This window comes from Vulpes vulpes, chromosome 8 (assembly GCF_048418805.1).
Source record: "Vulpes vulpes isolate BD-2025 chromosome 8, VulVul3, whole genome shotgun sequence".
Lineage (NCBI taxonomy): Eukaryota > Metazoa > Chordata > Mammalia > Carnivora > Canidae > Vulpes > Vulpes vulpes.
In genome coordinates this window covers 3,000,896-3,070,053 of record NC_132787.1, presented here as the reverse complement: position 1 = coordinate 3,070,053, position 69,158 = coordinate 3,000,896, and the positions used below count along the sequence as shown (strand labels likewise).

The 69,158-nt window shown below is 52.9% G+C and overlaps 2 protein-coding genes across 16 annotated transcripts; both read left to right on the top strand.

Moving 5' to 3' along the window:
* Nucleotides 1-12,987: 12,987 nt before the first annotated feature.
* ACVR1B (activin A receptor type 1B) lies at nt 12,988-49,468 on the top strand. Of its 15 annotated transcripts, none has more exons than XM_072765231.1 (9): nt 12,988-13,025; nt 31,159-31,398; nt 32,208-32,456; nt 35,424-35,654; nt 38,433-38,600; nt 39,660-39,816; nt 41,035-41,159; nt 44,750-44,880; nt 46,332-49,468. In XM_072765231.1, the coding sequence occupies exons 2-9, from the start codon at nt 31,224-31,226 to the stop codon at nt 46,455-46,457; spliced, it is 1,362 nt and encodes a 453-aa protein (XP_072621332.1). In that variant the 5' UTR covers nt 12,988-13,025; nt 31,159-31,223; the 3' UTR covers nt 46,458-49,468. The 15 variants fall into 15 exon arrangements, with proteins under 15 accessions (XP_072621332.1, XP_072621333.1, XP_072621334.1 ...); XM_072765232.1 differs by lacking the exon at nt 12,988-13,025 and adding an exon at nt 13,351-13,515; XM_072765233.1 differs by lacking the exon at nt 12,988-13,025 and adding an exon at nt 13,351-13,515 and having other exon boundaries at nt 31,159-31,439; nt 32,336-32,456.
* A 7,965-nt stretch (nt 49,469-57,433) lies between these two features.
* On the top strand, nt 57,434-64,413 carry TAMALIN (trafficking regulator and scaffold protein tamalin). The gene is made up of 8 exons (XM_072765229.1): nt 57,434-57,748; nt 59,582-59,631; nt 61,216-61,270; nt 61,375-61,477; nt 62,651-62,744; nt 62,855-62,921; nt 63,130-63,196; nt 63,469-64,413. The coding sequence occupies exons 1-8, from the start codon at nt 57,497-57,499 to the stop codon at nt 63,960-63,962; spliced, it is 1,182 nt and encodes a 393-aa protein (XP_072621330.1). The 5' UTR covers nt 57,434-57,496; the 3' UTR covers nt 63,963-64,413.
* Nucleotides 64,414-69,158: the final 4,745 nt, after the last annotated feature.

Genomic DNA, 69,158 nt, shown 5'->3' with positions numbered 1-69,158 from the left:
GGTTGTCTTTTAGCTTTGTTGATTGTTTCCTCCTCTGTGCAGAAGATTTTTATTTTGATGAACTCCCAATAGTGTATTTTAGCTTTTGTTTCCCTTGCCTTCAGGAGACATATCTAGAGAAATGTTGCCACAGCCACAGAGAGATTACTGCCTGTGCACTCTTTAAAAAATGTTTTTTTAATTTGTTTTTAGAGAGAGAGAGTGAAAGCAGAGGCAGAGGGAGAGTCTCCGGTAGACTTCCCACTGAATGTAGAGCCTGACATGGGGCTTGATCTCAAGATGCTGAGATCATGACCTGAGCCAAAACCAAGAATTAGACACTCAACCAACTGAGCCAGCCAGGTGCCCCTGCCTGTGGTCTCTTCTAGGACTTTTATGGTTTTGGGTCTCACATTGAGGTCTTTAATTCTACCATTCTATCTTATCTCTGAAAGACTATTCCATATTCTCACCTGGGAACTTACCTCAAAGTTCTTAAGTAAAATCGCTACATTTGCATAAGATCAGTCATTGCACAGATTTTGGTCCTATGCCTTCCCCTTGAAAGACAGGGTGTATACAGGAAACTAAAGACATATTTGGGTCCACCCCTCTTACCTCTATAGAGTCAAGGGAGGCCCGAGAAACCTCTCCTGCCAAGTGCCTCTGAGGTAGTCAGATGAGGGGCGGAGACCTGAAAGCCTGTTTTACAGCAGGAAGCTTCTACACACATTTCCCCCCCAGAAGCGTAGTTAAGGTTCTTTCCCCAATTCCATCAGTCTGACTATCTGCCTCTATCCTGTTCCCCTCTGAAGCACCCAGAAGACATCCTTGGGGATGACCTGGAAACCATCCTAAGCGGCTTTCTCTAGCGTTCAGCAGACCCGCCATGCTTGGGTGTAGGCCCCATTTCTGTTCCGTGCCACCCTGCCAAGGATGGGAAGGGAAGACTAGCACATTACAGCTCCCGGTTTCTCACTTGTGTAGAAACCAGCCACAAAGCCTTATTTTTAGAGGACCCTGATGTCCATCCACAGGACAGCACGGACTCCCAAGTGGAGTGGAGTGTCCATCCACAGGACAGCACGGACTCCCAGGGGGAGAGAGGCTGCCGAACAGGGGGCGAGGGCCAAAATATGTCAATATTGTGTTTGTGTTTCCCCCTGGGCCGGGGGGAAGGGCAGGGGCGAGCCTGGCTCACCTGAGGGCGCCTCCCTCCCCACAGGCCCCGCAGGCCGCTGGTGGGCATTTAGCAAGTGCACCCTAGGGCGGCTGGTGGTGTCCACCGGACGGCCGCACAGCACTCAAGTCTGCAAAGTCCAGACTTCTGTCTCTTCCGCCCCCTGGGAATTTCATAAATAAATCCCTGGACCTGTTCCAAGAAGAATTTCAAGGCTTCTCTGCGTGTGTGTGTTTCCAGAAACACAACAACTTTACATGCTGCCTGGTGTGCAACCTCCTAAGCAACTCCTGGGGAGGGATGAGGGCCGGGAGCCTGAGAACGGGGCCTGCCCGGGGCTGGGCCGGGGCGGGAAACCAGCAGTTAACCGGTGGCTTGGGCCGGCTCTGCAGCTGGCTCTGCAGCTGGCTCTGCTAACCTGGCGGCCGCCCAGCCGGCCCCAGGCTCAGGTTGCTCAGCCCCTCCCCCAGTCTTGGCTTTGGCAGTATTCTCCACCAGGTTTTTGCAAAGTGCTGGGGTCTTAAAATAGCATAAAGACACACACACTCTAGACTATAGTGTCAATTCCCGTACCACAGAATCATCAGAAAGGAGGGAGAGTGGAGGGTAGAGAGAGTGGAGGGCATCTTCCTGAGCAGAGGGCAGTGTGAGTGTGAGGCCCGCCAGGAGACGGGGTGGGCAGCTGGTGCGAGGACGGGATGGAGGAACAAGGAGGAGGGACCAAGAGAGCCCATGTCTGGGTGTGTGTGACACAGTGACACAGCTGATCGTCGTGTGTGTGTGTGTGTGTGTGTGTGTGTGTGTGTCTGGTATCATGAAACCAGAGGCTGTGTTGGTGTGACCAGTTTGGTGAGGAGACTCTGCATTTCCCCCTTGGACTATGCACTTCTGTAGGGCAAGAGCTAAGAACTTCATCTTAACCATCCCCACGGCCTAGCCCGGTGCCTGGCACATAGGCACTCGATGCCTGTTCCCAGGATAAATAAATGATGGCTGGATGCGTGGATTTGCCAGAACATAGAATGATAGCAATAAAGATAGTTCAGCCTCAGATGGCAAAATTAGAAATGGGTGCCCCAAAGTTAGAAGGTGCGATCAATCAATATGTATTGACGGAACATCGGGAGGAAAACGGAAGTGGTGGGGTTTATGGTCTGTCTGGGGAAGGAAAGAGGAGCACACCTCGAAGGGGAAGGCTTCCTGGAGAAGTCAGGCCCTGAGCTCCTTCTGAAGGATGGGTACAATTCCTTGAGCTGGTGCTCTAGCTAAGGCGCGCAGGCCACAAGGACCAGTACGCTCAAATCAATGGAAGTGAAAAGAGGATTTCCTGGAAAGACATGGGAATCTCAGAGAAACGGGTAGCGGAAAATACAGCTAGGACTCATGGAATCTGAGAAGACACTGGGCTGGGTATGTGTTGAGGACAATTTGACTGTTCGAGTGGGTGAGTCTGGAGGGCGTGTGTGCACATGTACACACCCACAGGCACACCACAATAATCTCTCTCTCTCTCTCTGCCTCTGCTCTACTCCACTCTCCTCTTCTGGCTCACCCTGATGCCACATGGTCCAGGGTGGCTTCCAGGAACTACTCTGTAGCTCCTGTCACGATCTAAGTAACTCAATTACTATGCCTCCTTGGTTCAAATGCCCACGAGAGAGAAACTAAACGGCTCAGCCAGTCTACTTATTGTTTTTCCTTGGTTCAGATGCCCAACCCTGGTGCAATCATCTGTGAACAGAGCGCAGACCATGTACTCACCCAGGAGAAGGGGGCGTTGGCTCTCACAATCCAGATGGAAAAGAAGGAACAAGGGCTATCCAGGCAGGGAGGAAACTGTGAGTGAGGATTTGAGGGGTGTGTGTGTGTGTGTGTGTGTGTGTGTGTGTGTGTGTAAAAGGGGTAGAAGGGGAGGGAGAGAGAAGCCAGGACAACAGGAGAGCTATCAGGACCAGGATTAGTTGAGTGACCTTGGGCAAGTTATATAATCTCTGTAGGCCTCAGTTCCTCATCTCTACAATGGAGTCGTGAAGATTAAATAAATATTCCATATAAAGCTCCTGGGGCACCAGGCTCCCTCAATCAGAGGGGCATGCAACTTTGATCTTGGGGTGGTGAGTTGGGTGTAGAGATTACTAAAATAAACAAACTTTAAAAAAAATAATCCACATAAAGCTCTTAGAGTAAATGGTCAGTTTCCGTACGCTATTTTTAAGTAAAGTCTGGATGGATATTAAGTTCTCATCATGTGGAGGTCTTGACTGCCAGTTTTGGTTCTACCCTGGACATATCATCGATCTTCTCTGAACCTCAACTTCTCCTTCTGTAAAATGAGATCTGACTACTATAATTTCTAAAATCTCCTCCAGATTTAGAATGTCATGGGTTTGGCTTGGTGTTTCGGGCAATAGGGAGCCTGTATGCTGTCAAGAAGGCAGATGACAGGGATCCCTGGGTGGGGCAGCGGTTTGGCGCCTGCCTTTGGCCCAGGGCGCGATCCTGGAGACCCGGGATCGAATCCCACGTCGGGCTCCCGGTGCATGGAGCCTGCTTCTCCCTCTGCCTGTGTCTCTGCCTCTCTCTCTCTCTCTCTCTCTCTCTCTCTCTGTGACTATCATAAATAAATAAAAATTAAAAAAAAAAAAAAAGAAGGCAGATGACAAAATGAAAGGGGATTTCTTGGACATGGGTACGCAGCGGTGTGCCCGGGGCCAGCAGAGAGTGTGGCCAGGAGGTAGAGAGGTTGCAGTGCCAGCAGTATCAGAGATGTGTGGTATGAGGCTCTGGACTGGGACCTCACTAAGGGTATGGAGAAGAAGGGGCCAGAGAGGCAAAAGCGCAGAGGTCCACGACAAAAGGAGAATGACCAGGAGATCCATCCTGTGTGGCCAGAGGGCACGCTCAGATATAAACAAGCATGAATCATCAAGGCTGAGGGCACCAGGCCTGTTTACCAAGGGGGCACTGGAGTGGAACGAGGTCAGAGTGGGGATTAAGGGAAAAAAAATCTAAAATCGTGCAATGGCCTCTGGAGCAGCAAGAGGGTGAGAAAAGCCAGGGGAAGGTTTCCCTCAAGCACACCAGAGCTCAGCACCATCCCATGGGATCACGAGGCACAGACTGCACATGGCTGATGGCGCTGGGTCGCTGATGCTGTTGGGGCCTCTGGGCCTCAAAGAGCCACAGCAGCCCCACTGGCCAGCTTCCCATCCTCAGCCACCAGCCATAACATTCAATTCCCTCCCCTTCCTATACTGCCCTCCCTCTGCTTCCCTCAGCTCCCTGTCCGTTAGTTCACCCACCAGCCCCTATCACCCCACTCCCTACCTCTTCATCCTCCAAATGTCCCCTCTTCTGCTCCCATCCAGGGCTGCTGAGTTTTTCCAGAGGAAACTGTACCAAAGCTTGTTAGGACCTTGGCTTTATGTTCTGCAACGCTGGCTGGACCCTGGTGCCACTCTGACAATCCCTTTCTGCTTTTCCATGTCCCTGCACACCTTTCCCCCTCTCCACAGTGGCTTTTACAAATGCTCACCACTCTTCAAGCAGATCCACCGTCATATGCCATCCTGCCTCCTGACCATATTGTACACAACAGAGGGACTGCAATTTGACCGAGAACACCCAGGTGGCCCTCTCCTGCCTGTAAACTCCCTTGGTTCACCTTCTCCTTCCAGCCTCTGGCCAAGGCTATTCCCTGTACCTCTGGATCTTGATCCTGTGTTCCCCATCCATCCTGGGTTCTGGCTCCATCACTTATTCCTTCTTCTTCCTGTATCTTTGAACTCCCGTTGGCTCCTTTATTGCAGTCTAAGTTGCAATCCCTCCCTTCCTATTAAAGCAAGAAAACACAGCAAACCCTTCTGTGACCTTGTGTATCCTCCTAGAAATCTCTTTCTCTCTCTTTCTCTCGTCCAATCTGGAAATCTATATCTTTAAATTGGATTATTTAGCCCATTCACATTTATTGTAATCATGGACGTATCTGAATTTATTTTCACCATTTTGTTTATGCTTTCTATTCATCTTACCTTAATATCATTTTTTTCCTTTCCTTTCTTGCCTCCTTTTGGGTAGATTATTTTTTCTCATTCTATTTTCTTCCTTCTCTTCACCTGGAAGTTATGTAATCTGCTTCTCTTTTATTAGCAAATATCTGACAATAAAGTATGCATGAATTCATACATAACTTATACACTTTTTATTTAGCCTTTATTTTTTTAAAAAAATATTTTATTTATTTATTCATGAGAGACAGAGAGAGGCAGAGACATAGGCAGAGGGAGAAGCAGGCTGCCCATAGGAAGCCTGATGTGGGACTCGATCCCAGGACTCTGGGATCACGCCCTGAGCCAAAGGCAGAGGCTCAACCACTGAGCCACCCAGGTGTCCCTAGCCTATATTTTTGAAAGACATTTTAAAAAATATTTTATTTATTTATTCATGAGAGACACAAAGAGAGACAGAGAAAGGCAGTGACACAGGCAGAGGGAGATGCAGGCTCCAAGTAGGGAGCTGGACATGGGACTCGATCCCAGGTCTCCAGGATCAGGCCCTGGGCCTAAGGCGATGCTAAACCACTGAGCCACCCAGGCTGCCCTGAAAGTATTTTTTATGGGTACAGTAGCCTCCCTTACCTGTGGTTTCCCTTTCCACAGTTTTAGTCATCTGTGGTCAACCATGGCCCAGAAGCAGATGATGCTTCTTCTGACATATTGTTGGAAAGTCAATAGAAGCCTACACGACATTACAATGCCCACGTCATTTACCTTATTCATTTCATGTTGTAGACATTTTATCATCTCACATCATCACAAGGAGAAGGGTGAGTACAGTACAATAGGATATTTTGAGAGACCACGTTTACATGACTTTTATTATAGTATATTGTTATAATTCCTCTATTTTGTTGTTATTGTTGTTAATCCCTTACTGCGCCTAATTTATAAGTTAAACTTTATCAAAGGTATGTATGTGGGCAGCCCGGGTGGCTTAGCGGTTTAGCACCGCTTTCAGCCCAGGGTGTGATCCTGGAGACCTGGGATCGAGTCCCAGGTCGGGCTCCCTGCATGGAGCCTGCTTCTCCCTCTGCCTGTGTCTCTGCCCCTCTCTCAGTGTCTCTCATGAATAAAGAAATAAAATCTTTTTTTAAAAAAGGTATGTAAAAAAAAAAATAAAATAAAAAAATAAAATAAAAAAGGTATGTATGTATGTATAGGAAAAAACAGTATATAGAGGGTTTAGTACTATCTGCAGTTTCAGGCATCCATGGGGGGTCTTGGAATGTATCCTCTGTGGATAGGGGGAACTATTGCATACAATTTAAGCTGACTGTTATTTTTCTCTTGTCCCTATTTAATTGTTTTTGGATTTTTGACTACAGAGATTATATTTCTTGGAATTATGTCTATGAAAATTCCTTGTAGCCTGAGTTGAAGGTGGCTCATCTAGAGATGATCTGCTCTTCTTTCTTCCAGGTATTGTCAGGAGGTACCATCAGCCCAGGACCCTTTGATTCTAAACAGTGTTTAGTTTTTCAGATCGCACTGGTAGGGGGAATTTTTAATGAGGCCAGCTTGGAGTTGTGCTTCTCAGGGAAGACTTTCCCCCGTTCTCACTCAGAGCCAAGGGTCAAGTCCAGCAATTTTCCTTGCCTATCTCCTCAAGGAGTGAATTATTTCTAGTTCATCCTTCAACCTAGTATATTATTACCCATTATGGGTCACAGCTTTGTGCAGATGGTTGCTTATTAGACTCCTCACCTTGGGCAGGGCTGGGCTCTGTCTTCTGTTCCCTGTATCCTGCTTGCCTTTGAAAACCAAAATTCAAGTTCACCTTGTATACAAATAATCTCAAGGTGAAAGCCAGATTTGCTACTCTGCTTTCCTCTCTTTTGTTCCTTAGTTTTTGACTTGAGTAATTTACTAAGCATCTTGAGTTGCTTCTTCAGCAGAAGGTTTGCTCAGGGAAACTGGTCCATCATTTTGAAGGAAATCCAAACCTCCCTCACCGATCACAGCCACATTCTTTTATTTATTTATCTATTTATTTATTGATTGATTTATCTATCTATTTATGAGAAGGGGAGCGGAGGGGCAGAAGGAGAGATAATCTTTTTTTTCCTATTTATTTATTTATTTATTTATTTATTTTTAGGAGAGAGAATCTTAAGCAGGCTCCATGCTCCATGCCTAGCACCCAGTGCAGAGCCCAAAGATGTGAGACTTGACTCAGGACCCTGAGATCATGACCTGAGCCAAAAGCAAGAGTTGGACTCTTGACTGACTGAGCCACCCAGGTGCCCCTCAGCCAAGTTCTTTTAAAGAATAGATGACTCTCGGCCTTTCTAAGCCTTCATTTGCCATTCACTTGCAGCCCACCAGGCCTCTACCCCACAGTGCACTGAACCCACTCAGGTAAGCTTCACCAATGGGCTTCTAGGCAACAGATCCTAGACACTCTTTGTTCCTCATCTTACTTTACCCCTTCTCAACATTAGAAACCATTGATCTCAAGAGAACCCTTTCCTGCCTTGCTTCCATGATTCTACTCTTTCTAGGTTCTTTTCCTATTTGACTGTTCCTTCTCCATTTCCTCTTTCCTGCCAGTGTTGCTGTACTTCCAGCAACACCCCTGAGCTGTTTGAACAACTACGATATGCTGCTGACTTCCAAATCCACATCTTCACAGTTCCAGATACCTACGAGAGGCCCTTCAAACTCAGTACGCCCAATGTGGAGCTCATTACCTTTCTCCCAAACCAGCTCTTGCCAGTCTGTTGGGTGGAGCCACCAAGCATCCAGTCAACCAAGCCAGATCATCTTGGAGTTGTCTGGGCCATCCCCACTTCCTTTTCACTTTCCACATCCACTCAATCTTTCAAATCTCTCAAACCCACATTTGTTATTTTTTTCTAAGACTTTATTTTTTAAGTCATCTCTTCATCCAACGTGGAGCTGGAACTCAAAACACTGAGGTCAAGAGTCATGCACTCCACTGACAGAGCCAGCCAGGTGCCCCCACATTTCTTTCCCATTTCCATCGCTGCTGCCTAGGGTCAGGTCCTCCTACTATCTTGTCTGGATTACTGGAATTGCCTCCTCTTTGGCTTCCCTACCACCAGTCCTGCCTTCCCCCAACCATCAGCACAAAGTTCAAGTTCATTTGGTTTAGCAAAGTGGTCTTTCTAAAACAAAAATATGATAAAAACAAACAAACCAAAAACCATGTCTGCTTAGAACCTGGCCAAGAACACTGGAGAAAAGTGCATTTCCAAGTATACTTCGACATCTGTCTATCTCCACAACATCCTTGGGGGGTGGTGCCATTTTGCTCATGCTTCCCCTACATGCCAGGCAATTTTACTTCAGTATCTTGCTCATTCTGCTCTGCTCTCTGCTGGAAACAACCTCCTGCTTCCCCTTGCCCCACACAAACCTGTCTATCTAGGGGATGTTCTTTGATCTTCTAAGAGTCAGCTGTAGCATGGCCTCTCTGTGAAACCTTTCCCACCTCCTTAGCTTGTGCCTGCAGAGTTGAATCATCCATTCCCTCCTGAGTGCCCCCACTGACCCTTTACTGGTGTGTATTGTAGCATATATAACATATTGTTGCCTTTTTTTTTTTTTTTTAGAGAGAGTGGAGGGGTGGAAGGAGAGGGAAAGATAGAGAATCTTTTTTTTTTTTTTAAGATTTTATTTATTTATTCATGAGAGAGAAGCAGAGACATAGGCAGAGGGAGAAGCAGGCTCCCTGTGGGGAGCCCAATGTGGGATTTTCTTTTTTTAAGATTGTATTTATTTATTCATGAGAGACAAAGAAAGAGAGAGGTAGAGACAGGCAGTGGGAGCCTCCATGCAGGGAGCCTGGGGTGGGATTCGATCCTGGGACTCCAGGATCATACCTTGGGTCGCAGGCAGACGCTCAACTGCTGAGCCACCCGGGTGTCCCCAATGTGGGACTTGATCCCAGAACCCCGGCATCACACCCTGAGCCTAAAGCAGATACTCAACCACTGAGCCACCCGCGCGTCCCGAGAGAGAGAGAATCTTAAGCAGGCTTCATGCCCAGTGCAGGGCCTGACGTAGGGCTTGATCAGGACCTGAGCCGAAATCAAGAGTCAGACGCTTAACTGACTGTGCCACCCAGGCACCCTGTTGTTGCCTTTTTAAAAATACTTGTCTCTACTATTGTAAGATCCATAAGGGCACGGATCCATAAGGACCGTGACTTATCTGTGTTTACATGTTACACCAGGTATACCATAGGTGCTCCATGCATGCTTGTAGAATGGATGAATGAAGATGAGCTATTACCTTCTTGAGGTTAATGAGCCTGCTGCCCACCAAGGGGAACTGTGCCAAATCCCCTAAAATGACAATGTCCTGGTGCACTGTGACTAAGACGGCAGCTGTAACACTAGATGGTGTAGTCAGTAGAGAGCGTGGGGAGTAAGCTCTGAAGAATCCCATGACAAAGGGACTGAGCAGGGCAGGCAGGAAGTTTATAGATTGTGATGTGGGTCCAGTCCTAAGATTAAGGAGGTTTACAGAAATGGACACTTTGCTGAAGCCTTCAGGGATGGTCAGAGATCTGAGCTGTGGACGGGACACAGATAAATTGGGCTCAGTAGGGCTCGGCTCAGTACCTAAAAGGGAAGGTAGGCACATCACAGGGGAAAGCTCTAATTTGAAGGGATGAGCCAAACTCTCAGGAACGGGGTGTGAGGATCTAACTAACCCCTCCCACACTCCAGCCAGTCTAATTTCCCCCCCTTCAGCTGGATCTTGGAGACCAGTCCTGGGGGAAGCAGGAGATGCTATGATGTTGAAGGTGCACAGGACCAGCAGGTTTGCCTTCAACACTTAATTATATGTGAGCTTCGGCAACTTGCTCACCTTCCCTAGGTCTCAACAGCCTCACCTGCAAATTGCGCACACACTGACGTGCCTCAACCACTTTACAGGATTGCAGTAAAGGTCAAATCGTCATCATAATAATAGCTATTCTTTTTATATCACTTCCTATGTGTTCAGAAGCTATGCCAAGTGCTTTACATATGATATCCTCACAGCATCTTTGTAAGTTAGAACTTTTTTTTTTAAAGATGTATTTACTTTAGAGAGAGAGAGGGAGGGAGAGAGAGAGAGAGAGCACAGGGGAGGGGCAGTGGAGGAGAGAGAGAACTTCAAGCAGACTCGCTGCGGAGCTCGGAGCCTGACACAGGGCTCACTCTCCCAACCCTGAGACCATGACCTGAGCCAAAACCAAGAGTCGGATGCTTAACCGACTGAGCCACCCAGGTGTCCCTAGACAGAACTATTATCAGCTCCATTTTACAGATGAGTGAATCGAGGTTCGGGGAGGTAAAACGCCTTGCTCAAAGTCAATTGCTATCAAGCGAGACGGCAGAGCTGGCTTTTGGGTTGTTGACCCGTGTTCTGGTTCCCCAGGCTGTGTATACAGGTACGTAGCTGACCTTGCAGTCTAGGAAGCAGCCACAGGTTCCTTCTGTGTCTGTAGCACAGTGCTAGTGCTTTGCAAGGTTTCGGGGAAGGACAGTCCCTTCTTTTTGGCCTCAGAAATGTCCCCTGATGGATCAGCTTTCTCTCCCCAACCACAGGGGTTGGTGAATGTAACTGTATTGAATAGTGTCTCCCCCAAATTCATGTCCACCCAGAACCTATGAATGGGATCCTTTTTTAGAAATAGGATCTGTGCAGATAGAATCAAGTTAAAATTACTTGAACTCATACTGGATTAGGGTTGGCCCTGATCCAGTGACTGGTGTCTTTATAGGAAGAGGGAAATTTGGACACAGAGATACACAGAGGAAAGATGGCCATGTGAAAACGGAGGCAGAGAATGAAATTATGCTTCCACAAGCCAGGGAACACCAAGGATTCTGGGAACCACCAGAAGCCAGAAGAGACAAGGAAGGATTCTTCCCTAGAGGCTTCAGAGAGAGCATGGGCCTGCTGACACCCTGGTTTCAGATTTCTAGCCTCCCGAACTGCGAGAGAATAAATTTCTGTTATTTTAAGCCACCCGGTTTGTGGTACTTTGTTAAGGCTCGGTAACCCAGCGCTGCGCGCAGCATAGCTGGGTGCCCTAAGTATGGGTGGAGCAGAGCCTGAGAGACCAGTTAGATGGACTGGGGTGTGTGTGCCCATTTTGGGGTGATGAGGGAGAGCGGTATAAAAATAAGGTGTTTACTCATCCAGCCACTGACAAGCTTGTAGACAGGGTCTCTGCGTGACTTTGCACGTGTGTGTTTGTGTGTGAGTTGTGTCTGGGGAGTGTGGCTGCTGTCTTGTTTTTTTTCTGGATGCGAGGATGGGCATTCTTCAGAATGGTAATAACTTATGAGGACTCCTTTTTTGGGAAACGCTGCCCCCACCTCCGGTCATCCTCTCCACGCCTAGATGTTGGATGATGAGGCGCTGTAATTAGGTTAAGAGGGGCACCTGGGTGGCTCAGTGGTTGAGCGTCTCCCTTCAGCTCAGGGCTTGATCCCAGGGTCTTGGGATCGAGTCCCACATCAGGCTCCCCACAGGGATCCTGCCTCTCTCTGTGTGGCTCTCATGAGTAAATAAATCAAATCTTTTCTTTTTTTTTTTTAAAGAGAGAGAGAGAGAGGTTAAGAAACTTGCCCACGTTTTCATGCCAGTTAGTAAGAAAAGGAAAAAATCAGATCTAGAACTCTGGTTCCAAAGACCTAGCCCCCTCCATGAGCTCAAATTATTTCTCAAACTAAAGAAAGCAAAGTCTTTTCTTTTCTTTTCCTTTTTTTTTTTTTAAATTTCATTCACCCATTCATGAGAGACACAGAGAGAGAGGCAGAGACACAGACAGAGGGAGAAGCAAGCAAGCTAGAGGTGGGACTCAATCCTGGGACTCTATCCCCTGACTCCAGAATCATGCCCTGGGCCAAAGGCAGGCGCCCAACTGCTGAGCCACCCAAGGACCCCCCAGCAAAGTCTTTTCAAAAAGATATGGGCGATTCAGTTAACCTTCTAAAAGTACCCTCCTCTAAATTTGAAAGCAACACTTGTTTATTTATAAAATATTCAGAAAACATTGAAATACTTCAAGAAAAAAGTAAAAAAAAAAAAAAAATTCTCTATCATGGCCGTAAGTACTGATCATACCCGGTAATCCCTTTCCACTCTTTCCCCCATACAGTTATTATGCGTTCTCAACAAAATCAGAATAATAACTGTAAATAGGCTGGTCTTTTGCTTGCTCATTTAACATGATCACACAAACATCTTCTCACCGTATCAGCTTTTATAAACATAATTTTGTAATCGCTCCATAGCTCCATCCCATGGATGGGCCCTCATTTATTGGTCTTCCATCCCTGCCTACTTTTTTTTTTTTTTTTAAGATTTTATTTATTCATGAGAGACACAGAGAGAGAGAGGCAGAGACACAGGCAGAGGGAGAAGCAGGCTCCATGCAGGGAGCCCGATGTGGGCGGGACTCGATCCCAGGACCCCGAGGTCACGCCCTGGGCCCTGAGCCCAAGGCAGATGCTCAACCCCTGAGCCCCCCCAGGCGTCCCTATCGCTGCCTACTTAAGTCTCCAGCTGCTCACAACCATCAACACGCAACCTGTTAACATTTTTTCCGCGCGTGTTTTGTCATCTCTTATTATTTCTCCAAGACGGGTAACAGCAGCCCGTGGGGAATGGGTAGGGGTAGTTTTAAGGCGTTTGTTTGATGCAGAATGTCAAACTGCTGACCTCGGGGCAGGATGCGGGCGCCTCCCGCAGTGCCCCCCTCCCCCCCGCCGCCCCACGCCCCTGCAAGACCGAGCTCAGCTCCGTCCTGCAAAGGGGCGCCGCAGGCTGCGATCGCACAGGTAGTGCGTGCAAGCATCCCCGCCGCGGGCCGCAGGGGTGGGGGGAGGCGGGCGGGACGCGGAGCGGAGGGGGGATGGAGGGGATGCAGGGGGCAGGGAGCGCGGCGAGGTGCGGCTGCGGGGGTCCGGGGGCCCGCCCCGTGCGCCCGCCCCGTGCGCCCCGCCCCGCCCCCGCGCGAGGCGGTCGCGGCGCCGGCCCCTCCCACCCCTTTAACACTTAAAGGGACACTCCCCTTTAAGGCGGGCGCCCGCGCGCCCCGGCCCCGCCCTTCGGGGGCGCGCGCGGCGGCGGCTCGGCCGGGAGCGCACGTGCGGGCGGGCGGGCGGGCGCGGGGGAGGGGCGGCGCCGGGGGCGCGCGCGCTGGGCGCTGCTGGGCTGCGGCGGCGGCGGCGGTTACTATGGCGGAGTCGGCCGGAGCCTCCTCCTTCCTGCCCCTCGTCGTGCTCCTGCTGGCGGGCAGCGGCGGGCCGGGGCCCCGGGGGATCCAGGGTGAGTCCCGGGCCGGGGCGGAGGCGGCCGGGCGCGCGCGAGGCCCGGGGCCGCGGCCCCCCCCCAGGCGCACGGCGCGGCGGCGCGGGGGGCGCGGGGGGCGCGGGGGGCGCGGGGGGCGCGGGGGAGGCGGGCGCGGCGGCCCCTGCAGCTCGACCCCGCGCCGGCCCCTCCAGCGGGGCGGGGGCCGGGGAGCCCCGGGGGCGCGCGGCCAGCTCGGTGCTCCGCGGAGGGGGCGCGGGCGGGCCCCGGAGCCGCGGGCCCCCTCCCCCAGGTGCTCTGTGCCGCCCGAGGTCCCCTGGTGCTGCGAGCCCTTGCGCACCTCCGATGACAGGGCCAGGGGGTCTCTAACCTGCCCTTAGGGACCTGCCCTGGGGCGTCCCTGCCTCCCCTTCCTCGCTCGGGTTCTGGAGAGGGAGACCCCCCCGCCCCGACGCGCGGCCCCTCCGAGTTCAGCGGGGCAGCCCCCCCCGGACACATGCCCGGAGGAAGCGAGACCAACAGGCCCCTAAACGTGGGTTTTTTTTTTTCCTTTTTTTTTTTTTTTTTTTTTTTTTTGGGAGCTTGGCTTTGGAATCTCTCTAACCCTAGGAACCCTGGTTCCACAACGGTTAACCTGCATCCAGGTGTATTTGCTTTCCGCCTGGCTTCCCCCCGCCCCCCACCCCCACCCCCAGCGCACCGCACCCCACCCCACCCCAGGGGGCCCATCCAGGTAGTCACTTTGTGGATGCCTCTCAGGTGAAATCCTAGAACCTCCCTCCTACCCCCCAAGATCATGCAAAGATCCCACCCCTGGATGGGCTCCCCCTCACCCCCCACCCCGCCACCCCTCCACCCCTCCACCCCTCGACCCCTCCGGCCCTTGGTCAGCACTTACTTACCTGCCCACACGATCCCTGTGGCCCGGCCCTGCCCCCCACGCACTCCCCCACCCTCACACACCCCTTACCTTCCAGCCCCCACAGCCTTCTGCTCCCCGATCCCACCCCCACCCTCCCCCTCCTCCCGGAGAGAGGTGGGTACCTTTCCGTGGGACACACCGGCCTGGGCGTGTTGTTTATGAGGCTTTGGGGGCTGAGAAGAGCCGCCCCGAAACCCTAAAATACCCCGATTTAAGAGAGTCGCCTGGGATGTGTTTTGGCATTGGGGTAGCAGATGCAGGTTATATGTGGCAGCTCTATTGAAGTGATTATTGACCCACGGATGGATCCGGGAGAATCCGGGAGAGGCGATCAGGGCTGGGTTGGCCCCTGATGTACAAAGCCCGGGCTTTGACTCCTCTGCAGCCCCTCACCTCCCAGCTCTGGGAGAGCCAGTGTGCAGTTCCCCGGCTGCCCTCGCCACTGAAAAATAAAGATTCTCAGGTGGGCTCAGGCTTCCTTAATAAAACCAGACAAACGCGAGGAGACATCAGCCTGCTTGGGAGCGTGGAAAACAAGTTCATTATCGCCAGCTTTGATATTTGTTCCCAGCGGTGGAGCCTGTGCAGTGGGGTCTTTGTTCGCTGGCTAATGCGTGTGTTAGGCACCTCGTGTGTGTTCCTGGGGCCCGCCGCTCTGCGCGCGGGTGATCTGCCGTGGGGTCTGGTGGCCGTGGGGAAGGTCTGCCAACGCCGGCCACAGTTGTGCTGAGATGATGGTTTTGGTGAATAATGTTTGCTTGCCGGGCCTTATCGTGGGCCCTGTTTCTGGAATGTGTAGCATAATGTCATTTCTCTAGTAGGATAGTAAATAAGGAGACTCAGTCTCGGGGGCTGTCATTCTTGTGTGTGTCCGGAGAAATCTTGAGGTTCTTCCCATAGAACGTTTTGTACCCTGTCCCTGATATATTGAAGATTTTTAACCACCATTTCCCTGTTGATTTGGTGTAGCGTCTGCGGGGTTTTTCTTGTGGTGAGCCTAGTTAAGAATGTTTAATTGGTGATCCGGCTTAGGACAGAGGGGTTTTTTTTGTTTGTTTGTTTGTTTTGTTTTATTTATTTGATTTTTTTTTTTGGTAGCCTTCCTAAAATGGATGTTTGTTAGGGTGAGGATGGGATGGACATAATGGGGAGTTAGTTTCTTTTTTTGGTAAATTGGAAATTAGGTTGTGTGTCCAGCAAACATTCTCGAAGGCCTTTAAACTTCTTGGCCAGACACTACAGTTTTTTCCGGGACACATGTAGTTGCCAATAGTGCATGCTACAGAGACCACTGTTGCAAAAGGCTGAAGTAAAACGTCAGTTCTGGGAAAAATAGAGGCTGTGGGATAACAAGAAGTTGATTGCTTTCCTCCCCTGCACTTCCTCTGTGCGCTGCCCTAGGTGAGCTGGGGGAGTGGCCGGGCCGCCGCTCCCTGGGACTTGACCTGAGGGCGGCCCGGCCCGGCGGGGCGCTCCTGCCGGCGCGTTAACCGCGACCTAGGCAAAGGCCGGTGACCAGGAGAATGAATTCCGGGTAATGGGCAGCCTTCCCTTGACAGGCGTAGCAGGTTTTCGAGGCCTCGCTTTGGAATTTTCACATGGGTCTTTGAAAATGTAAAGTCGCCTGAGTTGGTGGAGGGAGAACAGGACATTCGTTTCTCAAGACAAAAGCATCGAGGGAGACATTTGAGGTTCTGATGGGAACACTCTGAGTTTCCGTGAACAGACTTGAAAATCTAATTCCAGGCCAAATCCTTGTACTCTCCCGAGTGCACGTGGACTTGAGGTACAGTGAGAGTGAGCTCTGCGAGGGAAAGAGAGAAATCTCTGCTTGGTTCCTTGTTGGAAGAGCTCCCGGAACAGATGTGGTTAAAACATAATAAAACAGCCGCTCTGGTCAAAGGTTGGGGCCCGGCGGAGGGAGGAGGCCGCATCGCGGATCGCGGCCCCGGAACTTTGCTCCCTTACAGGTTGTCCTTGAGCGAGTCACTTGCTTAAACTCTCGGTGACTGCCTCAGTCTTCCCTCTGCCGTGGAGGACGGAGTCCGTGGAGTTCCTCCTGGGACATTTGGAGACGAACTTACTGATAGCCAGTTGGCTGGGAGGTATTTTTAGACACAGTTTCTGACTTCAGGGAATGAGCACTGTTGGGTTACTTCTTATCTTATGGGACAGAATAACATGCTCTCGGGGTTGATAGAAGCACCACATGCACAGAGTGGTTCGCTTCTTCGGATTTGTGCTTTTTTTTTTTTTTTTTTTTTCTCCTGTGGACCCTATCAGATCTCCTCCGGTTAATTTCTGTCCTTTGCCAGGCGCCTACGTCGGACACCGGGCAGGTACCTGTGCTAATCAAAGACAGTCTGGAGGGAGTGACCTGCTTTAGGCTTTATTGGTTTGGCAACGTTTTGATTCTTACGCAACTCTGGGTATGTTTATGGCACTATGTAAATGTTACATAAGAACATGGAGGCTGCGAGGTGGCTGGAATGGTGCCTGTGAACACAGGAAGGTTAGACTGAGGACTTCATCCGAAAGGACCTTGGGAATCTGCAGTCAGCACAGGAAGAAGCTGCACTTCATTTTCCTCTAAAAACCTTTTTAGATGATTGTGTCTTTCAGGTGGACTGCCGTGTTATAAATAGGTTTATTCTCCACCGGTGAGCTAATTGTAACCTTGCTACCAAAATATGAATCAGTAAACGAGGAGACGAGGAGACGTGCTGCTGCTTTCGGCGTGTCCTGTTGGAGCTGCTTGTTGCGTTTGGGAACATGAGTGGAACTGCCTTGCAGTCTGCTCTCATAATAACTTGGGAGTACAGGGTGTCGAGGTGGAATGGAATTCTCAGTTCGTGGTGCTTGAGATCTTCTTTATTTTTGAAGGTTAAATTAGAATACTGAAGTGGCTCTTTTGTTTTAATTTTGAAATCCTTATTGTTTACTGTTCAAGTTTTGCTCGGAGCAGCAGCGAACATTAATTCTGGAATCCCGCCTCTTTGTCTTGAATTCTTGTGTTATTTGTCTGTTACAGTAGGAGCTGATGTAAGAGGGTCTTATCTCATTTTCCTCTCTGTGTTTATAAAAAGAAGATCCTAGAGTCCTCTTTCTCATCCATCCTTCTGACGTTGGAGGTGCTGCTGGCGTTCGGAGCCCATCAGTTCCACCTCGACTGGGAATGCCGAAGCATTTGAAGGGATCAGCTCCTCAGACCTGCAGTCCAGTCTGCATTTCTCCCGCTCTGTAGGCACCACCTCATGGCCAGGTTCAAATACCTACCCACCTGCCATGGGGTTTTGCCCTCCTCAGTGCCTCTCGCACGTGTGGTCTGACCCGAGCTTGGGCTTCCAGAGGTACCGTTCCTGCTCTTGCCTCTTCTCTCTGCCTGCTGGCTTCTCCATCAAGGATAGCTGTAAAACCAAGCAAAAATACGATTTCAGAGTGTATCTCTCTTTCCCTTACTCGGTAGAGCTGCCAGCGTTCGGCTGAGCCGTGAAGTTTGCATCCCAGACCATCTTACCAGCTCGCTGGGTTTCAGAGACAGTGCCACTTGAGGCACTGTCTGGTATTCTTTTTGGTTGAGGCAGCTCTGGTATTCTTTTTGGTTCTCTTTCTTCTCTCTCCACTTGATCCTAAGCCTGCATTTGTCTTACTAAATATTTGGAATTTTTTTTTAAAGATTTTATTTATTTATTCATGGGAGACACAGAGAGAGGCAGAGACACAGGCAGAGGGAGAAGCAGGCTCCATGCAAGGAGCCCAATGGTGGGACTCGATCTCGGATCCCAGATCCCGGGATCACGGCCTGGGCCGAAGGCAGACGCTCAGCCGCTGAACCACCCAGGCGTCCCTAAATATTTGGAATTTAACATAATGAAAGTAATTGCCCGTCCCTTTAAAGTATCCATCACTTCTAGTATTTACACGATTACATATAGGAGAGTTCTTTACTCATTAGGTTGGGTATATGCCTGGAATGGTTCTTGGCTTGGGGAAATAATCCCAAGAGAATAAGATGGACAAAAATCCCTAAATCCCTAACTGTCATGGAACTTAAAATAGCAGTGGCTTAGACAGAAAATAAATAAGTAAACACAATTCTCAGTCCTAAGTGCTCTGGAGAAAATAAAACAGAATTATGTGCTAGAGTGTGCTGAGAACCACCATGTCCTCTCTCTCTCTCTCAGATTCACTGTTTCATCTGTAAAATGAGGCTCATATAGTCAAGTGTCATTATTCATGGTACTTCTGTTCTATAAAGTTGACTGGAACACTGGATTAGCGAATACTGAGCCGCTGCTCCTAGGGGAATGACGGGGCTTGTTCCTGTGAGCCCCTGGCCGCTGTATTTCCACTGACCCATCAGTACATAACTTTGCTATGTATGTGTTTCTGTTTAAAGACGCCTTATTTAATATATATTGTTGGTTCGTTAACCTTGAACTCGAGGCCAACAGCACTATAATGCAAGCCTGAACGACAGTTATCTGATACAGGTATTTTCTCTGCAAGGCACATCGTTGTCTGCTTGAGCTTTGGAACGCTGGAGAGCATTTTAGCACCATTCTTGGGGGCCATTTTAAACAGTGAAATCCCCACCGCCAGCAAAAACAAAAACAAAAAGGTGAAAAGCATGGCACAGGGTATACTGTGAAAAGAACACGTATTTACAATATGAAAGCTGAGGCAAGAAGGCAGAGCATGGTTACCTTGTTCGCCATCAGCTGGGAACATGTACATTGGGTGACTTGTATTTTTTTTTTTTTTTTTTTACCACTCTGAACGTGTCTGAATGACCACGAAAGCACCGGGAGTATTGATTTTGGGGTTACAGATAAATTTTAGTGAATATAGAATCTATGAACCATGAGAATCACCTGTATTTTGTTAAAGCTATATAGATCATTGTGGCAGGGAAAAATTATATCCTATGGAATTCCAAGGATTCCTGGATGGTTTCATTGAACCAGAATTTGAATATAGAGAGAAGTCCCATTTCCAGCCTGTAAATATATAATAATCTGAAGTAACTATGCCTAAATACAGTGATCTAAGTCCATATATAGTGATAGCTGAAGATTCCTTTAGCTCACTCATTTATTGAGCACCTACCATGTGCCAGGCACTGTCGTAGGTGCTAGAGGTGTAACAGTAGGCGAAAGGACATACAAAAATGTCTTCGTTGATGAAGCTTAACCTTCTGGCATGTGAGAGATAATAAGTAAAATATAAGGTGATTTTTCCTACCGCAGTCTGCCCTCTGCCTCGCCCCCCAAGATTTCCTGCCTTTGGAATATAGGACCTTCCAATTACTGAGCATGAATCTAGGTACTGCCTTGAAGGGATTTTGCTGATGCGATTAAGGTCCCAAATCAGTTGATCTTCAGCTAAGGGGACTGGTGTGATCGACCTGAGCTAACTACACTAGGTCTTTGAAAGCAGTTTTCTCAGCTGGTTGCAAAAAAGGAAGTCAGAAATGCTCCAGCTGGTTTGGAAGAAAGTAAACATCCATGTGTGAACTGCCCAGGGGGCCACCTGGCTGAGAGTGGTCCCTGGCTGTCAGCAAGGAGGCAAAAGGGAACCTCAGGTTTCCATCCACAAGGCAGTGGAGTTTGCCAACAACCGGTGAGCTTGAAAGAGGTCCCAGCCCTGGATGAGAAGGCAGCCCGGGCCAACCCCAGTCACGCTGTGCCTGGACTTCTGACCTACAGAAACTGAGATAGTAAATAAGTGGTGTTTTTAAAAATGTGTGTGTGGTGGCTCAGAGGGATATGTGAGGAGAAGGGAAGCAGGAAGGGAACTAGCTATCTGAGGTGGGCTCAGGGAGACTGAGACTGGTGCCCGGTCGTGCTGTTAATGGAGCTCTCATGTGAAAAGTCCTTGGACCGCACGTGGCCTTCGCCTACTGCCAGTTACCTTCTCCTAGATATTTATGATTGATTGGAGGAGAGAGAGAGAGAGAGGAGATTGTGGGTGCTTTGGAGATAAGGTTTTTTTTTTTTTTTTTAGGTAGTCCCAATGTTTGGGTTGAGGAATCTGAACTGAAGCCTGTCTATTTTTATTAGGTAGTTATGGTGAACCTGCCTTGCCCCAGATCTTCGTGTGTTGACTTGGTGTACACCTGTGTATTACAGTTTATTTTATTTTATTTTTTTAAAGATTTTATTTATTCATGAGAGACACACAGAGAGAGAGGCAGAGACACAGGCAGAGGGAGAAGCAGGCTCCCTGCAAGGAGCCCGATGCGGGACTTGATCCCAGGACCCTGGGATCCTGACCCGAACCGAAGGCAGACGCTCAACCACTGAGCCACCCAGGTGCCCCTATATTACAGTTTATAATCGGGGTCGATAAGATTGAATTGTAATCAGTGTTCATTTCTAACATCCAGGACCAAGCTGAATGGTGAGAGGGATACTGAGGAAAGAGTCTGTCCTTGCCCTTAAGAAGTTTACACAGATTGACCTTTCTTCTTGTTGGAACAACCACAAAACTAGGAAGAGTTTCGACCCTTCTCGTGCACCTGGGTGACAGAAGTAGTAAAGGCATCTGGTTTACTGAACGTTTACTATATACTCAGGTGTGATGCTGGGGACTTGGGTTATGTCAGTTACTCTGTGCAGCTACCCTCTGAGCATTCTCATCCCCGTTTTACAGATGAGGCAACTGAGGCATGGGGAGGTTCAGTGGCTCAGGTCTGTTGGACCCCAAAGCATGTGCTCTGAGTGCTGTACTGTCCCACATCCTACGAGGACTGTGCAAGTCATTTTCTAACCAGTCTCTGCCTCCAGTCTCACACCTGTCATCCATCTCGTTGCTGGATTTAACTTTGGGGAGAGCATCCCCTCTGCGTCTTGTGGTTCCACTGCTTTCATGTGGCCTCCAGGATCAGCCCAGACCCCTTCACCTGGCGTCATGGTGCACCTGATGTGGTCTCATGTTCCTTACTGTCCTTGTCTCCAGCTGGAACCTGGCATTGTCCATTCGCTGTGGACCTAATATGCCTTGTGTTTTGCTTGGCCTTGGCCTTCTCTTCTTGGCCAAAGTGACCACCCTCCAGTGTGGGACCTCCTTTGTCCTTCTGCTGTCCCCCTGGTCAGTGGTTCTATCCTCTGTGCTTTTCTCTTTGGTCCGTCTGCTCCTCCCACTCTCCCAGCCTCTGCCCCGTAAAAATGGATGCTAGGAACTAGCTTATTCTTTTTTATGTGGCTTTGTCCTGTCACAGACCCTTGCACATTTTAAGTACTTAATAAGTTTGTTTAATTGGATCCATTCAGTTTTTTTTCCATCCTCTCAGCGATATCCTAGGTAAATAATTCCAGTTCTGGCCTGCTCTGCTTTTGGTATCTCCTCTATATGCAGTTGGGTTTTTTGTTTTTTGTTTTTTTAAGATTTTCTGTGTTCATGAGAGACACACAGAGAGAGGCAGAGACACAGGCAAAAGGAGAAGCCGGCTCCATGCGGGGGGCCCGATGTGGGACTCGATCCCGGGACCCTGGGATCACACCCTGGGCCAAAGACAGATGTTCAACTGCTGAACCACCCAGACATCCCTCTATATGCAGTTTTTATCCCGGTCACTCAAAAATGCTGCAAACATTTGAGTTACTTGGAACACGATAAGCTCTCTTCCTACCTCACCTCTTTCATCTCTGTTTCATTCTACCACCTACCCATTTTATTCCAGCCAAATGTACTTGATCTCAGCCTCATTAGTTTTATTCTCAGCTCTGGCTGTTTTTTTTTTTTTTTTTTTCTCCTTCATTGTCCCAGTTGCCTGAAACCATTCCTCCTATTCCTCTTCTCGCTCAAAACCGTGACGTACACGACTCCTCTCCACTCATCCATAGTATAGTAAATAGGTCAGGAAGCAAATACAAAATACCGCTCATAAACATCCCCCCTGCCCTAATGAGCCACAAAAACGTCTCTTTAAGTGCAACAAAGAAAGAAAACAGAATGGTTTTCCATGTTCGTTATAAACTGTTAAGTAAAGGAGAAGTACCAGGTTACTTGCAGACTGTCTGAATGGGACAGCTGAGTCCATACGCTTGGGTCCGAGGAACGACCAGGCGCGCTGTGTAGTAAGACGCGCTCATTCCAGTTTTACCGTGACACTCTCCTGGGCAGCAGGTGGGCCCTTGCTAAGATATTCAGGTATTTACAGTCAGCCATAAATTAAGTTGCAATGACAGGTCTCCTTAGCATAAACATCAAACGTCTCTTTTTGAGGGAGAACAAAGCTTTCATTCTCTAGACCTGAGGCTTAAGGGTGAACTTGTTTAAACAGCTCTCTAGGGTTGGGTTTGTCTCCAAGTAGAATGTCAGAAAGGCAGTTGGTGGAATAGATAGTGTGTGGAGCTGGCTTTTCAAACACCTTTCTCTTATGCAAACCCCATTCCGAGACCTTTTCCCAGATTGGAATTAAATACCAAGCTTATCAAGTGTCTTATTGTTAAATCTCTGGTTTTTTTTTTTTTTTCCCCTCCTCATACAAATAGCTTCCTTTATTAAGTCAGTTACATTTTTTTTTTCCTAAGTGCTTTTTTTTCACCAGTACAGTTTTTGGTTTTGTAGGTACCACTCAATTGCACATGTAAAATTTGACTTCATTTTGGCCCTTGGGTACTTGAGAGGTTTGGTTTTATTTTGTTTTAATGTGTTTTTAAAATCTAATTTTGATGATTATGAAGGGTGAAAATGTAACTTGGGTCTCTTTTATCAACCAGTAGCGTCTAATCGCTTTACTTTAACACTGCATGATATTTCTACTTAGGTTTGGGTTTTCGCCGTTGGCGCATTGTCAGTTCCCAGTTACTGTCTCCCGTCACCCCTACCAGGGGAACCGACCGTTACCTCTGTTTCGTGACGGTTTCGTGCCCGATGCCTCCATTTTTTAACCTGATTCAGGATTTTCCTAAACATTTTGGCAGTTGTCTAGATCAGGAGTTGCTGGACAACATTTTTCTTTTTTTCTTTGCCTTTTTAAAGCAGCACGACCCTTTTAAGAATACAAATGTAGAAATGTGGGATCCCTGGGTGGCGCAGCGGTTTGGCGCCTGCCTTTGGCCCAGGGCGCGATCCTGGAGACCCGGGATCGAATCCCACGTCGGGCTCCCGGTGCATGGAGCCTGCTTCTCCCTCTGCCTGTGTCTCTGCCTCTCTCTCTCTCTCTCTCTCTCTCTCTCTGTGTGTGTGTGACTATCATAAATAAATAAAAAAATTAAAAAAAAAAACAAATGTAGAAATGTATGTACAGCAGATAAAAGCCACTCCTGGGAGAGCCCCCTTCCCTCTCACGTTATTAGGCTGAGATTTATTGCCTGAGATTTATTAAGCGCAGCGCTATTTGCCAGGCACTTTGCTAGACACCAGTGAGAAAATGGTGAAGCAAAGCAGGGCAGTGGCTCCCCCCTTGTGGAGCTCTGAGGTTCCTGGGACATCTTGGAGAGCACAGGGATTCAGGATGAATAAGGTCTGAAGAACACGAGACCTCCAGGTTGTTTTTTCCCTTGTTATTTATTTATTAATTTAAGTGACCTCGGCACCCACAGTGGGGCTCAGACTCATGACCCCAAGATCAAGAGTTGTGTGCTCTACCCTGGGCCAGGTGCCCCAAGTTGGTTCTTTTTCCTCTATGCACGTATTAGGTGTTTAATGTTTTAGTTTCATAATTGAGATTATACATACTGCTTTTCAGAGACTTGGTATTTTTTAAATTTATGGTAAAACACAACAGAAAATTTACCATTGTTAACCATTTTATTTTTTTTTTCATTTTTAACTATCTTAAAGTGTATAATTCAGTGGTGTTAAGTACTTTCATAATGTTATCACCACTATTTAGTACTAGAACTTTTTCCTTACCCCAGAGGAAACCCAGTAACCCATTAAGGAGTTACTTCCCATCCTCCCTCCCACTCTGCCCCCAGCCCCTGACAACCATTAATGTGCTTCCCGGATGTTTAATATAAATTGAATCATAGGGCAGCCTGGGTGGCTCAGTGGTTTAGTGCCGCCTTCAGCCCAGGGCGTGATCCTGGAGACCCGGGATCGAGGATCGAGTCCCACGTCGGGCTCCCTGCATGGGGCCTGCTTCTCCCTCTGCCTGTGTCTCTGTGCCTCTCTCTCTCTCTCATGAAAAAATAAATAAAAATAAATAAATGGAATCATAAGCTTTCACTTAACATAGTGTTTTTAAAGTTCATATTGTAGTGTATACCAACAGTTTATTCGTTTTTATGACTGAATAATACTCCACTGTCTGAATAGACCACATTTTGGTTTGCCTTCATTATTTGATGGACATTTGGGTTGTTTGCACCTTTGACTATATGCGTGGTGCTATTTTGAACATTCGTGTGCAAGTTTTTGTATGAACACTTATTTCCAGCCTTTTGGATATACACCTATGAGTAGAATTGCTGGGTTATATGGTAATTCAACATTTAATTTATGGAGGAACCATCAAACTGTTTTGTCCTGAGCCAAAGGCAGACGCTTAACCGCTGAGCCACCCAGGCATCCCATCTTTTTCATTTTCTTATGGCCTTCCTAGTGGGTGTGAAGTGGTGTCTCGTGGTTTTGATTTAAACCTACATTTAAAATTCATTTGCATCTGGGATGATATTGGACATCTTTTCATGTGCTTGTTGGCCATTTGTGTATCTTTTTTGGGGAAATGTCTATTCAAGTCCTTTGCCCATTTTTTAATTGTTTTATGTTGTTGAGTTATGAGTTCTTTTATTATTGTTATTATTATTTTTATTTATTCATGAGAGACACAGAGAGAGGCAGAAACATAAGCAGAGGGAGAAACAGGCAGCATGCAGGGAGCCTGATGTGACACTTGATCCCAGGACTCTGGGATCATGCCCTGAGCCAAAGGCAGGCGCTCAGCCACAGCCACCCAGGTGTCCTGGGTTATGAGTTCTTTAAGTATTCTGAATACTAGGCAGTTATTAGATACATGACTTACAAATATTTTCTCCTGTTCCATAGGTTGTTTTGTATTCTCTTGATATTGTCCATTAATGCACAGAAGGTTTTATTTTTTTAAGATTTTAATTGTTCATTTGACAGAAAATGAGAGCACAAGCAGGGGAGCAGCAGGGGGAGAGGGAGAAGCAGGCTCCCCCCTGAGCAGGGAGCCTGATGTGGGGCTCGATCTCAGGGCCTCAGGATCATGACCTGAGCCGAAGGCAGACAGATGCCTGACTGACTGAGCCACCCAGGTACCCCACGGAAGGTTTTAATTTTGATGAAGGCCAGTTTATGTATTTTTCTTTAGTCCCTTGTACTTTGGGTATGCTATCTAAGACAGCGTTGCTAAATCCAAAGTCCTGAAGCTTTACCTCTGTTTTTTCTTTTTTTAAGTTTTAGAATACAAGTCATAGCTTTTATATATTTAGCTCATTGATCCATTTTGAATTAATTTTTTGTATATGGGGATGCCTGGGTGGCTCAGCGGTTATGCATTTGCCTTCGGCTCCGGGTGTGATCCTGGGTCCCGGGATTGAGTCCCACGTCGGGCTCCCTGCAGGGAGCCTGCTTCTCCCTCTGCCTGTGTTTCTGCCTCTCTCTGTGTCTCTCAGGAATAGATAAAACAAAATCTTTAAAAAAAAAAATGTTGTATATGGTGTGAAGGGTCGACTTCATTCTTTTGCATGTGGATATCTAGTTGTCTAGCATCATTTGTTGAAGACTAGTCCTTCCCCCTGAATGGTCTAGACATTCTTGTCAAGAATAAGTCAGTTATGGATGTATAGGTTGGTTTCTGGACTCTCAATTCTATCCCATTGCTTTATGTGGCTATACTTAATGCCACTACCACACTGTTTTGATTGCTATAGCTTTGTAGTACGTTTTGAAATCAGGAAGTGTGAGTCATCCAACTTTGTTCTTCTTTTTTCCCCAAGATCATTTTGGCTATTCAGACTCAAGTCCTGTCCTATCCTCAGGAAGCTGTAGGGAGATTGGATAAGGTCCAAGGAAGACTAATTAAAATAATCATGCATTGTAATAGGCTATTCTTATCGGTTTGGCCTGTCTGATGGATGCTGCCGTCTGGAAGGAGGAGGGCGGAGAGTCAGTTCATGATCGAACTGTAATGCGAAGAGGAAGGGCTACACAAGCTGGTTTGGGCAGCTCATCTTGGATGCTGTAGGACTAGAGAGCTGCCCAGTGAGGTTTGGAAGAGGCAAGCTTAGTGTCTTAGCGTACCTGAGCAGGACAGTGCCCTGTGGTGCTACAAAACTGGTGAAGCTTATTATCCCAAGGAGTGATTAATATAAGCTAAAAATCATAAATATTGTAGCTTTACAATGTTTAAGGACGTTTGTGGATCCTTATCTGCCGGGACAACTGCGGATGTTTTGTGGCTTGCCTCTTACCTTCTGAGGTTGGTGCCGCCGCCCTGTGCCCCCCCCCCCCCCCCCCCCCCCCCCGTGCCCTGGAGATGGAGATGTGTTCTGGGACAGAGTAGTGGGCTGAGTGGCTGAGTCTGTGCCCGGAGGGCGGTTCTTGGGAATTCCCATGAGCCACGGCCCGCTGAGTGTCCTCCCGGTGTATGCCAGTGGGTCAGAGAACCCAACCCATTGCCCTGCCTGCAGTGGGGTTGTCTTCGCCGAGACTCGGCTGTTAGTGCCTCCGTAACACGCAGCTAGACGGAGGCTGCCCAGGTTGGGACTTGTTGGTCTTCCTCAAAATACAGCCTCGATCATGAATCAAATTTGCATCTACATCCTACCACAAACCACCTTCTAATCATATGTTGGAGCCACATTCAAATCCTGCTTAGGTGGTTTTGTCTTCAGTTTAGTTTTGACAGACTTGTTAAGAGCACAGTGCTGTGCTAGTGAGAGCTCGTTCTAAGCACTTTCGTGGGGGGCAGGGAGAGGGAGAGAGAGGATCCCGATCCCAGCACCCCGAGATCAGGACCTGAGCTGAAATCCAGAGTCGGCCGCCTCACCGACTGAGCGGCCCAGGGCGCCCCTCCTTCTGACCACTTTTTAATTCGGTTGTATCTCCACTGATTCTGTTACTCCTCTGTTACTGGTTTTCCAAATTATGTTATTTCTACTATGTAACTCCTTGGTTGTGGAATATGGAGAGTCTTAGGTATGTATTGTTTATATGCATGTGTGGAGACTGATTTAACCTGATGAGTCACTGTGAAGTAGATTATAAAGGGCTATTAGCATTCATTAGTCCAGATTTAGTTTTCAAAGAAATCGTGCATAGTTTTGTGATTTCGCATGCTAGTACGTTTATGGTTAAATTCAGTTATTTTTATGATTTTATTATCACTTTCTTTTGAAAAATGAATGTTAACAGAAAACTGGCCCTAATGTCTATCTTTAAAGTTAAGGAGAAAGTATATCCAGTGTAAAGCAGAACTTCCCAGTGTTGGATCAGTGGTCCAGACAATGTGAATTTAAAAACAAACTGGATTCAAATTTCAACTGGAGGATTTTAGAGGTCATCTAGTTCATTGCCTTCTTTCTGATTAATCATGAGGAAAATGAAGCTCAGAGGTTAAATGACTCGCCCAATGCCACACGACTAGTTACTGGCAGAGCTGAGGCTAAAACAGTCTCTTGCTGTGCTTGCTGCGGTCTTACGGTAACTTGCCACTTCCTAATTAGTGGTTAAAGAGACATTTTCTGTGTGCGTGCCTGTTTATGCTTGAGCGTTATATTTAGAGGAGAGGTTAGAATTTATTGAGCACCTATTTGCTGAGCACTTTTAAAATGTGTTATTCCATATAGTTCGCACACAGCCCTGTAAAGTGATTATCCCCAGTCCCACTCGACAGATTAGGAAACCAGGGTGCAGGGAGGTTAGGAGCGTGCTCGAGGTCACGTGGTTAACGATAGCGCTGGAGTTGGGGCCGTGGGTGTTTGTGACCCGTCCCGGCCCTAGTGCCCTGCTGTGGCTGTAGCGGTAGTAACCGAAGCCTTTTCAGGGGTGCGAGCAGCCGTGATGGTTCTCTTAAAAATCCATCCATCGGGATCCCTGGGTGGCGCAGCGGTTTGGCGCCTGCCTTTGGCCCAGGGCGCGATCCTGGAGACCCGGGATCGAATCCCACATCGGGCTCCCGGTGCGTGGAGCCTGCTTCTCCCTCTGCCTATGTCTCTGCCTCTCTCTCTCTCTCTGTGACTATCATAAATAAAAAAATTAAAAAAAAAAATCCATCCATCCAGACTTCTCTGTCACTCTGTAAACTGTGTCGATGTGCCCAGATGTGCGCAGAGAGAACCTTCCTCAGGACACACCGCGCTTAGCGGATGTTTGGCTAATCTTCATACCATCTCCGTAAGATAAATGGCATTTTCTGGCGGGGCGGCCGAGGCCGAGGCCGGTGGATTCAGGGACTTGCCTAATCCCTTATCGCAAGCCCGCATGGCCCCGCTCCCAGTTCCGCTCTTCATCCCGTCTCACATAGATTTCGCCACTTTTGTTCTTTCCTGTCTTACACCAAGATTGTTTAAGTACTTCCCAAAAATAATGAGCCACGTGTGGGTGTGTTCGTTCTCCAGAATGAATCACTGTGAAAGAGGCCGTGAACCAGCGGAGGGAGAAGTATCTGGAGCTGGAGCCTCTCGGCCCTGCCGCCTGCTCAGGGGCAGACCCCGACCCCGAGGCGGGCGAGCTCTTCCTCGAAGGCCGCTCGGTCTGGGTCTGCCCGCGGCCCCTCCTGGCGCCCGGAATAGCCCCGACGCTGTTCTCTTTGCCGCGTGTCACGCACGCGTGTTGAGAGGTGTGCACCCCACGGGGAACCCCTTTGTGCCCCGGCCTCCCGACCCACGGGGGAGGGGCGCCAGCGGGAGTGGAGGGCTTGGCCTGAGGACCCGAGGGGTGCAGGAGCAAACTCCGGTTAGCGGGAAAACTAAGAGGGGGTAGGAGGGGGGGCAGAAAGGCATTTGGGGGGGATGAGGCGGTTCCTTCGTCTTTCTTGTGTCTAAAAGGGTTGGAATCGAAGTTCAGGAAGGACGTGCTTTTAAAATTCCTTTTATGATTTGGAGCCTAGTCCGAAGGTACCTGCTTTAAACTTCCTGCCCTTAAAAATAGCTCGTTCCCCTCCACGTCAGCAGGCAGCGCCGTGGAATTTCTCCCAGAAGAAAGGGCTCTGATCAGAGGCCTCCTGGGAGGCTCCACGCCGCGGCGTTACCTGTCAGTGCGCGCTCCTTTGTCTCCTCGGTGGGAGTGGTGAGGGATTGCATCATTTATGGAAAGCCTGAGGAAGGGGCCTTGGGCACAGAGAGGTCTAGAATCCATCCTTGGAACTGAAAAGCCAAGAGACGCCTTCCAGAGTGTTGCAGGGAGAGACAAAGATAGCCTGTCCACAGCCCCAAGGGGTGACTTACAACAGGCGCGTTTTGCACGGGGCTGGTCATAAACGTCTCTTCTCCAGGGGCCTTGGTTTGAATGTCGTCCCACTTGGTACCCAGATACTCTTGGCTGAGTGTCCAGGCCGGGACTTGGGTGGGCCCTGCAGCCTCCACTGCCTGTGGCCGAAGGCTTCATTCAGCTCCGGGTCCCAACCTCAGGGTCCTGGCGGCCGCAGCCACACTCCTGCCCGTTCCGAGAGGTCAGGGCTAGGTTAGGCCCATGGGAGACAGTGTTGGGGAGAACCAACTGCCGCTGTCTGTGCTATTCTTGTTAGACAGATAAATAAAGGATTTCAGATTCCAGGGCTGCTGAACTGGCTTTCAGAGGCGCCAAATTCATTTACAGTAATTTCCTGTCAACAGTGCACACTTATGTATAAAACACACCCAGCAGAACTCATTAGACCCAGGCATGATCGCATAAACTGCCTATTTCAGGGGGGAAAAGCATGTGTATGTGTGTTTGTATGTATAAAATATATATTTATATATATATATATATAGTGTGTGTGTGTGTATATATATATAATAAAGATATATAATATTTTTTAAGTGATATCCAGCGACCTTCCAGAGTAGGTTAAATTTATTGAACACTTTATGCGTCAGCCCGTTTAATCCTCACAATAACTTTACGAGTTAGGCGTTAATATTATCCTCTTTGGAGGTTATTCTTTTCCCCCCCATGAGAGGTGCACCTACCATGGACTAAAGGGAGGAGGAGGACATTGGACTAGTGGATGGGAAGCTTTTCAAAGGAAGTGATGCTTAGGCTGAATTTTAAAGGATTTGTGAGAAGTAGCCAGGAAGAAAAGCATTGCCGCAAAAGAATGTGTGAGAGCATGCATACTGCATTCAGAAAACTGTGGGCATGCCTAGTGCCAGAGAAAGAAGATGGGGTTGATGAGCCATCCTCAAGCAAGGGAGCCTGGGTGGTTTTGGGTGGAGGATGGAGGGGTGGGGCGGGAGGTGGTATCTGTATCCTCTGAGGGGAAAGTGCCTTCCTCTCATCCTCGGGCATCTACATTTAAAGGAAAACTTCATTCCCAGCCACAAAATAATGTGTAGTAAGTCTAAGGCAAAGTTCAGAAGGTTTTTTTTCTGTTTCTCATAGGCCTAAGATAGGGTACTTAGAAGAAAAAGTTGGGGCTTGGAAGCCTGGTTTCTGAGCTGAATGAACAGGCGAAAAGTTGGTGCTCCCATTGACGGTGTCGTCTCTCTGGCCCTATCTCCATCACAGCTCCTTATTTGGGAACATCAAGTGTGCTAGAGGATTATATTCTAAGTCTGGAAAAGGACCTAGGATAAGATCTCACCGTTAATGTCAGTGTACTCCCAAATTTCCTGCAGCTCTGCAGTGTGCGTGTACCAGCTGCCTCCAGGCCAACTACACGTGTGAAACAGATGGGGCCTGCATGGTTTCCATTTTCAACCTGGATGGGATGGAGCACCACGTGCGCACCTGCATCCCCAAAGTGGAGCTGGTCCCCGCTGGGAAGCCCTTCTACTGTCTGAGCTCTGAGGATCTCCGCAACACCCACTGCTGCTATACTGACTTCTGTAACAAGATCGACCTGAGGGTGCCCAGTGGTGAGTGGACACCCTTGTTGGACTATTGGCTCATCCTGGAGGTAGGGCACCCCTGCCATCTCATCCTACTCTACTCTTCCCCAATCCCTTTGTTTGATGATAGGTAAAGGTACCTTTTGGATGTTCCCCAACATGACGAGGGGATGGGATTCCTCCCCAGTCAGATTTGTAGACAAGAGTTTGGGGAAGACAGATTGTCAAGAGGTGAAAGCCACATTTTGGATGCTGGCTGAGCAGCCATGGGCCGCTGGTGAGGAGTGGGAGAGCCAGGCAGGGATCCCCATGGGAAGGTATGGAGATAGCCCCTGATCTGCGTGAAGGCAGCTGCTGGGTGAGTGTGATGGCAAGATGGGAAGAGGGGCCGGAGTTGGAAAAGAAGGACAGCAGTCGGGGCTGCGAAGTATTAGCTGGCAGCCCTTTGCAAGCGTCCCATTTAGAAGGCATGACTGGGGAGAGCAGAGGAGGAGGGACTTTCAGCTGCAGGGCTTAAAGCAGCTGTTTCGAGTGGAAGCGCAGAACCTGGCATCTGTCTGGGGCACTGAGGTGGGACGGCCCCGGGAAATGCCGAGGATGACAGTGAGTTGTGAGCTGGACTGTCGTCGTAACGGGCTCCTCCGTTAGAGAGGTTCGCATATGAGGGCACCAGGCACACCCAGAGCCCGGTAAGACCAGGGAGGTCAAGAGCACCTTGAGCGCAGGCAGGAGGGAAAGGGCACATTCCCGCGGACGGGGGTGTCGGGGACAGAGAGGGTCAGAGCTTTCCCGTGTTTTTACCGTGTTCTTTCCCTCTCCTCTCTCACTTGACCCAGGTCACCTCAAGGAGTCTGAGCACCCATCCATGTGGGGCCCCGTGGAGCTGGTAGGCATTATTGCTGGCCCAGTGTTCCTCCTGTTTCTCATCATCATCATTGTTTTCCTTGTCATTAACTATCATCAGCGTGTCTATCACAACCGCCAGAGACTGGACATGGAAGATCCCTCGTGTGAGATGTGTCTCTCCAAAGACAAGACGCTCCAGGATCTTGTCTACGATCTCTCCACATCAGGGTCTGGCTCAGGTACTGAGTCCTTCAGCAATTGTGTCTGTCGTTGGTCTTCGTCACCATTTCCCAGCAGGGATAGACCATGCACGGAGAAGGCTGGGCCTTGCACTTGTTTCTGCCGGCACCAAGGCGTTTGGTTTCAGGACACCCCTTCTTTTGGAGTCTGATATGTAATAAGATAATGGGTCCACAGAAAATCTTTGATTCCCTGGGATTCCAAAGGTCAAGAGTAAAACTCTCCATTCCAGAAACCCCGCCTCTCTCCCAGTCTTGTAAGCGTACATCTATTAAAATTCACCTGGTTCCATCTGAGCAGTAGAGTGCTCAATTGAAGGGCCCCTTGGAGAAACAGGAGTGTGCCGGGTTTCTGTGAGGTGGTGACAGCTAATCATTGATCTCTGAGCAACCACAAGGGGAGTTTAAGGACATTGAGTAAAGCTGAGAGCTGGGGTTTGGTGAATCATTGACTCGTACCCGTTGCCCAAGGGTTTTTTTTGGTGGGGGTTACATAAAGGCAGCTTGGGCTTGCCACTTGGTGTCAGTACCCTTTGTTTCCTGCACTGCCTATTGGTAACCGAGTCTTTCTTACTTGAGGGAATTGAACTGAACCCTGGCCCTTGATGTGAGCTCAGAATTCAGGATAAAGGGCCTGGGGTTGCTCAGGTCTCAGGGTATAGCTCAGCGAGCTATTAGATGTGAAACGACTGCAAAAGAGTCTTTTTTTTATGAAGATAGACAATTATTTTAGTGATGGTGGTATTCTTTTCTTGTGGAAAAAAAATCATCTGCAAAGGTCTCTATTGCCATTCTAGTTAAAACATACAGAATCATATTGTGAGAATTTTGTGTGTGTTTATGGTATGTTTCCTTGCCATGTGACAAGACTATTGTTCTGTAGGGAAATTATGCCATCAGTCATGGCCAGACATTCCTCCTTGAACACAGGGAATACTTTGAGCTGTGACATCTCCTGAATTTCAGTGGTTTTGCCTTTATTAAGCTCTGCAGTAGAGAGTGCCAAAATGATGGATATATTTAAAAGCTGCATATTTTTAGGAAGAGAGAAAATATATGTCTTGTTCTTTGCTGAAAGAGGTAGGGCAGTGGTTAGAACTGCCTGACTGACTCTCTGACTTGATTTGCTGTCACAGGAGGGTAGCTCAGGTTTTCTGGAGTCTTTTTTAAGATCAGAACTAGCTGAGGCCAGTGAAGGTCCATGGTGGTTACTTAGTCATCTGGAGTAAAATGATTAATAACTATTTCTCCTTGGATGTTTAGTCCCTTCTTAATCCAGGGCTTCCAAGCTGTTTGAGTTTCAATACTGTGGTTTTTTAAGTAGTAAGTCCATGCTGCTTATGTGACTTTCAATTCCCTTTAACAAATACGTGTCGAATGCCCTCTGGGTGGCACAAGGTAAAGAAAGATAAAAAAGGCTGACCCAGGACTGGGTAGAAGAGACTGGGATTGCTGGGAAAGGGTCTCCTGGGGGAGGATGCGTTTAAAGGGGTCTTGAAGACTGAGTTGGAGGTTTTAAGAGTGGTAAGAGGACAGGGAACATTTCAGGCCAAGGAAAACCCCTTGAGCGAAAGGACAAAAAGGCACCAAAGTTCACCATGTGTTTAGGGAATGAACGCGGGGGGGGGGGGGCGGGGGGGGTGAGGACGGGGTTGGGGAATGGTAGGACAGCCCGGGTGGGAAGGACCTTGGGTGCTGTGCTTTCTCCAGTACGGTGAGAGGCATCTACTGGAAGTTTTCATGTGGCAACATAAATGTTCTTATTTTCCCATGGAAGGAATTCTGGCAGTGGTGTGGGGTGAATTCACTCATTCACCAGCCTCCTGTTAGGGCAGGGTGAGGCAGGGCTGTGTGTGGGTGTGCAGGGCAGGAGCAGGGCGACCAGGGAAGCAGAAAGACCAGTTGGAAGTCTTTTAAAGAAGGGCCAGGACTCAGGCAGGCACAGAGGAGATGGACGGGAGGGTTGTGTAGTGTTGTAGTTGGAAGCATGAACTTTGGGAGACAGTTCTAGACTTTAGTCCCATCTTTGACACTTGCTGCCTAAATGAGTTCAAAGGAGTTACGTAACTTTCCCTTTCAAGCTTTAGTTTTCCCATCTGTAAAATGGGGATAATAACACTGTCTACCCAGCGTACAGGTGGTTGTGAGGAAATGAGATAATCTGTGTAAAGCCTCTATCATAGTGCCTGGTGCACCGTGAGCATCCAGTAAGTGGCATTCCCGTCCGCAGGGCGTAGGGGTTAATAACATGTTTCTTTGGTCTGGGAGAGGAAGTGAGAGCTCGGAGTCAGTCTTGATGGATAGATAGGGAGGCCACTGACGGGGCAAATGAAGCAGTAAATGAGCCCTGTAAGGACAGTAGAGTCACCCTGAGGGTCAGCGTGGGCAGCCTGGTGTGCCGCATCTGGAGCCGCATCTGGAGCTGGCGGAGGAGCAGGGCTTTGCTTGGAGGGCGGTGGGAGCCTCGTGGCCCCAGCCGCCGCCCGGCTTTCGTGGGCCACGCAGCGGCGCCCTCTAGTGGCTGCGGACAGGGCAGCCCGGGCACCCCCAGCCCCAAGCCCCGGCCTTCACCTTCTCTGCCCTCTTCCCTCTTCAGTCAGCATAAAGCAGATGTGCGTGGACCGGCCCGCGAGAGGCTGGCTGCACGGTTGGCAAATCTGGTCAGATGCTGTGTGCAAACCTGTCGCCCGTACTAACTGCAAGGAGAGATGGCTTAGATAAGGCACAGCTAATGGCATGCGTTTCCCTTCCTCGTGTTCACTCACTCCTGGTCGCGGCCTTGCTTGGCCCTCTGCTGGCTCCCCGGGCCCTGGTGCAGCGGCGGCTGCAGCTCTCCCTGGTCGGTGGACCGGGGCAGAGCGGAGGCACGGTGTGGTCATGGCCTTTCCAGTGTGGCAGTGAGAGTGGGAGTTGCAAAGCTTAGCAAAATTTACAATGTCCGCTTTCTTTCTGTTTTTTGGTCCACAGGGTTGCCCCTGTTCGTCCAGCGCACCGTGGCCCGAACCATCGTTTTACAGGAGATTATTGGCAAGGGCCGATTTGGGGAAGTGTGGCGTGGCCGCTGGAGGGGTGGTGATGTGGCTGTGAAGATTTTCTCTTCTCGTGAAGAACGGTCTTGGTTCCGGGAAGCAGAGATATACCAGACGGTCATGCTGCGCCACGAAAACATCCTTGGATTTATTGCTGCTGACAATAAAGGTAACGAGCTGGGTTTGGAGCCAACAGCAGCCCCAGATGGAGGGGTGACTGGGGAAGTTGAGCACCTGTGGGCTGCCTTCATGGTTATTACCTGTAGAAGGAGAATCTGAATAAGCCGATGGTCCTTCAGCTTCTCTTCTGTGGAAAGTTTATATAGAAACCCAGGCTGTTAAGCAAACAGTCATTAAGCAGATAAACAAGATAAACCCCTCACCCTTCCTGCTCACTTCCTGTTCCTAGCACCCCTTCCCCCGCACTCCTAGTGTAGTCCTGGCAGGGGCTCCAGTTAATTGACCTTGAAAATCACTGGAATGAAGAATTGTGGCCTCAACTCCTGCCAGAGAAGAATAGCCCAGAAAAGTATGGGATGTGCGTTCTGTGACATAATCAGCATCATACACACTTGTAGTGCAGCAGGCGCAGCAGGGATGACCTGGCTGCCCCCAGAATGTTACCTTGTGGTCTCTCAGGCTCGGCTTGTGGACTGCTTAGACCTGAGGTCTCTTGGTTCCTCCTTCCTCTCCCTTCTGATTTTTCTTTTCTTTTTTTTTTTTAATGTTTTTTTTTTTCTTTATTTATTTATTCATAAGAGACAGAGATAGAGAGAGGCAGAGACCCAGGCAGAGGGAGAAGCAGGCTCCATGCAGGGAGCCCGGTGTGGGACTCTATCCCAGCACCCCCGGATCACGTCCTGAGCCGAAGGCAGGCACTAAACGCTGAGCCACCTGGGCGTCCCCCTTCTGATTTTTCTTTAGTTTTTGAGTCCCTCTTGTGTGGCCAGGCACGTCCTTGTTTTTGAAGGGGCCTCACTGACCAGCAAAGGAGAAGTAAACTAATGGTTGATACAGGACATAATCAAACAGCAAGCTGTTCTAGTGAGCACGAATTGGGAGAGAGATAGGGGTCAGGGAGGCCATACCTGAGCTTGATCGAGGACAAGGTCAAGAAGAAAAGTCAGCGAGAAGGACACTGCAGACACACGTGTTGAGGTTTGGTACCCCACAAGTAATAGGGACGCTCTGTGGGTGGGGGGCAGTGGATGCCGGAGTGAAGGGCCTCCTTGAGAGGATTACATTTTATTCTGAGATAGTAATTGGAATTTCATTCATTAATTCATGAACATTTGGTGACCACTATGATCATCACATGTAAGAATGACTCACAGTCCTAGCCCTCACGCTCGGGGTGGGGGGGTTGGGCAGCAGACAGTGGCCAGGTAGTGCACCTGAAGTCAGAAAAGCTGTGAGATGTTTGCAGCTTACGTTTTAGAAGAGTCTCCCTGGCAGTTGAGACCCAGGCTGCTCCCGTGACACGGCAGTTTTTACAAGTTAGTGTCTACAAAGCCTACGGAAGATGCTAAGTATTTATTTTTCCTTCCTAAAACAACAACAGACTGCTGATTCTTCACATTGCTGTGGGGGTTGGTCATGGCCTCAACTGCCCCCAAGCTGAAGAGGCTCGGACTTCAACGCAAGGGGAAGGAGGGGAAGGGAGAAAGTGTTTACTCTGAGTAAGCTGTGCCTTTTCAAAACAGCAGCATCTTTTGATGACAGTTGAATTTCACCTACAGTTGAAAGGCTCAGAAGATGCCTTCCCTTTAACTTTAACTACCTACCAGGGTCCTTGCAGCTTCAGGGCCGGTTGGAGTGCAAGCGTATGTTGGGTAGACCCCTGGCTGGTCAGCCGGAAGCCAGGCCTGGTGCTGTTCCAAGAGCCACTCCCTTTATTGATTCTGGCGGTTCGTGTGCGCGGGGATCTGGCTGTAAAAACTCACGTTAGGGCCAAGGGAGGAGAAAAATCGGACTCCTTCGTTTTTGCCTTTTTAACATGATATATATATAGTATAGTGTCCTGGAACTAGCACCAGCCTGGAATCTGGAGATCTCAATCCAATTTCCAATCTTCCTATTGACAGCAGCATAACCTAATTAGATTACCAGCTTTGGGTTTTTTTCCTCCTTCCTACTACACACTGCCTCTCATCCCCCACCCCGTATAAAAGTGCACACTGTCCACCTTCCATTGCTCTTCTCAGGAGAAGACCTCTCTGGAATACTTGGAATTGTGCTCTTCATGCATTGAAAAGCATTTTTTTTTAGTCTGGAATACAATAACGCACAAAGGAGCTCTTTACTCCTCCCAGGGAGAGAGCTCATGGCTCGGTAGGAGCAGTGGACTGAAAGGAAACATTACAGATGAGCCAGGTGCTGGGGCTAGGCTGTGCTCACAGGATCTTGGAGCACAGAGGAGGGTCTGCGAAGCTTTCCTCCTTGGCAGCGGTGGGTGCAGCCAGTCATGGTCTAAAGAGTAGGTCTTGTTCAGACCCCGACAGCCACCTGCAAGAAAGAAGGGAGCGTGTCTAAGAAAGTATGATGTTCTTCTGTCCTTCCTCAAGGACACACATTGGTGAATAAGTGTAGATAAACGGGGGCGCCTGGGTGGCTCAGCGGTTTGGTGCCTGCCTTTGGCCCAGAGCATGATCCTGGAGTCCCGAGATCGAGTCCCACATCGGGCTCCCTGCATGGAGCCTGCTTCTCCCTCTGCCTGTGTCTCTGCCTCTCTCTGTGTCTCTCATGAATAAATAAATAAAATCTTAAAAAAAAAAAAGTGTAGATGAAATGGGTACAGAGGGGGAGCCTCAGGAGGTATGGAGGCCAGAAGCACGGATTCAGGAACATCTCGGTGGAGTTTGTGTCGTTCACGTATTCTTTTTCTCCTGCCTTAACCTTTCTGCTGGTAGTTGTGCCTCTTCCAGAACTCCTCTGTGGTTCTCTGCAGATAATGGCACCTGGACACAGCTGTGGCTCGTCTCAGACTACCATGAGCATGGCTCCCTGTTTGATTATCTTAACCGATACACGGTGACGATCGAGGGGATGATTAAACTGGCCTTGTCTGCGGCTAGCGGGCTAGCACACCTGCACATGGAGATCGTGGGTACCCAAGGTGAGTGAGCGGACCCGCCGAGGGGCAGTAACATTGAGTAGACTTTAAAGGCCTGTACCATTCCTGATTTAGTTTCCAGGACTCTTTTCTTTTTTTTTTTTTTAATGAGGAGGTTGGAGGTGGGCCTAATCTCAGAGAGAGGGTTGAGTTTTTCTTGAAAATGAGAGGTGTCTGCAGTGGGGTTTCTTCAACCTCCGTCTTGGGCTCTAGAACATAAAGATTCCATTGTTTGTCATTTGGTGGCCAGGCATGATTGTTGGGTGGTGAGCTCAGCCTGCGTTCTGAGTTATCACCCCAGAAGCCCACCATACACATGTGAAAGAATGGAGCCAAGAAGCAACAACCAGCTAGGGCAGAGGAGCAGCAGTGGGGTAATCCCACACGTTCACTGTTGGGACCGTTGGCTTACGGACTGCATAGTGCATTAGACACTGGGCTTTACTAACCTAGGAAGGTTCTGGAGGAAAAAGACCCCGAGCTTCCTTGTTTGTTGACTGTAACATCAGCTCTTTGGGGGATCGTGGTTCTCCTCAAGCTGGCAGGCTGTGCTGGCTGTGCTGATTCCTGGTTGACCAGGACAACAGCTCTTGCCGCCCATGACAGAAAACCAGCCATTAGTGTTGGATCCTGTTCCTCGCTCGCCCCTGTGGTGACAGTAGTGGTCCTTATCTTTGCCTGTTTGATGGTGAGAAGCTTAGCCAGTGCAGCAGCTTTTCTTGGGATTCCTTGGCAGTTCTGACCCGGAGCGTATCAGTTCAGGAAGGCGAGGAGGAGGAGGAGTAGAAGGAATGGTAAGAGCTGATACACACGCCCTTCAAAGCACTTCACTTACTTGCATTAGTGCATTTAATCCTCACATTGCCGTGAGGTAAGGACTGGGGTAGCCTTATCTTACAGAAGAGAAGACAGAGGTACACGTGGGTCAGGTTGATTTTTTAGGGTTATCGGGTTAGTGGGAGGCAAAGCCAGAACTCGGACCCATACAGTCTGGCTCCAGAGTCTATGTTTTTAACATTTTCGCTATCTCTCTGTAAAGATCCCTATTTTTTTCTCTGCCAGGGAAGCCTGGAATTGCTCATCGAGACTTAAAATCCAAGAACATCCTGGTGAAGAAAAATGGCATGTGCGCCATAGCAGACCTGGGCCTGGCCGTCCGCCATGATGCGGTCACTGACACCATTGACATTGCCCCAAATCAGAGGGTGGGAACCAAACGGTAGGAAGGCCCTGGGCCTCTGCCCTTGCCTTACCTTTGTACTGAGTAGCTCATGGGCACCCTCTCCCATCTACACAGGAGACAGAAGCATAGAGAAGGAGGTGTGGCCCTTGCTCTGAGACAGCCGAAAGCTGAATTGAAACCCCACTCCCCACACTGGAACGCTGCACTGGGGGCATCTAACAGATACAGGTGCCACGGGCATGGCTCCGTGGAACTATATACACCTAGCTAGCTGTTCATGGTATTGGGTAGGGAGAGGCAGCAGAGAAAGAATGTGCAGGAAGACTTGGAAGGGAGATGGGCAGCAGGCTCGGCTGGGACAAAGAGGAAGAAGGTGCCACCAAAGGGTTGCTCGTGTGGAGACCCTGAGGAGGCAGGGAGTAGGTCCTGCTGGGGGTTAGAGAGCAGCTTTGCCGAGCTGGAGCAGAGGTGATCTAGGTCAGAGACTGGGGGCAGCTTGAGGATTATGGGCCTGCTCCCTGCCTCCTACAGAAGTGAGGTAAGACATAAGGACCGTGACTGTAGATTGACTTCCTGAGTTAGAAATGGAACTGTCGTCTAATGGGTCAGAAGAGGAAGTCTGTTTACCTGCCAGATCCAGTGCATCTCACTCAAGTGAGCTGTTGCTTTCCCCCTTCCTCCTGACCTGAATGAGTGCAACTACCGAGGCCCCAGAGTATGTGTGAGGCCTGTTGACCTTCTTGGGGCGAACGGGGCGGGGGTGCGGTGAGGAGAGTGTCATGAGTAGTCTTAATTAACTGAGGGACACTTTGATGATCACCTAGAATTAATTTTCATTTCTCTGTAATTAGGTAAGATAACAAAAGTGATTCAGAATGAAATTTAAGCTCAGCCCATCACCGTGGCTACATTTAATAAAGCCCAAGACCCCAGCAGCAACCAGATATTATGGATCATTAGTGCCCTGTGACCCACTGTACAAATACTTCTGCCAAGAAATCAAAGCATGCTTAAAATACATCTCAACGGTTAAACAATAAGACCAGCCGAGTAGCACCCAACCTCTGCTGAAGGATTTGGATTCGAATCCAAAGCATGGGAGTTTGCAGTAAAGAGAATTGATCACTTCCTGCTCCTCAAGGGGCATTCTTGGGGTGATGCCTTCCCACATTGAGGGCCCCTGAATCACTACTTGGATTTAAACAAAGAAATCATCCTTCTCTCTGCATCATCTTGTTTCCTTCGCTGTTGCAGATACATGGCCCCCGAAGTGCTCGATGAAACCATTAACATGAAGCACTTTGACTCCTTCAAATGTGCTGATATCTATGCCCTCGGGCTCGTATACTGGGAGATTGCTCGGAGATGCAATTCCGGAGGTACCTTTCTTTTTTTGCCTTTTCTTGTTTCTACATCCCAGTACAGGTTGCTGGATCACCTGAGGGTGGTGCTCGGGAGAGGGCTGGTGTTTCATTGCCTCCTTTCTTTTTACAACATCTTGGGTGTTAGTGCCGCGGCCCATCACACATAGATGAGGGAACTTCAGATGTGGTTGTACAAAAGGTGTGTTGACTGTTGAATAGTGTTGTTGTTGTTTTTTTAATTTTTTTTTTTTGAGTGAGAGAATGCACATGTGTGCTAATGATTGGGGGAGCAGAGGGAGAGAGAGAATCTCAAGCAGGCCCCACACCCAGTGCAGAGCCTGAGTAGGGCTCAATCTCACAACCCTGAGATCATGGCCTGAGCCAAAATCAGGAGTCAGCTGCTTAACTGACTGAGCCACCCAGATGCCCCTCTTGAATAGTGTTTTAAATTGTGGTACCCATGGGACACCTGGGTGGCTCAGCAGTTGAGCGTCTGCCTTCGGCCCAAGGCATGATCCCAGGGTCCCGGGATCGAATCCGTCAGGCTCCCTGAAGGGAGCCTGCGTCTCCCTCCGCCTGTGTCTCTGCCCCTCTCTCTGTGTCTCTCATGAATGAATAGATAAAACCTTTTTTTAAAAAAAATTGTGCTATTCATTCTGGAGGCTTGTTTGGCTTATTTTTGTTTGGTTTTGTTGTTGTTGCTGTTTTTCTTTTTACCCTTTTTATACCTTATCCTTATTATATCCCTTATATACCTTTACTTATATCCCTTATATATAAGGGATACTTATATACTTATATCCCTTACATACCTTTATATCCTTATTAATCCTTGGAGGTTGGGAAAGCCCTGGGCAGGAATGGTACAGGACTGATGCAGGGCGTCTCCTTCACATGACAGGCGGTGGGTATGTTTTGGTACCAGCTCTCAGGCCGCAGTGCTGGGGTTTTGTTGATAAAATAATAGTGGTGATTTCTGTTCCACATGGAACAGACGGAACAGACAGTTTTTATTAACATAGAATTTTCTCAAAATGAGGTTTTTGTTCTGTGATTTTTTTTTTTCTTACATCTTTGGCATTTGCACCTGCTCACCCATGTCAGAATCCCATAAAAGGTAGTATCAGATGTAGCAGGAAACATTTTTTTGTCACTAGCTTAGTATATCAGTATTATTCAGTGACTTCCAAGTGTTCTGTTCACCTGAACAGGCTCAAGAACCACTAGAACCTCTCCCTCAGCCATTTATCTCTGATGTAAGAGATTCAGGTCAATGGAAATGAAATAAATTAAAATTAAATGAACTTAAAAGAACCAGTCAGTCTCCCAGCAGAGCTCTCTTCTGTTTTACTGTCCTTTTCCATCTCTGATAGGTTTGGGAAGATTCACAATATGGAGCCAGGCACCCAAGTATTATTCATGGAATTGGACATCTAACATTTTTTTAAATTTATTTTTTAGGTAAACTCTGCCCTCAACGTGAGGCTCAAACTACATGATCCTGAGATCAGGAGTCACATGCTCTGCTAGACTGAGCCAGCCAGGCTTCCCTAATATTTTGACCATTATATACAGGTAGATTAAGAAAAACCTGGGCAGCCCAGGAGGCTCAGTGGTTTAGTGCCGCCTTCAGCCCAGGGTGTGGTCCTGGAGACCCGGGATCGAGTCCCACATCAGGCTCCCTGCATGGGGCCTGCTTCTCCCTCTGCCTGTGTCTGTGCCTCCCTCTCTCTGTGTCTCTCATGAATAAATAAATAAAATCTTAAAAAAAAAAAGAAAGACCTGGTTATACAGATCTTAAACTGTGAATAAGCTAATTTGTTCTTTCTCACACCATCCAGAAATTGGGGCTAAGTACTATAGTCATACTAATATTTATTCACTACTCACTAGGTATGAACTTACCTAATCTGTACTATAAAACCTAAGAGGTGGGTACTATTATTTTCATAATTTTGTACATGAGAATGTGTCACAGCAAAATTAGGTAATTTTTCCAAAGTCACGCAGCTAATAAACTAGGATTGAAACACGGGCAGATTGAGGCACCTGGATGGCTCAGCAGTTGAGCATCTGCCTTCAGCTCACGGCGAGAACCCTGTCCCAGGGTCAAGTCCCGCGTTGGTCTCCCTGCATGGAGCCTGCTTCTCCCTCTGCCTGTGTCTCTGCCTCTCTCTCTCTCTCTCTGTGTCTCATGAATAAATAAATAAAATCTTTTAAAAAAATAAATAATATCAGTCCTGATTGAGATTTCCCAAGTTGCCTCCAGATTTTTTTTTAAAACAGTTTATTTAAATTAGAGTTCACATAACGTCCATCCGTTGCAATTGATGGATACACGTCTTAAGTCTCTTATAATCTACAGATTCCTCCTCCACTTTTTTTTTCTTCAGCAGTTTAGTCTATTGGCAAATCCAGGTCATTTGCCCTGTAAAGTTTTCCTGTCTAGATTTTGCCAATCACCTTTTTGTGGCATTCACGTTTTACCATTCCTGTGGATTTCCTGTGATAGTTACATCTAACGATTAGAATCTCATCTCATCTCATCTCATCTCATCTCTCTCTCTCTCTCTCTCTCTCTCTCTCTCTCACACACACACACACATACACACATTTATATACACACACACAGATTTTTCCCCCCAAAAGTTCTCTTACCAGGCACACAATGCTGGTTATCTCTTTTTTTGTGTCTCTGTGATGTTAACAGCCATCAGTGGTCTTGTCCAAGCCCAATTAATCCTCAGATATTAGCTAGAGATCTTTATTTTTTTTTTAATTTAAACAAATTTTTTAAGTAAACTCTACTCCACAACATGGGCTTGAACTCACATCTTGATGAGTTGCATGCTCTCCTGTCTGAGCCAGCCATGTGCCCCTAGATTTCCTCTTTAAAGAGAAACTTCCCCTAATAGTCTGTTAGGTTACCAAGATGTGTAATTTGAATAGGGAAGGCAGGAAAAATACTACTTGATTCTTTCCATTTATTTACCATTTTCTTTCTTTTTTTAAATTTTTATTTATTCATGAGAGAGAGAGGCAGAGACACAGGCAGAGGGAGAAGCAGGCTCCATGCCGGGAGCCCAACGTAGGACTCGATCCCGGGTCTCTAGGATCACACTCTGGGTTGAAGGCGGCGCTAAACCGCTGAGCCCCCTGGGCTGCCCCCATTTTTCAAAACAATGAAAAAATGAGCTTGTACTCTCTTATCCTGTAAAAGTGACTGAAGTTTTTGGTATTTTTTAAAGTATCATGAACTGGTGGGTTTAAAATATTTTAAAATATTTGCTTCCATTGAAGTGATTAATTAGTCTTATGCTTAAATGTTCTCATCTCTGGCCACTTGGGAGCTTTTCAAGTTGGTGCCTTTTGACATGGCCTTATATTTTTTGATAGTTTGCTTGCTTTGAAAAAAGTGTTCCTGGCTAACCTTGTGCATCTCTTATCCCATTCCTGGAACCCACCCGCCTCTCCCAGGAGCCTGAGCTCCTCTTAGAAGAGCGGGAATCGTATTTAGATCGCAGTGTAAGTGTTGTCATAGATCTTTGAGTACTGCCCTGCTTCTGTTGATAAGTCAGGTGGACCTTTTCTTTCTTTTCTCTCAGGAGTCCATGAAGAATATCAGCTGCCATATTACGACTTAGTGCCCTCTGACCCTTCCATTGAGGAAATGCGGAAGGTCGTGTGTGACCAGAAGCTACGTCCCAACATCCCCAACTGGTGGCAGAGCTATGAGGTAGGAAGCTTCCCTGCCTCCTGTGGCTTTTCCATCTGCCTGATTTTTCTACTTTAGAAAGAGGGTTTCCTAATTTAAAAAAAAGTTAAAAAGGGGTTTCCCAGCAGGAGGCCATGCCCAGAGGTAACCCCTGAGTGTGTCAGTTATATACTACTACGTGCTGTTGTATACTAAGCCCTGAGGGTCCATGGTGCCTTGTCCTGGGCCTGTAGGTCCCCTTACGAATGGACAACCTAGTAGAAGAAAAATCTGTATGTTGGGGACCGAGCCAAGGGGTAGTCAACAAGAGGCAGAAAGACTGAGTGGGACCTCTTAGACCCATCTAACTAGAGACATGGCTCTGCTACCACAGAGGGGAGCTGAGCTCTGTACAAGAGGCCAGGAGAGGAATCCGTAAAAGAAGCTTAGCCTGGGTATAGAAGAGTCACAGGACAGAGCTTAGCCAGAAGACATGTCTGTGAGGGAGGTGGCCTTTCTAAAAACCTCAGAAGGGAGGAGTGTGTGAAGGATTGAGGGTTTGGAGGGTTGGAATTTGGAGGAGCAGGCAGCTGAAGTGGGGCAGAGACAGCATTTGGGGGGAAATGGAAGTTTATGGCATAGGTTTCTTATGAATATGGCATTCTGGGGTCTTGGAGTCTTCAAGGGGCACAGGGCTTGAGTAGCCAAGTACACGCGGGCCTCCTTTGCCCTCGAGGCTCTGCTTTTAGGGACTAGAACCACTAGAGGGCATTTCTGCATTTAAGAAGGAAATCCCTTCGTTCACATTTGAGGTGCTGTCTTCCTGTTGCATAATAGCATTTTCCAAAATGTTTCTCGACACCCTCAGGTCAGGGTTTCCAAGGATGAGGGTGAGGCTGAAAGAGCTGGTCTTTAGCTGCCCCTGTCCCACACCCTCTTCAGTCGGTTTTTGACATTTTGAAACCCAGTGGCCTAGAGTAGCAGCTGGGGACTTCTGTGGCGCCCAGGAGCCAGCAGAGTACGTAGGCGACCGTCCGGATCCATCTGTTGGCCTGGCCACCGTGCAGCGGCCGTGAACCTTCCCGCCTCTGACAGGATTGCTGTGCGGGGGCTCCTGTCCTGTCCTGTTTTTTTCTCCACCTTCAGTCTATCTGTGAGCTGTGGGGTCGCAGCCGTGCACGTACTCGTGCCAGGCTGGGTCCCTGTTGTGCCCGGTTCATACAGTCCAGAACCGTCGAGACGGATCCTCCAGGCTGACAGCAGGATTTTCAGAGCCCTGCTGTTTTGGGTGCCCCCATGCAGAGCACGCCAGCCCCGGGCCGGCTGAGTGCGCTGGCCCCGCTCGCAGGGCAGGCCTCCCGCCCAGGCCCGAGGGAGAGCCCCGGTGGGGGTGGGCGTAGGGGGAGGCCCCGCAGGGAGGGGACGCCCGGAGAGGCGGTGCTCAGGAAGGCCTCCCGGGGCGGGTCCCTGACGGCCTTGTGGTCCCCGCGCAGGCGCTGCGGGTCATGGGGAAGATGATGCGAGAGTGCTGGTACGCCAACGGCGCGGCCCGCCTGACCGCCCTGCGCATTAAGAAGACCCTGTCCCAGCTCAGCGTGCAGGAAGATGTGAAGATCTAAGCGTCGCCCTCCCTGCACGCGGCCCGGGCAGCGGGAACTACGCGCAGCTGCCGTGCGGAGCGTCCGATGAGGCCTACCTCTCGTTTCTGCCCAGCCCTCTGTGGCCAGGAGCCCTGGCCCGCAAGAGGGACCGAGCCCGGGAGACTCCGTCACTCCCATGTTGGGTTTGAGACACAGACACCTTTTATATTTACCTCCTAACGGCACGGAGACTCCGAGTGGACAGTGTGGAGAACTCGATGCCACACCTCAGACTGGCTGTGGTGGGAAGTCCCCGGACCCGGCGCGTCTGGCGGGTGGTCAGGAGTGGCGGCAGGCGGCCTGGGGGGACCCAGGAGGAGCCAGCGTCGCCGTCGCCCGGGCCCAGTGCGGAGCAGCACTGAGGGTTTTCCTCCAGGGACCAACCCAAGCACTCCGAGGTGGAGGTGGCCCCCTCTCCCGGGCAGCTCTGGGCCCCGCGCCCCTCCTGCCGCCGCGGACACCGCCAGCCGAGACGGGATCTGCCGCCTGTCTGTCCAGCCGTGTGTGCATGTGCCGAGGTGCGTCCCCCGTTGTGCCTGGTCCGTGCCACGCCCTTACACGTGTGTGTGTGTACGTGTGTGTCTGTAGGTGCGCACTTACCTGCTTGAGCTTTCTGTGCATGTGCAGGTCGGGGGTGTGGTCGTCATGCCGTCTGCGTGCTGGTGCCTCTGTGCAGTAGTGAGCAGCGTCCAGTTTTCCCTGGTGCCCTTCCCAGAGGTCTCCCTCCCGGCCCACCCCCCACCCCTACCCCCACCCCCACCCCGCGGTGGGGCTCCTTTCCCAGCAGGCTGCTCCACCCACCCCTGTGTCAGCACCTCTATTTCAGACCGTGGAACCAAAGCTGGCCCCGTTGTCCATGTCAGGCGAGGCTTTTGGGTCCAAGTGTGAGGCGGGGGTGGGCAGGGAAAGAATCTGAGTGGAAGTCTCGGGTGTTGTGATCAGCGGCAACCGTGGGAAATGAGCCAGCCCAAGGGCATCGTCCTCAACGGCATCAAGGGAGGGCGGAGGGCTTTGAAGCCCAGATCCTGGGACTCCGATTGGAATGTCACATCTGTCTTTCATATCCCAGATTCTGGAAACAGCAGTGTATATTTTTGGTGGTGATGGGTTTAGGGTGGGGAAGGGAAGGGGGGGCGAGGAGTGGGGAGGGAGTCGGGGTGGGAGGGAGGCATCTGCATGGGTCTTCTACTGGATTATCCGATCACGGTGGAGGGAAGATGTGAGACTTGCACCCTCTTCAGGGGCCCTAGGAAAGGGAACAGCCCGAGCCAAACCTGTTATTTTAACCTGAGTATAGTATTTAATGATGCCTAGAAGCACGGTTGTGGGTGGTGGTTTGGTCAGCATATCTTAGGTATATAATAACCTTGAAGCCATAACTTTTAAACTGGAGTGGTTTGGTTTTCTTTCTTCTTTCCTTCTTTCCTTCCTTCGTTCCTTCGTTCCTTTGTTCCTTCCTTCTCTCTTTTTTAATTTTATTGGAAGGGTCTGAATTTAACTTTTTTTAATATTGTTAAGTTTTTATAAAAGGAAAACCATCTCTATGTGATGATTACCTCTCAATCTCTTTGTTTTTAAAGAAATTCCTACAAAACAACCACAAAAAAGTGCTCCAATCAAACGCACATAGCTCAATCACACTGGAAATGTTTGTCCTTGCACCTGAGCCTGTTCCCACTGAGCAGTGAGAGTTCCTCCCTCTTTGCCCTGGAGGTTAGTCTCTCTTGCACTGTGCACCCCTGCCCCCAGTTCTGTGAGTGGTTTTTGCATCAGGGCCCTATCCTTTTGTGCATCGTTCAGCTGGTTGCACCTTTTCCTCCAGGCTCTTATTCAACAGATGTTTGCCGAGTGCCTGTCGAGTGTCAGGCACTGTGCTGGGCACTTGGAATATATAGATGTGAGCAAGACAGGCGTCGGTCCTCCTCTGGGAGCACTGAAGAAGGGGCTGATTCAAGTCAGTGGGTGCCTGTTTCAAGACCAGAAGTTTGCATAGTTGGTTCTGAGAGCCTTTTGAGCCTGGAACGATTGCTCTTAGAGAAGACCACCGAGGAGCAGGTTGTCTCCCCACCCCAAAGAGCCCGGTGGTGGGCAGCGAGACCCTCCGGGCATTCGCTCCCAGCCTCCCTCCTGCCCCCGGGGGAGGCGGATGGTGTTTGCAGCCTGAGAGCTCGCCCGCCTCCAGCCCAGTGACTCTCTGCCAAAGCTTGTGGAGGAGGGGCGAGCCTCGCCCTGCTTACGGGGGTCTCCCCAATGCTCCTGGTCTTCCTATTTATTTTCCTGATGTGTTGCTTCTTTCCTTGCATTAAAGGAGATCTGCGCCTCACCCTTTGGGCCAATTTACTGGCTACTGACTAATTTCCCTTGAATACCAATTGTGTCATTAGGGGGACCTTCCTGCCCCACCCCTGCTGATCCCCCCACATTTGCCCTGCAGCAGAACCTGGCAGGGCAGAGGCGGTAATGGAACTTAGACTCCTGTGCCCAAGTCACAACCAGCCTCTGGGATCTGCCAACACTCCTCGACCCAGGGACTCCCAAGCCACTAGCCTGTTTCCCAGGGGGCCCTTCTGGCCTCACACCCTGGGGAAGAGTGAGCAGTTTTTTGGGGAAGCTCCCACCCCCATCCCCGCCACTCTCAACACCAAGAGTTAGGAGTTAGAGAGGTGGGGGGACACTAAAGCCCGAAGCCGTGGTTTTTGGCCCCTGGGGCTAACCCTGATCCATAGGGCTACCTGCACCTCTGGATTCTGGATTCACAGACCAAGTCCAAGCCCGTTCTTACGTCGCCATCAAGGCCCCCGAACGGCATTCTCGGTACTTCTGTTTGTTTTTGTACATTTTATTAGAAAGGACTGTAAAATAGCCACTTAGACACTTTACCTCTTCAGTATGCAAATGTAAATAAGTTGTAATATAGGAGATCTTTTGTTTTAATATAAGAATGAGCCTGTCCAATTTCTGCTGTACATTATTAAAGTTTTATTCACAGAGCTTTTCTGGCGTCCTCTGTCTTTCGTGCGTGTAGACCGACTGCCCGGCTCTTGGGGGAGAGGCGAACGGGGCGGACGTTCTGAGGTGCTGTGACCACCCAGTCACGGCCGGTCCCGTTGTCATCGTCGGAAGAGGAGCCGGTCGGAACGGGGGGTCTTCCTCCCTGAAACGCAGGGAGCGGCCTGGCCTGTGCAAGGGAGCACCTTTTCTTGGGCTTTGTCTGTATCTGCCTGTGCCTTTCAGCTTCTCTCCGTGTACAGAACACGGTCTCGATGCCGCTGCGTCCCCAGCCACCGACTCTCGAAGGCAGCCGGAGAGCTCTGCTCAGTCTGGGCCTTGCCCCTTGTCGATGAGAGAGTAAATGTGAACCGGGGGCACTTAGGTGACTGAGATGGGAGCCTTCCGTGGCTCCTCAGCCTTTCAGGGTATGGGTGGCGGTGAATGTCTTTCTCTAGGCCACAGGAACCCAAGGTAGCAAGTCCTCGGGTCATGGAAGCTCAAGTGTGGCTGGGACCCTAGAGGCCGCCTGCCTGGTCCCTCGGTGTCGGGCACCGGACTCCCCTGCACACCGGCCCCCTGCTGCCGGCCCTCGCCTTCCACACCTGCACCTGCAGCCCATCTGCTCAGTCGCAGGCCCTCGTGGAACCAGGCAGCCTCTGGCGACTTCTCCACAGGCCGTTGAGAGCAGACCTCTTTCTTCCCTGTGCGGCCCTTCAGTTAACAGTAGTTAGGGTCACTGAAAACTCACCGTGTGCCCAACAGCGCACCGAGTTTGCCTTATGTACATGAACTGCTCTGACCCTCAAACAGCCTAGGAGGTGGGCTTACTCTCCCTTTGTGGATTAGGAGCTGAGGGTTAGGTCGTCAGCTGCTCGTCTGTGGAGCTCGCAGGGTGGGAAAGACCTCGGGTCCAGGGTGCGCCTGTGCACTGTCCTGCCCGCGTGGTTCCCCGCCCCCGCCCGTGCCCACTGCTCCCCCTGAACCTAGCTGGGGCCTGCAGCCGGGACGGGCAGCTAGCATAAGCAAAGCGCGGACCGGAACAAGAACCAGGTTGTGTCCGACTCGCGCGGGTCACATGCGAGGACCCCAGGACTGCATCTCCTGGGTTGGGTGAAGCACAGCCACCTTCTTCATCCCGCACGTGGGAAGTCGGTATTTTGAGCTCAAGTGCAGGACCTTACATGTTTGCCCTGTTAAATCTCACCAGAGAATGTGCTCTGGCTCCAGCCTGTCTGTATTTAAGAATCCTGATTGTGGGGGCGCCTGGCGGGCTTAGTCGGTAGAGCATGTGACTCTTATCTCGGGATTGAGTTCAAATCCCATGTTGGGTGTAGAGACTACTTAAAAATAAAATTTAAAAAAATATAAATGCTGATTGTTATCCAGAGTTTTCCATTGTTCTCTCATCTGAGACTGTTGGGCTGGGGAAAATCCAGTAACTCACCTCTAAAAGTTGGCTTTAAGTTTGGCACATATCCCAGTAACCTGGAATAGCTGCTAATTAAATTGTCCTTGTGCCCTCGCCATAATTCATTTATGGACAGAGATAACAGCAGAAGTCCAAATATCTCTCTGAAGTGGCAAGGTATTATTGTGGCTGTTGCATCTCTTTGTTGAAAGAAAGGTGAAGTGGCTCATGGGGAATCTCAACCCCATTAAAAAGCCATCCTGTGAAGAATCCGTCATCTTGCCGGGCATGGGCCTAAAACTCATTAGGCTACGGGTTGCAGCTTCAGCTTTACCATTCTGAACATCAGAATGGCAACTGTTGTGATGCCCCTTTGTGTGCCCTTGACACAAAAGTCTCACCTTTGTGAGGCCCATGACACAGGAGACCTGGATTCCTTTGAACAGTGTATCACTTGGGTTTTTGTTAAACACATTGTAAATTTTTGTTCCCAGCAGGTTGTGTCTTCTGATCTTTACAATCCTGAGAACATGCTTGCTAAGTACAACCAAAACAAAATTAAAGTAGTGGAGTTCAAGAGACGCTCAGGAACATGTGAGGGATGCATAATGAAGGTGGCGGGAGGGGGGGAAGGCTTTGGAACAAGCCAGGAATAGTGTACTAGGGTTTTCCAGAGGAACAGAATGGATGGATGGACAGATGGACGGATGGACAGATGGATGGATGGGCTGATGGATGGGTGGGTGGGCGGGCGAGCTGATGGATGGATGGACGGGCAGATGGACAGACGGGCAGGTGGGCCGATGGATGGATGGATAGATGGACGGATGGACAGGCGGACAGACGGGTGGGTGGATGGATGGGTGGATGGATGGGTGGATATTTTTAAGGAAGTGACTCATGACTGTGGGGGCTGGCAGGTTTGAAATCAGGCCGACAGCTAGAGATCCAGGGAAGAGTTGACATTACAGTCTTGGGTCCGAAGGCAGTTCCTTCTTCCTCGGGGACTGCAGTTGGTTACGGCCTTCAACTGATTGGACGAGGCCCATCCACATAATGGAGGGTAATCTGCTTTATTCAAAATCTGATTTAGGGACGCCCGGGTGGCTCAGCGGTCGAGCATCTGCCCTCAGCCCAGGGCGTGATCCTGGAGAACTGGGATCGAGTCCCGCATCGGGCTCCCTGCAGGGAGCCTGCTTCGCTCTCTGCCTGTGTCTCTGCCTCTCTCTGTGTCTCTCATGAATAAATAAATCTTTTTTAAAAATCTGATTAAAAAAATTTTTTTTTAAAAAAAGACTATTTGACAGAGTCAAGGAGCACAAGCACAAGCAAAGGGAGCTGCAGAGGGAGTGGGAGAAGTACAAGGGAGAGGGACAAACAGACTCCCCGCTGAGCAGGGAGCCCGATGAGGGGCTCGATCTCAGGACCCCGGGAACATGACCCAAGCCGAAGGCAGACGCTTAACCGACTGGGCCACCCGGGCACTGCTGCTGACTTCAATGTCATCACATCTAAAATATCTTCACAGCAACATCTAGACAGGTTTCACCAAACAATGGGCACCACACCTTGGAGGTCGTTGGGCATCCTGCGCTCGGACAGGATGGAGCTTAAGGAACATGGCGGAGCCTCGGGTCCATCTGGGGCCGCTCCTTGGGAGCCGTGGATGGGGGCTAACGGTGTAGGAAGGTCTAAGGAACAACTGGATAGACGAGGCTCTCTTTAATTTGTTGAGCAACCCTAATGTGTAGAGCGGACAACACCAAGGCCGCCTATGGCCCTCGCCCTTCGAGACAGAGGGTTTGTACGGAACAATAGGGCAGAGTGTGGTGTGTGCCGAGGGAGCCCCGTGCATCCCTGCCCCCGAGGGGCTCCCCAACTGCTGGACTGGACCAGCACGTAGATGACCACACAGTGCGAGGCACATGCTGGGTTGGGGTTGACCCAGGGCATCTCAGGAGCACAGGGTGACATTAGTTGGGGTCAGGAGAGGGGACCTCTCTATTTTGTTGTAGGTGTTGGCCTGCTGACTGAGGAGAGGGTTCTAGTCAAAAAGAGTGTGTCACCAAGAGCCACAGATGTCCTCACAGATGTCTAAGGCTAGAGCAAGGGAGCCGGAGCTGCAACGAGGGAGCCTGCTGGGGCTGTCACACGCTGAGAAGACAAGACTCCATCCCTCGTGACAGCTACCTGCGGCCGTCGAGTCAGCGGTCTGGGCTCGGCCTCCAAATGTTTCTCCGTAGCACGGCTTGCGTGGAGTTGCCGTAGGTTGAAACCTCTCTGGGGTCCCTGCTTCCTGGTGGAGGGCATAGGCCATTGGCAGGGGAGTCCCGTGGTCCTGTCTGGGAAGGTCGAGGTGCAGACGGCCGGTGCGGTGGGGGGGTGGGGGGGTTCAGGGGGAGATGGTGGCGGGCAGAGCGCACAGGCTTGGGGCGTGACCAGAGGCAGGCAGAGAAAGAGGGGGGCTGACTTCAGATCGGAAGAGGTGGGAGGAACTTAGTTGGGTGCACAACACCACTGTGCCCAGGGAGAGGGAACTGGGGATGAGCCACCAGAGCCAAGGGGGAGGTGGGCCGGGGTGTCCGAGGCCCCAAGGTCCGTGGTTTCTGCCTCCTGTTACCTGGTGTCCTAGCAGCGGCGTGTGGATGCCGCGTGGAAGGCTGGGGAGTTACCCCTCCCTCTGTGCGACCAGCCTGCTCACGGAGACCCTGTGCCATCCCCACCCGAGAGGCAAGGTGCTCCCAGGCCTCTGGCCAGACTGCACCCAGAGGCCACCCATATGCAACACAAACTACTTTATCTGCTTTGCCCTGACTCCCAGACGCCCCAGCACAGGCTCTGGGGACTGCGCTGGATCCTCCCTGCTGCTGGGCTCCCCTGGGCCCCAGCACCAGGCACACACGCGCGCGCGCACACACACGCTCTCTCTGTCTCTCCAGTGGAAACTGTTGGGCAATAAGAACCAGTAGGAAAAACAACCACTCCCTGCCCAGGCAGCTGCCCACCGGCTGTCTGTGCCTCCCTCGCTGTCATGCGACCAGGGGGCCCAGGCCCTCATTTGCGCCAGAGCACCCGCTGAGGCCCAGGCCCCTCTCTCCCACCGCCCGGCTCAGAAGCAGCGCCAGTGCCCACACAGGAGCCTCGGCGACCTGTTACTCATCGTCCCAGGTCTGGGATCAAGTGACGATGCTGGAGCTGAATTAGACTCCAGAGCGGCCCGAGCTGCTGGCGCCCTCGCCCCAAGTGCCCCGACTCCCCAACCGTACCCTAGACCTGAGCACGGAGGTGGGCACAGCATGCAGCTGTCCCGCTTCCTCCGCCGGGGACTGGGGACCCGTAGGCATCCAGGCAGGGGCTCGTCCCAGAGAGAAGGGGTGTCCCGCGGGCCCGGTTCCTGGGCTGAGCCCCCGACACAGACGGCCAGCCCCATCCTGAGAGCAGAGCCAGGGCAGCTGGAGCGAAAGTAAGAAAAGCTGGGAGCTGCTCGTTCTGACAGGGACTGGCTCGGGGATAAGCTACAGATTGAGTGCAGATGTCTGGGGAGCCGGAGCCCTGGGACTTGTGCAAGGAGGCCTCCCGGAGGGACGTGTCCTCGCACGCAGTTGCAGGCAGCGTGCAGCATGCCCCCCCATCCTCCCCGCCACCCCCGAGCTTTAAGGAGCTGCGGAAGGTAGGATGGGGAGAACAGATGCTAGACAAGAGACTGGGCTTAGGAGGAAGTCGCGGAGGGTGGGAGAAGGCACAGCTTCAAGGACCCCGCGTGTCTGCCGCCCAGAGGACGCCCGCCAGCTGTCTGCCCTCTGTTGGTTGAGTCTGCGCCTGCGGCACAGCAGCCCTGGGGTTGGTGGGGGTGGGGGGTGTCACAAACAGAACTTCCGAACCGCGACAGCGGCCAGGCTCCAGAACTCGGTGACCCAAGCGTGGCGTCTCAGCGGGACACAGGCCCTCTTGCACCGGAGGAGACGCGGGAGCTCCGCAAACCCTGCTCTGGGCCCAGGAGGAGGCCGGGCCCCAACCAGACTGGCCTGCGCTGCGCGGGTTTGAAGACTCTCCAGCAAGAGACGCGTGGCCACCAGGGGGCATCGCCACCCAGGTCGCGTGGCATCCTGGGCTCCCCATCCATCCCCTCCCTGGACGACTGGAGCCGGACTGGGAGCAGGAAGCGGGCACAGATCTCAGCCCGTGGGCAGCTCCTAGCCGCTGAATGCAGTCCGGAGACCTCGGGCCTAGTGGCTTCTAGCGCCCGACCTGCCGCCGGCTCTCCTCCCTGGCCTCGGTTGGCCCCCTCTGTCCTTGCACCTGTGTCGTGCCCGGGCCCGGGGCCCTTCCTTGGCTCTCCAGCTCCGGGTAGGAGGGCAGGGTGCGGTGAGCCTCGCAGGAACTGCATCTCCTGGGCCCACCCTGACCCTGGGGTTCCGAGCTACTGGGCCTCTCTGCTGCTGCGCCCTCCCTGGGGGGCAGAAAGGCGGCCTCCGGGCCAGGCCAGGGGGAGGAGTGCCTCAGGGGCTGAGACGCAGGTGCCCTGTCCTGTCGCCCGCGGCGCCCACCGCTCCGGCTTTCAGACAAGGCCGAGTCTTTGGGTCGCTGGCCCTTCCCACGACAGGTGCCCTTCCGCTGCTCCCTCCAGGGATGGCTGACCAGGAGCCCAGAGAACAGAGGCCATCGCCTCTCGCTCCGCACCGCCACCCACACCCCCGCCCGCACCCCAGACACCGTCTGTCGGGGGAGGCAGCAGACGGTCCGGGGGTCCCCATCTGTGCTCGCGCTTCACAATACAGTCCCGTGTTTCCCCACCAACACCCCCTCGGGCCCTCGGCTGATGGCCACTTGGTGGTGCCCCGGGGGAGGTGGGAGGAGGGAGAGGAAGGCACCGAAGGAGCTGGCCCTCGGCTCCCAGCAGCCCGCGGCCCCCGCCTGCCGCCCCCCACCCAGCAAGCAGCCTGCCATCTGGACTTGTGCACCCCCCACCCACACCTCCCGTGGGCGCCGGGCAGGGGCTGGGGCTGGGGCCGGGGCGGGGCAGAGCCGGATCCGGAGGCAAGGGAGCACAGAGACGGAGCCCTTCGGGGCTCTCCGGGGGGACCTGGCCGCCTGCCTCCGCACTCGCCAGGCCGGTGCTACCGCAGCTACCGCAGCTCGCGACGGGGAAGCAGGCAGGGCCGCGCCGCGCCAGCCTGGGCCGCACCGGGCGAGTGGGGACCCGAGGGACACAGCGTCTCACCGGGTGGGATCGCAGGCTCTGGGACCGGGCTGCCTGGGTTTGAGTCTCGGCTCTGCCACTCAGGGGCCTAGAGCGAGTCACCCAACCCCTCTGGGCCTCAGTTTCCTCACGTGCGAGGTATCGATTTCATAGGGTTGCTAGGAAGAGCAAGCGAGTTAATGCACGCAAGGAACAGCCCCCGCAGGACAGTGTGCGCGGCCCCACGGCAACTGCCCAGTAAATGTCAGCTGTAAAGGTGAAACACAGGTTTGGGAAGACTGGGGAAGGGGACAGATGGGGACAGTACCCCCAGCCCCGTCCGGTGGCCACTGGTGGGGTGCGGAGGCCCCAGCTGGTGCTGACGCCCTGTGGTGGCTAGCTGCTCTTCAGACGCCAAGACTGGCCTTCCACTTCCTCCTCTCACTTCTTATTTGGGCACCTCTGACGACAGAGACTTCAGCTGGGCCACCCCAGTCTCTCCCACTGCCTGGCAGCCACGGTAACACAGGCGGCAGGTCGGGGGCTGGGGGGAAGATGATCCCAAAGTCCCGTCAGACAGTGGTGGAGCACCCACCCCCCGCCCCCCAGCACCCACGCAGCTCAGGCACGGTCCCCTCCCCAGCAGTCAACAGAGTGAAGATTTTTCTGCTGCAAAAAGGGGCATCTGAGCTCCAACCTCAGGAGCTGGGGAAAGGCACATTCAGGAGGGACCGCTCCTGACCCCCGGTGGGGACAGGCCGTGGGTGTCCACTGCCTCCTTTTTCACCTCTTCTGGGGCAACTCTGGAAGGGGAAATGCTCAGGCCTCACTCCCGGGGGGCTCGTGCAGAGCCAGGGGTATTTCTAACCTTCACTTCCTTCAGGCACTTCACCCCCCTTTGTCCATACCCCTGCCCCTGCACTGCCCTCCCGACCCTCCCCCTGCCTAAAGGCTCCCGCAGCGCCCCGATGGCCTAGACTCTTCCCTGGGCTTCCGACGACCCCTCTCTGTGCCCCCCACGCCACCAGATTCCCCATGAATCTCCAAAGTCATCCATCTCGGGATTTTCAAACCTCGTGCACAAGCCCCTTACACGCACGCACACACACGCAGACACGCACACCCGCCGCAGGTACCCGGGGGACCCCCGGCCCCTCCCCCGCGGCCAGGCTTCCCCCGGGGCGCGCCCGGGTCTCTGGGCTTCCCCAGCCCCGCGGGGCCGGGGACGCCGTGGGCGGGGCTTGGGGCAGCGGCCCCCGGGGGCGGGGCCTGCCGCGCGGGGGCGTGGCTACGCGAGGCCACGCCCCTCCCGCCCCGCCCCGCTCCCCGAGCCTATAAAGGGAAGCGGCCCGCCGCCCGCCCGGCTGGCAGCCCCGAGCCGCTGGCAGCCCCGCCGCGCCGAGCGAGCGCCGCCTCCGAGGGTCGCCGGGCGCCGGAGCCATGACCCTCCGCCGACTCAGGAAGCTGCAGCAGAAGGAGGAGGCGGCGGCCGCCCCGGACCCCGCCGCCCGGGCCCCCGACTCGGGAGCGGCCCCCGCCGCCCCCGCCGCGACCCCGGCCTCGGGCCCCCGTGCAGCCGCCGCCGGCCCCGGGGCCCCCGGAGACGAGCTGTACGCGGCGCTGGAGGACTATCACCCGGCCGAGCTGTACCGCGCGCTCGCCGTGTCCGGGGGCACCCTGCCCCGCCGGAAGGTGCGTGCGCCCCCGCCCGCCCCGCCCCGCCCGCCCCCTCCAGCGCGCAGCTGCGCCCGCCGACCCCACCGCGCTCGTCCTGCTGCCCCGCGCCCGGCCCCCTCGGCCCCGTCCCGCAAGGGCGCGAGCCTGCCCCGCCGCCCCCGAGCCCGCCGGCTCCTCCCGAGCACCCCTGCTCCTCCCGCTCCGTCCGGCCCCCGCGCCCCGCGCCCCGCGCCCCGCGCCCAGGTGCCTCCAGCCCCCCCCCGGGAGCCCCCGTCTGCGCGGCCTCGGTTGCAGCGGGGAGGCCCGGGGCTGCGGTCCCGCCGCGCGGGGAGCGGGCGCGGGCGCGGGCGGGGTCCCCGGAGCTCACGCTTCCGAGGGGGCGCGCGGTTGCTGCGCTCCGGCTGCCGCCCTGCCCGGCGTCGGGGTGCGGGGCGCGGGGTGCGGGGCGCCCGGGACTCGGCCGGGACCGGACGCGGCGGGAGGGGGCGCCGGCGCCCGCGGGGCAGGAAGGATGCGAGCCGCGCCCGCCTTCTGCGGCTCCCCCTCCGCGGGGCGCTTCCTCCGGCCTGGGGGCACCTGAGCGCCCAGAAGTGGGGACACGCACCCAGGTTAGGGAGAGGGCGCTGGTGGCCTTTCCTCGCTCAGCCACCCCCCCCTCCCCTGGCCCCCGGCTCCCCCCCATACAATGAACAGCTTGTTGAGAATTTGCATTTTATGAAAATCGGAATGAAAGACAAAGGGGTCTCTCTATGCTGCGCAGCCCTTCCGTCCCGGCCCGGTTGGGAGCTGCCCCCACCCCTGAGGGCCAGTCTTGGGTTCTGGAGAAAGAGGACTCGCTTCTCTTCCCAGCCTCGGGTGGGCCCCCGGGGGAGGGTTGACTGGGCGGTTGAGGGCACGCGGGACCAGGGCTGGTCTGGCAGGGCCTCCTCCAAGGCCCAACATTTTAGGGAACGAGAGAGAGAAGCCGCTCCCGGGGCCCCAAGGAGGCAGGAACCCTCGGCTCTGACATCTCCCTCCCGCCCACCTCCCCAAAACCCTCCCAGTCTCTCTCCTAAGTATAGTGAGACTTAAGGACAAGTTTGAGATTCTGTGTGTGTTTGTTTTGTCCCAGAGAGCAACAAAATAAATGGCAATGTCCAGAACCCCGGGTGGAGCAGGGCGCAGCTGGACACCTGCAGCTGGCATCCACGGTGGGCCCCTGAAACAGCCTGTAGTTTGGGAGAGGAGGGTTGGCCCTACCCTCTCCTGATTTTCCAAGTTCAGGCTGGGATTGCCGGCCCTCCAGACCCGGGTCTCTGACCCCAGCTTCCCCGAGTGGCTGAGACGTTAGAAGGAGATGCCTAACTGTGTGGCCGGGGGGTCTCTGGAGGACCTTGATGGGCAAGCCCAGGGTCCCCCTGCCCTTCCTTGGCAACATCTGTAAAGAGCCTCTGCCTCAGCTTTCAGGGTTTGGGGGGCGCCTGAGCCCTGCAGACACACACCCCGAGGGTAGAGACTATTCTAGCTTAATGAGTCCCCTCAGCGCCCCCGGCCTGGACCAGCCACAGTGCTGAGAGGTTCGTGCATCTGGACCCCAGGAGGACTGCTGTGTCTCACAGTCTCCCTTATGGGGTAGAGCCTTAGGGAGAATTTTGTGGAGTGATGCTAGAGCCGAGCGGCACTCAGCAAATAGTCACGCTGTCGCCAAAGCAAGTATGGAACTGGGACCAGCCAGGTGGGCACCAGGAAGTGAGGTGCTGGGTCCAGGAGCTGGAGCCCAGGGGAGCGTCTTCCCAGAGTGGACTCTCAGCACCTGCTCCAGGACAGTCCTCCTCTCACCTGCTCTTTCCTCTCTTTCTTCCCACCCAGGGCTCAGGATTCCGCTGGAAGAATCTCGGCCACAGTCCTGAACAGCAGCGGTGAGTCACCAGCACCCCGGAGCCCCTGCCCTGGTCCAAAAGGGTGAGGTGCCGGGGTGGGGGTGGAGGGCAGCACGACACAGCTCTCAGCCCAGGGGGAGTCATGCTCCTACCCTTTCAGCGTGGTTCCCTCACTAGGAGTGAGGGGCAGGTGGGGGTGTGGGCTGTGTTAAGGGGGTGGCAGAGAAAGGAGGTAGGGACTTTTGAGTCATCAGGTACTCCTCATGCCACCCCCAGTCCCTGCCAGTCACCCCTCCCCGGGCAGATCTAGATCTGGGAGCGGGAGGAAGTAGAAGTCCTTGGGGGCTCCCCTGAGAGCTCTCCCAGCCCCAGCAAAGCCCCAGGGGGCCCAGACCCAAGCCCAGCCGTGTCCAGCTGTGTCCAACTGCTTGAGTGTGGCCGCCTCCTGCCTCCAGGAGCTCTGTCCTCTGCTGCTCCCATCCCATGGCAGCCCTCTTTGGAAGCATCCGACGTGAGGGCAGAAGTAGGCGCTGCCCTCAGGCCCTGCGCCGCTCAGGCCCAGGCAGACTGGGGCCTGGCTTCTGAAGTGGATCAGCGGACTCCAGCCTGCTAGCTAGACTGGCCTGTTGGGCCCTTGAGCGAAGAGTTGTTTTTATATTTCCAAAGGGTTGTAAAAATAACAACAAAGAACAATATAGGACAGAGGCCCAACGGAGCCCGCAGAGAAAGCCTAAAATATTTACTAGCTGGCCCTCTGCAGAAAAAAGTTTGCCAACACTTGAAGAAACCCAGAGTAACCCAGAACTTCAGTCACCCTGTTGCCCGCCCGACACAAAACACACACGGAGCGGGCGGCCCAGCGATCCCAGTGGGGAGGCGCTCCAGGGAGCACTGGGAGTTGCTTGCTGCTCAGCATTTGGGGGGCATCTGGGTCCGGCTGGGAGCTGTGGACCCGCGTCTCCAGGGCCTTTCAGAGGCCGGGAGACTCGAAGGGGCCTTTGGAGGCTGCTGTGACTCTGCCTCTGGCGGGGGCGGGAAGGAAGGGGGTGGGGGTGGGCAGAGGAAACTCTGGGCTCCCCCAGCAGGCGAGGATCTGGAGCGGCTCCAGACCATTGTGTCCGGCGGGCAGGCCTTCAGTGCGGGAAGGGGCGGCCTCCAGGCTCCCCTCCCCCGGCCTCACATCTGGTGGGCTGGGCTGGCCCGGCGCAGCTGGGAGGAGCAGCTGTGGTCTGGGCTGAGCCTCGTGACCGGCCTCCGGGGGTGGGGCCAGCCTGCTCCCCAGGGCCTGGAGTGGGGCCCCGGCTAGGCAGCGAGTGGTACTCCAGGGCTCGCTGGAAGGCTGCAGGCCTGCCTCCCAACCTCCGGACGCCCGTTCCCTCTGGGGACCAGCCTACGCTGGAGGCCAGACTGATTGATTCTCTGTGGCTCCACGAAGCTGATTTCAGCTGGGGACTGGGACGACGGGCGTTCCAGCGACCCATGATGAGAGTGAGTTGTCGCTGGAGACAGTGAGCCCTGCCGGGTGTTCTAGAGCAGACCCCGTCAGTGGAAGGCCACGCGACGGGACCACCAAGCTCCTTCTAACCCTGACAGTCCCGAAATGGCCCCCGTGTCCCCTTGCAGGAAAGTGCTGACTTTGGAGAAGGAGGAGAACCAGACCTTCGGCTTTGAGATCCAGGTGGGAGAAGCTGGGTGCAGAGGAAGGGGGGGATCCGGAGGCCGGCCCGAGGGAGGGCTGGACCCTGCCGCAGCCCTGGCTGATGGTCCCCCTGCCCCTTACAGACTTACGGCCTCCACCACCGGGAGGAGCAGCGCGTGGAGATGGTGACTTTTGTCTGCCGGGTCCATGAGTCCAGCCCTGCCCAGCTGGCCGGGCTCACACCAGGTGAGGTCTGAGCCCAGGTGGCAAGGCTCCGGGCAGGCGGGATGGCCTTACTCCCAAGCAGAAGGGGTGAGAAATCTCTTCTGGAATCAACTCCCCTTCCTTCTCCTGTTTTGAGAAGGCCGGAAAGAAGAATGGATAGAGTCTAAGCTTTGGATCCAAGCAAATTGGCCACGTACTGTGTGCTCTCAAGCAGTCCCAGCTGCAAAATGGGGGCAGTGACCCACCGAGGGTTTCCCTGGGCACAGAGCTGAGGCCTGGTGAGTGGCAGATGTTGCTGCTACTGTTTGCCTCCTCCTGGCCCTCTGGCCCTCTGGCCCTCTGGCCCTGGGCAGGAGTCGGGGAAGGCGCACCACTCCATTAGATCTGCTTGATGGCGGCGATCAGGGCCCATCCTGTGCCAACCTGGCCCAACTCCGCGGGGCACCTGTGTTACTTCCTCCAACAAGGAAATGGTGCCTCCAGTTGGGGGGCCCTTGGGATTGGCCAAGTCTAGAGTCCCCGGGCCCCAGGAAGGGGATTGAGACTGTATGAACCCCCCCAATTCCATCACCACTTTCTTCTCTAAGCCCTCGCCTCCTTGCCCACTTACCAGCAGCCCCTGGTAGCCTAGTGGTGTACAGCAACTCTGCAAAATGCTCTGAGGCCCGCTCTCCCTCCTGATCCCCGAAGTAGCCACAGTGAGGATCCACATCCTTTTTCAACAGATGGGAAATGGGGCCCTTGGAGATGGTGACTTGCCCTGCCTCGAGTCAGGAGGCTCTGCGGTGGCGCGGGGAGTCAGAAGCCGAGGCCTCTCATGCCTGGGGCCAGTGGTAGTTCCCAGCTGCGTGCTCCTCACCCTGACCCCTTCCTGTCTTGGCTGGGTCTCATGACCGCCTGTGGGCTAGACAGGAGTAACCGGCTCCGGTTGCAGCCCACGGTTGCTGAGAGGGCTTGGCCTTTGGGTGCAGCCTCCTGAGGATGGGGTGAAGGTGTGGGCGAATGAGGGCCTGACCCCCACGCCCCGGTGCTGGGTCAGGACCAGGTTTCCCCATGACCATGGGGAGTGGCAGGAGGGAGCTCAGGAGTGTTCTATGGGGTTATGACCCTGACCCTTGCCGGCTAGGCTAGGGGGCTAGGACCGTCCCGTCATGCCCCATGGGACACACGCTGACCCTCCTCTCCGCCTGGCAGGAGACACCATCGCCAGTGTCAACGGCCTGAACGTGGAGGGCATTCGGCATCGAGAGATTGTTGACATCATTAAGGCGTCGGGCAACGTTCTCAGGTACGTCTGTGTGCCGCCGCCGCCGTCCTTGAAGATTCCCCAGCTCAGCTTCTCTCAATGTTTCCACACCCCGTGGGCTCGCTCATCCTCTGATTCCCCAACCTCCTCAGGCTGGAAACTCTCTACGGGACGTCCATCCGGAAGGCGGAACTGGAGGCCCGGCTGCAGTACCTGAAGGTAGAGCAGCCCGGGGAACGCCCAGCCGCCACCCTCTCCTCCCCAAGCCCGTCCCTCCAGGCCTCACTCTTTAGTTGGGGGCTCCTTGATCTGTCTGAACCTGCCTGGAAAAAACCTTAAGATGCCTCCTGGGTGCCGCCTGAGCCCTCCCAGCCTGCGTGTACCCACCTCCTGACAGTCTGACGACCTGGGGGGGTGTCTCTTGCAGCAAACCCTGTATGAGAAGTGGGGAGAGTACAGGTCCCTAATGGTGCAAGAGCAGCGGCTGGTGCATGGTGAGTAGGGGTGGGGGTGCAGAGGGTCCCCTACGTACATCCCTAGTCATGCTTCCCCCCGCCGAGGGAGGGGGTTCCCTCCCTCTCCAAAGTGAAGAAAGGTTGGGTGCGCTCCGGGTGCAGCCCTGACCTGGGCTATGTGACCCAGACATTTGCACTTACGGGGGGCCCCAGTGTCACGGGGCACTGCGTGCATGCCCCTTCCACGGAGGAGCCCCATGCACGGGTCCCCGCGCCCTGACCGCCCCCCTGCTCCCCCCCGCCCCCCGCAGGCCTGGTGGTGAAGGACCCGAGCATCTACGACACGCTGGAGTCGGTGCGCTCCTGCCTGTACGGCGCGGGGCTGCTGCCGGGCTCGCTGCCCTTCGGGCCGCTGCTGGCTGCGCCCGGGGGTCCCCGCGGGGCTGCGCGGCGGGCGGGGGGCGACGCGGACGACGCCGTCTACCACACGTGCTTCTTCGGGGCCGCCGAGCCCGCGCCCCCGCCCGCCCGCGCCCGCGCCCCCGCCCCCGCCGAGCCCCCCGCGCCCCCGGCGGCGCCCCCGGCCCGGGCTGCACTGAGCCGCAGCGCCAGCGTGCGGTGCGGGGGCCCCGGGGGCGGCGGGGGCGGCGGGGGCGCGGGGGGCGCGCTCTGGACTGAGGCCCGCGAGCAGGCCCTGTGCGCCCCGGGGCTGCGCAAGGCCAAGTACCGCAGCTTCCGCCGGCGGCTGCTCAAGTTCATCCCCGGACTCAACCGCTCCCTGGAGGAGGAGGAGAGCCAGCTGTAGGGGCGCCGGCGGGGAAGCTATTTATTTATTTATTCGTGGCAGCCTGTGCGGAAAGGGGGTGGCGGGTGGGGGGACCCCGGGAGCCCAGCAGCCCAGCAGCCCAGCGCCAAGGGGGAGGGTCCCCCGGCCCCAGCTGGCCTGCCGCCCCCCACACATGCAGGGGCGCCCACACCCCTCCCCGCCTCCTCCTCTAATCCCGGCGGGGAGCTTGGTTGGGTTGGGGACGGTTTGGGGGCGTTCATCCTACATCCAGGTCTGTAGTGCCTTGTGGGGTGTCCAGGAGAACTCCCCTGGAGGGGAGGAGCCCCCTCCCACGAAGCCCTCTCCCCAGCTTTACGTGCTCCTCGCCCTGGCCCTGGGGGACACAGGGCCTGGGGTCGGGCCTCCCCCCTCCCTCCACGCACAGCCTCCCAAGGTGCTGGGCCCCCTCCTTCCCGGCCTGGACCCCTAAGGGCTTGGCCCCTCCCAGGGGCCTGTAACTAAGTTGGGTCCTGCCGGGCAGGGGGTCCCTGGTTCTTCTCCGCCCCCTTGGGGGACAGGAATGGGCACGTCCAGGTGGGGTGGGGGCAGCACAGACTGTTCCGCCGTTTTGCATATTGTTGCTTCTGAACCACAAACTGTATAAAATTGACGGTTTTTTTGCATCTGTTGTCAGCGTGGTGACTGCGGGGGTGGGGGGTGGGGGCAGGATTGGGCTCTGGCAAGCTCTGACTCTACCACGCACCCCATCCCCCAACACACACGCCTCCCCCCCCCCCCCCAACATAGACATGCGCAGGCACACACTGTATTTTACATCTTATTTGCTTGGAGCCTGCAGCCAGGGGGATTTTGACTTACTTGTGTGAACCTGAGCAAGAGGCCGCACACCCTCCCCAGAACTCCCAGCAGGTGGTGGCCAAGCCTCCTCTAAAGTCCTCGCCCGCCCTGCCCTGCACAAATAATTGTGCTTGGAACCCTCTGGGCCCTGGGCCTGGGTCACCCACCCACAGCCACCCCGCCTGTGACCGGCCCAACCACTGACCGCTCCATTGTCGTCGAACTCCCTACTTCTAGAATGAGATTCTAAGTCCCACACTGGCTTATCTGACCCTCGCCCGCCTCGTTTTCTTGTCCCCCTTCTCGCTTCCTGCTCTGGCCCTTTTGCTCCATCTGGTGCGCTTCCCACCCCATCCCACTCGGGGCCTCTGCATTCGCTCTTCCCATAATTGGCCCCTTCAGTCCTCAGCTCTGCCTCCCGAGGGACTCCCCACCCAGTCTGAAGTAGCCGCACCTTCCACCGTGACAGAGCCCTGCTTTTTCTGTCCTACTACTCATCACTGTCCGCGGTTGTCTTGACTTTTGTGGATTCTGGTGTTTGCCTGGCTCCCGTCCCTATTACGAGGCACACTCCTTGCAGCGGGGCCCAGGGATCTTTCCTGTCTTAATCTGCTGCTTTACATCCTGCCTGGTACGAGCTCATAGTAGAACCCCAATAACGACAGTGTGTGCCCACAGCATGTCCGTGAGGTGGACGCTACCTTTCTTGGCAGTGACCAAGGGCAAGCGACCTGTCTAGGGTCACACAGAAAGCAAGCAGCAGAGCTGGGCCTGGGACTGGAGCCTCGTGTGCCCGTCCTCCCTGGCGGTGACCAGCATACAAGGAACAGCTTCAAGGGGTCTAAGCGGCCCCCTCCCCGAGCCAGGCCATCTCCTACCTGCACCACTGCACTAGCCTCCTGCATGGGCTCCCTGCTGCCTCTCTTGGCCCCAGAGACCCCTTCACACAGTTTGGGAAATTGAATCGTAACCCTCCTCACTTAAAACCCCTATGGCTTCCCTTCAAATAAAAGAATAAAATCCAAACTACTGCCCGTGGCTCACCCATAACACGTCGTCCTTCCGGGCAGACAAATGACAAAAGGACACCCCTTCCTCTGAGCTGACAGCAGCCACACAGGCCCAAGAATTTGGTACCTGGGAGCCGTTGTGCTGGGACGCCCGGCAGGAGGCCCTGCAGGCCAGAGCTCTGGCCTCTCTTCAAGCTCTGATCGTTTCTCCTCCCCTGACACACGTCTCGCGTTCTCGTGTGTAAGCCGCACGCTTCTTCCTGTCTCATTCCTCAAGCGTGCCAAGCTCTTTCTCGTCTCTGCCCTTTGCCCATGCAGCGCTCTCCGCCTGGAATCCTCTTCTTCACCAGGCTGATTCCTCAGCTTAACACTTTCTCAGCTTCCCCAGATCAGATCAGCAGTTCCCTGTCCTTACGCTTCATCTCCAGGCCTCTAGGGGGTTTTTTTGTTTGTTTGTTTGTTTTTTCCTTCACACCACTTACCCCCATTGGTAACTATACCGACTTCTCTGCACAGGTGTCTGCGCCTAAGGCAGGCACGGGAAACTCAGCCTTGCTTACCTCGTGCCTCCAGGGCCTGACGGGTGGCACGCAGCAGGTGCTCAAGAGTGGGGCCAGGCCAGCCGAGGGGAGGTCATCGCCCCCCAGCCCCGCTCCAGCTGATGCCGGCATCTGCGGGCCCCTCTCATTATATCCCTTCGGGGCTGGGTGTCAGCTCCAGGCCTGACACCTGCACCTGGCCGCCCTGCCCTCCCTGGTTCCCGGGGAAGGAGGACATTTGATTAAGAAAATGGAGCTTCCCCAAGCTCCCTGTTTGAACAGCTGCTCTGAGCCATGACAAACTGCAGCTCCCGGAGGCTCAGGTCTCGGGGAGGGGCCCTACCTTTGTTCCCAGCGCCCAGGACTGCCAGGAGACCAGCCGCCCAGGGGAAGCCTAGCACCTTCTTGGGGGCAGGGTCTGTGGCCGCCCCGGCTCTCCTCCCAGCAGAGCTACCAGCCCCTCGCTGAGCAGCCTCTTCCTCCCTCCCCTCCTCCCGTGCAGCTAGCCCTGGGAGTGATGTCAGTACCCCTCACCCAGGTGGAAGGGGGCTCCTGGCCCGGGCACGCACCGAGCAGGGTGAGGGGGTGCCCAGAGGGGGGCTGGATCCCACCTCACAGATGATGGGATGACGGCACCAGCACAGCAGCCTCCTGCCGTGTAGGTGGGTGACAGGGAGTGACTAATGTGCGAGCTGTGATGCTAAAAATTAACCCAGGGATCGTGTTTGGTGGAGGGTGGGGGTGGATGGGAAGGGAGCAGGGACGCGGAATAGTGTGTGGCTGGTATTCCCCTGCCCCTGCCTCCCCTCCTTCAACTCCCACCAGCCTTCTGGTCCCCTCAATGCCTCGGGGGACTCTGTGGGAGCCCTTCCCCAACCCCAGGCCACGAGGGGCCCCGAATAATTCCAGGGAGAAGAGTGGACGCCGCTCTAGGTCTTGTGTGCCGGTAGAGTCAGGACACAGCCCTGCAGAGGGAGTTGTGGTCTGGGGTCCCTGCAGAGCCCTGCCTCTGCCCCCATCTCCCTAGCATGGGGTGACTGCAGGCCCCTGAGTGCCCCTGGGGCTTCCCCTCTTCCCCAGGCAGAGCTCTGCTCAGGAGTGGAGTGGGGAGCAGAAGTAGCTAGTGCACAGAGACAAGGGCAGGTTTCCATCCGCAGTGGAGTTGGGGGTGCGGTACCTGAAGGAAAGGACAGGACCTGCCTCCCAGAACACCTGCATATGCCAGCACGCGCTAAACACTTCCAGAGCCATTGACCACCTCGGCCTCACAGCGTATCTGAGAGCCATGTGCCACTGTCCCCATTTTACAGATGAAGAGGAGGCTCAGAATTGGAGAAGTCGGATGCCTGGGTGGCTCAGTGGTTGAGCATCTGCCTTTGGCTCAGGTTGTGATCCTGGGGTCCTGGGATCGAGGCCCACATCAGGTTCCCCGCAGGGAGCCTGCTTCTCCCTCTGCCTGTGTCTGCCTCTCCGTCTCTCATGAATAAATAAATAAATAAAATATTTCTTAAAAAATTAGAGAAGTTAAGGTAGCACAGCTAGTCCCTGGCAGAGCCAGCATTCCCGAGAGCCCGGACTGGGCAGAGGGAAGACTTCCTGGATGAAGGAGTGTGTGAAGGACAGGATGTCAAGATGCTAAGGAACCATTCAGAGGAGCCACTTCTGGGGAGGGAAAGAGGGAGCATGGAGGGTGGATGAAAGGTGGGACCTGGGGGAGCAGGGTCTGAGATGTGCCAGAGAGCAGATGGAGATCAGGTCCAGGGCGATCCAGGCTCCATGCGCGTGCTGTGCTGGAGCAAGGTGAGAACATTCCCATCTAAGGATCGAGGGGCTCTTGAAACTGGGCTCTGGGTGCCACAAAGGGACCTGGGCTTGGAGAAGAGCTTTGCTGACACACATAAGAAGACACGTTAGAAGGAGTAACTCATAAACCGTCCCATTTTGCTTGGAGACAAAACCAGAGAACTTGAGCTGAAGGGCGGCCGGAGAAGAGATAAGATAGGAGAAAGCACTTTCTGCTCACTAATTAGTCACTCCTAAAGTCGGGGAAGTGAGAGGCTGTGGGACTCCCCGGGGGTCAGAGAAATGCCAGGCTGTCTAGTCTGGAGGCTGTCTGGGCCTGCGCTGAGGCTGCATGGGCTGGCCTAAGGGAGGAGGAGCGGGCTGAGGGAGGCGGAGAGAACGGAGCCTGGGGTGGGGAGAAGCGGGACCAAGGAGGGCTCCTCAAAGAGGTGAAAGAGCCAAAAGAGAGAGAGAGAGAGAGAGGGAGAGGGAGAGATGACACCGCAGGCGAGCCCGACCCCTCGTGGTGACCTCAGAACACTGCGCCTCTCAGCCCTGACCTTACAGAAATAGGGTGCGGGGTCTGCAGAGCAGGCCTGCCCCACCCACGCTCCCCCAGAGGGGAGACGCCTCTGGCCTCTGAACCGCCACCCATCCGAAGCTCCCTGCGACCTCGATTCTCCTGGCGCTGGGTGGGCCGTTCAGACCACACAGCTTGAAGGCAGGTAAGTCTGAACGAATGAACAACACATTCAGAACTGATAAATCATCAGGCTTAATTTATTTCAACCAACATAGCTTCTCTGTGTGGAGGCCCACTGAGTCTGAAGGTGCATAGACTGGAGTTGGGGGGTAGTGGAACACGCCTGCTGAACTGCAAGACGCGGAATTTCTGCCCTAAGGGAGACCTCCAAAGCTTTAGGGGATGCTTCGCTCCTGGAGTTTCAAAAACACACCAATTTACACACAAAGAAAAAATTATGGAAAAGAAAGGGTGCTAATTAGTAGCAAGAAAACAGGTAAGGATAAATCTTATTGGAAAAGCA

Bases quoted from the DNA above. Each gene is read 5' to 3' on its own strand.
- ACVR1B (XM_072765232.1), top strand. From the start codon at position 13,425: ATGGCGGAGTCGGCCGGAGCCTCCTCCTTCCTGCCCCTCGTCGTGCTC. The intron at 32,457-35,423 runs GTACTGAGTCCT...TTTGGTCCACAG, and splicing joins CACATCAGGGTCTGGCTCAG to GGTTGCCCCTGTTCGTCCAG. The intron at 38,601-39,659 runs GTGAGTGAGCGG...TTTCTCTGCCAG, and splicing joins GGAGATCGTGGGTACCCAAG to GGAAGCCTGGAATTGCTCAT.
- TAMALIN (XM_072765229.1), top strand. From the start codon at position 57,497: ATGACCCTCCGCCGACTCAGGAAGCTGCAGCAGAAGGAGGAGGCGGCG. The intron at 57,749-59,581 runs GTGCGTGCGCCC...CTTCCCACCCAG, and splicing joins GCACCCTGCCCCGCCGGAAG to GGCTCAGGATTCCGCTGGAA. The intron at 62,922-63,129 runs GTAGAGCAGCCC...TGTCTCTTGCAG, and splicing joins CCCGGCTGCAGTACCTGAAG to CAAACCCTGTATGAGAAGTG.